General features: G+C 33.0%; 2 long non-coding RNA genes across 2 annotated transcripts; both read left to right on the plus strand.

The window, feature by feature from the left end:
- The first annotated feature begins 5,310 nt into the window (after positions 1 to 5,310).
- Positions 5,311 to 24,284, plus strand: LOC112685450. The gene is made up of 2 exons (XR_003148804.1): positions 5,311 to 5,479; positions 23,665 to 24,284. It is a non-coding gene; the product is annotated as an uncharacterized LOC112685450 (long non-coding RNA).
- Positions 24,285 to 67,642: 43,358 nt separating this feature from the next.
- LOC112685456 lies at positions 67,643 to 69,811 on the plus strand. Its single transcript, XR_003148805.1, has 3 exons — positions 67,643 to 67,794; positions 67,885 to 67,960; positions 69,623 to 69,811. It is a non-coding gene; the product is annotated as an uncharacterized LOC112685456 (long non-coding RNA).
- Positions 69,812 to 72,089: the final 2,278 nt, after the last annotated feature.

The following is a 72,089-nucleotide window of genomic DNA, read 5'->3' on the forward strand; positions in this document are numbered from 1 at the left end:
AGCATTGTACCGGTAATCAACAGTTGATATAACCGGTATCGCACGGGAGATATTATGATATTTTAAATTAGAGTAATTACTATTACGTTGTTAAAAATGAATATATTCCAAAAAGCCCACAATCTACATATATTTTAATGGTATTTATTTGTATTCATTCACAAATGATTCTATATACATTATACGATATAATTATTACAACCCAAATATAAAAGTTGATATCTACGAATTTTTATTTTTACGTTAGAAATACTTGTGCATTACTTAAATTCGGTAAGAGGTGCTGACCATTCGTACGATAAAATATTAATTGTATTATATATACAATCTTGAATGTAGTAATGTACTAACAAATAGCACAAGTCAAAAACCTCATGATATACCACAATCATAATTTCATTTTGTGGCGCTTATGCGTTTGATTCTAACTCTACACATAGATACAATTGTCCATGTGAAAAACGGTTATTTTCAGAATATACGCCACAGCAAACTAATGTTTGATCTTGCGTTTTATTTATTGTCATTGTTAAACAATATTTTATGGGAAACTGAATTGAACCGGAAAATCGTTGGGAAATTACTATAATGTATTCGGTAAAAATATTTTTTATCCCATACTAAGTACATCATGTCAAACTGTCAATGTCAACATTACAGTTTTTGTAAGAAAAGTGACACGGAACCTAGTCCCGTTTTTCGACCTAAACGAATTCAAAGTAATAATAATATAAATTAAAATCCAATCTTTATATTTCATACTTAAACATCCCAAACAGTATTTATAAATTTCAAAACTCTTTAGAAAATGTTTTCACTGTCGAAAATTGTATCGATGGCGAAGTAATCAATTTCTATCGCTTTAAATTCGCTTATTATTAGCGAATTTGTTAAATGATCTCGATTATTTAGCATTAAAGTGTTATGCTCGCATAAATATCCACTATTCTGATTTATTTAATTTTTTATGCATAGATACAGATTGGAATTTTCCCAATGTTTTATAGATATTACTATTTTTTTTTTTTTACAATATGGGGCACCCATCTTTAAAAAGTAAATTTAAAAAGTACTTCAATTACAACAAATCAGTATTTGAAAAATGTAATTAAATGTTAAGTTCTTTTTTTTCATTTCATATTACTAAAATATCTATTATATAATAGGTATAAACCGATAGTAGCATTTTTATTAACTAATGAGAATTTTAAAATTGTATATCAATAAATATGATGAATTATATTAGTTGCATCGTATTTTATCTTATAAATTTGATTTCCAACTTTTTAGTTGAAACATAATAATATAATCATGTATATATGATTTTTATATCGTATGAAATAAAACATTTATATTTTAATAAATTCGTGTATTAGATATCTAATTTTCAAATCAATAATTCAAGTTTAATAATTTTTAAATGTATTGTACCAATTTTCTAGAGTCTGGACTTTTGAACCAAAAAAGTAAAAATAACCAAAAAATAAAAATAAAAGAGGATTAACATTATCGCCTATACTATCCTTAAAAATAAACTTATATTTTTATTACTATTTTTTTAAATCATTGATATTAAGTAATTTTTTGGAAGCACAAAAATTCATTCTAAGATCAAACACAATGTAATTTTAGGTTAAAAGGACTTAACCCTATAAAATATAAGATTGATTTTATGAGCAAATAATTTTTAACTAAACGTATAAAATATAATTCAAAAAATATTAACAATCGAAATCATATTTATTATTAATGTTTAAACTCAAAGAAATCACCAAAATAGTCTCGTTCGATTAGTTAGCACCATCAATTACGATTATCGTTTGTTATTAAATTATTTTAATTAATACGCGATGCCGTTCGAAAATCAATACGATGAATGCCGAATTGTTTTAATTATCCAGTCAGGTACCATGCGTATACATATTAATATTTGATCACATGTGTTACAACGTTTTTTTTTAATTAAATATTACACGAAGACCTTTTCCCTATTTTTATTGATCCAACTGAAAGAGGTCGAAAATGACGAGCGCAGTCTGAACTTTTATACCAAACACACGTTTTTCTTTTTCATCATACGTATATTTGAATTGAATACTGAAACCAATAGAGAAATATAATCAAATACAAAAATGTAAATGCAAACCAATCACAGTGTAAACATATACATGTATAAATTAATTCAAATGCATATGGTATATGTACCTAGTTATTCAAAGGTCGAAACGATTAAAATTATGTAATTCATTCAAATTTTCAAGGCACAGAATATACTATAATCATAACTATATTATAACTGTATTATCATAACTGAAACTGAAGATTATACAAGGAAATATATTCAGTCGATTGTTATTTAAAATTTTCGGTTAATCAACAATATGTTCCGTTAATGTTACAATTGGAAGACGTGCGGTGTGATAAGTATAGGTGTACATTGGTGGCGTAGATAGGGGGAGGGGGTCGATCACCAAAAGTCTTGCTAGTAAATATAAAGATAATAATAGTAGTTATTATTACCTAAATATATCAAGCCCTATAAATAATCTTTACCAACGCCCTTGATGTACACCAATGGGTTATGAATGAAAATATCCACTTTTGTGATACCGATTCGGCGTATAATTATGCATTTGAAAATTTGTGGATTACTAATTTAACCTTACTTTACTTACATTTCAGTTTACTCAAAGAAAAAAATGTACCAAGATAAGTGTAAATAATGAATAATTTATCATAAATACCTATGTAAAGTTACACAAATATGTTATCCATTATATTTTTTCTAATGGTATTTGTTAAAAAATGTTACAATTTCATTAAAAATATTGAAAATATTATCGAACTTCACTGGAATTCCGTATGAAAAAATGAGAAACGCACTCACGACATTTTCGTCTTTTAATTCTCAACGAAAACATATCAATAAAATCGCCACGGACTCGTCCACGTTAATCAGATGGATCGTCTTTACATTTTGATGCAATCGCCACCGCAAGAAACCCTAAGTACGCACATTAAGATTGTACGATTGTGACTATATTAAGAGGGATCCCAATGAATGCATGTAGAGTTTACGCCATCAGATAGAAAGTTGGTATTTAACTGATTCGAACCGGAAAATTGAAAAGGGTTTCAGCACTTTACACATACACATACACAGTGTATTACGCGCACACATACGTATACATATATATATATATATATATATATATATATATATATATATATATAAACACGAGTATATGCATACTCTTAGGTTATCAGGTCTCACACGATATTTGGAGTAATTATCCCACGACCTTAATGGAGTGTTTCTTCGGCGAACCAACGTCTTGTTTGCGCAATCTCGGAAAAAGTTCAAAATCCATATATACGCGAACGCAGGAGTGTGTGCGGCGTGGCATTACGGGGGAAATTAATCGGTAACAACCCCTTTGAATGTTTTCCCGGAGATTTCCTACCGAAAGTGTCCATCAACCAACCCTAAATATACACGTATATACACAATAGTGGGAGTGGCAAGGTAGTTCCACCGAGTACCGACAATTTATCGTTTTGTTAATGGCAACGGTAGTAAGACCCACGGGCATAAATTATTCTCGCTTTGGGATACTTAAGAAATTATTATCAAAGACATTTTATCAAATCGGCTGTTGTATTGTATTGCTGAAATTAATGTGCGTTTACAAATTAACCATTTCCCGATTGCGAAATTGACGTAGCTGTAATATTAATAGTACCTAATTTATAATTGTATTTTAATAACAATGATATTTGCTATATTAAATATTCCTATAATGCATAAGACGTTCGGATACTTAATAGTTATATTATTCAATATCAAATAAATAGTCGCGTTTGGTAACACTAATAAAAATAACAAATATTTTATTTTCTCATTATTTTTTTTCTGTATATATATTTTAACCAACACGAGTGACAACAACAGTGATAACAGTCTTGAGTAGCGAATTTTAACGTAATCGAAGTTGGTAGAGATTATTTGTATTTCATTTAACATCGTTTGTTTTGAAAATATAATTATAAATCACAAATAAAATGTTACATTCACACACACATATATATATATATATATATGTGTGTGTGGATGTATCTATATAATTTTTAGTTAAATCTAATTAGTTTTGTTCGAGAACAATAAACCTTATAACTTGAAAAAGTCCGCATACGGCTTTTTCCGTGTGATTATTAAAATGCCGATTATGATTCGCTGATAAACACGCTGTGACACGTTTTTAACATATTCATTATTTCATCATGTAAAACTATAGGATTATTCTCTGACCTAATATCAATACATAATTAATTTGTGCGCATAGAAAACCCTTATCTTGGGGGACAGGAACTAATGAGTATTTTCTCTACTGCACGCGTTGGTCGAATAATTTCTATAAATCATCACTATTGAAAAATTGATCTAAGAAAAATACTTGACACATAATAATTTAGTACGGTATGACGTAAATGTCAAATCTAAAATGTTACATAGTGCATCGCACAGATCCGTGTAGTTATAGACGCACTGACATTATAGCAGATTTTAATTTTTCTCTTACTTACAATATTGTGAACACACACACACACACACATACATAAAAGCTGCAGTGCCCACCGACGCGGTCAATGCGAAACGATAAGCCGACATGCTCGTCAAGAACAGAAACAAATTTGAAATTTTCAACCCTGAAACCGCTCGCGACGTGATCAACACATAATCACAGCGTTACACACGGTTTTACGGGCTACGGGCACGGCAAGGCGACCGGATTTAGAAGCAGATATTTCGTGCAGGACACGTACACCACGTCCACGACCACTGCGGACGGTTCGTCGTCGTGCGTACAGCATTCGCAGCGACGAAGGGGCCGGGCGGCTCGGTCGACCCTTTTTCCGACATGGCCGGACGAAAAGGGTACGCGCGCGTGTTTGAAAAGGGATTTTTTCTCCCCGTACATATTCGTTATTTTTTTTTTTCTCCCCCGTTCCTCTCCGCTGTTCTCGGCGCGCTTTTATTTATTTTTTTCCCCATCATCGACTGCCGCGTGCGCCAATCGCCGCGCTCGATCCGGGGAAAAAATGCGCCGGCGGCTATGCGCGTGGTGTCATTCTTTTCTTTTATTTTTTTTTTCCACTCTTTTTGCCCTCCCCGTCGGTCCGAGCTCAGCCGAGAAAAACGTACGAGGAGGAAAGGACCGCGACAAGTGGCGGTGGTCGGGGGTTGGGGGAGGTGTTGGAAAAAAAGTGTTGCTCGCCGGCGCGTGTGTGCGAGGTGACAATGGGATTTTTCGCAGTCACGGATATCGGGTCTAGCAGTGCGCGTCTACGGCTCGGGTGTCCGACGACCGCGCGCGTGAAAAACGATATTCATCTGGAACGCGCGTTTGCACAGTTGCCTCATGGACGAGCCGAGGAGCGCCCAAGAGCGGAAGAACGGAAACGACTGTGAGGCCGATAGGTAGGTAACGTTCACGCGTAGAACACGGGATCACCGACCGGCAAACGTACCGTGCGTTCCGGCAAATGCACTCGCTTACAAGTTTCACGTGCACCAGGTCTAGGTTTTCTGCGTGTCTACCCCATTGTCGTGGTCAGCGGCGCATCCCCCACATCCCTTTCAGCGCGGCGACATCATGTGCTGTCGGTCGAAACGAGTGCCTTCGACCGCGGCACGTTCGAGACCGTTGTCGGATTTCGGTTCATTCGCTACGGGTACGGAGGATTTCTCCCAGTTAGTCAAAATGTAATAATAATTGTAATATTCTTACTATAACCTATAGGTACGCATCATACAATGAACATATTAATATATTATTATAACTTTTTAAAATTATTTTTATTCATGTTTATATGATAAATATAAAAAAAATATATTAAAATAAATATACCTAATTAGTCAATAATAACCCTTAATTTTACAACAAAAAAAAACCGCCCTAGGCTATAAGCCTTTTTGCCTGCCCCCTAATCCGCCACTGACTATAACTATATTTCGAACCGTCGTTGACGATAAACAATTTTACAAGCGTACAATACTTCAAAGCTATGCGTAATTGGTACCGTCTTGATTTTCGACGATAACAACCCGTTTCCTATAAAAACCATACGACTACACAGGGGTTGCGATTTGCGTACTGGGACTAGATTAGTTTTATCTATAGATAAAGTGATATTCGTAATAAATAATTTGTGGGGCCCGTTACGAGCGCGGGGCTCGGTTCTACAGCACCATTTGCCCACCTCTAGGGCCTGTTAACCGGCACTGGTGTCTCCGAATACCGTCAAACAATTTCTTTGTTATTTTCGCAACAATAATACGACCAAAACGAGCTTTTTACGCAACACGTTTCGTTATCCGTGCCCCGGGCCTCACATAAAGCCATCGCCGACCGTACAGGTCGCGTCCAGGGGTCTATAGACGAGTTGATTGTTCGACGATTTTTTAGCCAGTATAATGGGATTTTCGCATGGCACAAAAACGCTCTGTTCGTTGAACAGACTCCATTTAAAGGGGGATAATCGAGCGTTTTTTTTTCTCGATAACTTCTTTCGATAATATTTTACAGCCAAACGAAAATCTTACGAGTGTTAACATATAAATATCTTTGAATCCATTTTATTTAATGAAAAATAAAAACGACACACCATAGGTAATGTTCTCTTCTTATTTTTCGTCTTCTTAAAAAAATAAACAACACTACGAATGTACACTGAACCATTTTGTACCGGGTAAAACGTATTCGTATGCTTAAAACACCGGTTTACCAAGTCTATGATTTTTTTTTTTTGTTATTCGCTGCCGAGGTATGCGTTTACTCAAATTTTCCGTGGGTATTCGAACGAAACACCAAAGCAAACATAATTCGGTAACAGTCATTTTTCTACGCTGTAAAGTTAATCATTTTTATTTACGTATATATGTGATAACAGCGTTATAACGGTCTTATTTGTGAAAACAAACGGCCACACGCGTGAGGGTGGTTTTTAATGTTTGTTATTCTTGTTCGAACTAAAAAAACAATAGCATAAACAATCGTAAGTGAGAACAAACAATGCACTGGTCACGATTTTAGCTCGTTTAAAGGAGCAAAATGACGTTTGGATTCTTTGTACGGTCGTATTATAATACATGAATGTATGTTTACGTTAAAAACCATGTTAAGGATAATTTTATGTTGCTTTCAGCAACTAAAACACCGGTCGGTCCTTTATTCACGTTGACCACGATAATGCTCATCGATTGACTTATGAATAATTTAATCGTATTCATTATATAAAAGAGATTTTTTTTTAAAAGTAATTTATTCATTATTTAGAGACGCTTGACAACATTTAACGTAAAGTCAATAAATTTACCAGTGTTGAGGAATACAATTTTAATTTATGTTTTTGCAAAAAAAAAAAAATAACTTAAACTATAAGTTAAACGGTTACAAACAATTTTTTTCAAAAAATCTTAGTGGAAGTTTTATGAAGATCAGAAACATAATGTAATAAAATAGAATATATAATAAATTCATGTTTTACGTTTTCATTTTTAATAAATAAATACTTTTTAAATTGGTTCATTATGACAAGAAACTAAAATATGCTATACTTTAAGATAATTTAATCTAAAAACCTCCACGGGGACGTAAAACTTGTATTTAACACCATCGGATATTATAAAATAAGTTGACAAGAAAATTGATTTTGTTTTTAATTGCACAGGTAACTCATTAGTTTTATAATTAAACTCATAGTAAACCATGCAAAAATTATAATTAATTATTTGAGTGTAATAAAATATGGTTCTAATCTGTGCTGAATCACAAGATGATTCATATTGTTCGACAGTTATGTACAAAGTTAATAAAAAAAAAAAAATTATCATCGGCGTGCACAGCGTCAATACCAATCTTCATCACAATACACGGGGTCTTATTAGGTTTCGCAGTTAGGGTTTGCCGTTGACACGACGCGTCATTGCGTCTATAAATAAATTCACATTCCAATTAACATATAAATTGGAATTCACATCGGTGGTGTTATTTTGTAATCCTCTTGGTAAAAACTCTCGTCGAGAAACGATCACCTCGCTCGGTCTTCGGTGCCGATAAGTATGAAGCTGCAAACACAAGGAAAATAATATTTAACGGTATTCAAAAAAAAACATTTCCGATTCCGTACAGCGTTGACGTCCGTAAGTACAATCAGGATCGTATTTAATGGGTGGCGAGGGGGTACCATTGGCCCGGGTGGCATATTTTTTTTGAATTAAAGGGTGGCAGCATTTTTTTACAACCATAATCAATAAATATAATCTATTTTCATTCGTCAATGGAAAAATTTTAATATTTTAAGATTTTGCAAAGTGACCACATAGTGATTTTTATTTTCATGATAATATTATCAAAAGTTGAATTCACAGATTATAAACATTACCTTTCTTGAAAATTATATAAAACACGTGTAGGGGTGACAATAAAACCGTACCCTGGGCGTCGAAATTCTAAATACGTCTCTGGGTACGATAACGACCTTGGTCTGTTTAACCATCGGCTTGGCAAAGTAAAAAACTATACCGCGTTAAAACTACAACCGTGCGCACCGTTGTGTGCAATTATGAATAAGCAATAGAGTAGTGTCCTTAACCGGTATCGTTTTCGCGCGATCCGAACCCATTTTATTACATGACCTTTACGCGTAGACGCGACCCCCGTACGGGGCCGTTACGTTCGTAAAAAACCGGACCGCGATCGTATTATTATTATGATTATCATGTATCTTTTCGATATCGTTTCCCACGAAGAGACGATCGGCCGAACTGACCGGTTCGATCGGCAACACATGTAACCGGTCCATCGAACTCATGGGAACGTGTAACGTGTACGACACCCCATTTCATATGTACGACCTTTCGATACACTCCGATGGTACTCGTTTTGACGCCAAACGAGACGTCGTACCGAACGATGTGATTTTTTTTTTCGAACATATGCTCAATTCTTTTTTTGTGTTTATTGCTTGTATACCATCGAATTCTGATTCACGAACTACGTCCAAGTACTACGATAGGTACTATAAACTTGGATTTTTATCATCTTAGAGATCGATGTTATAATAATAATAACTATTGTTATAATATTAACTATTAACTGATTGTACGTATTAGTTTTGTATTTATGTATGTTTCCACACATCCGTCTCGTCACGATGTGCTGAAACGTAATTTAATTTCAATATACTTTTACTTGACCGTTTGTTGCATTCCATAACTATTAACATTGTTCCCTTGTTTTAAAGGTTGCTAAACTCAAATTTTGCATGCACCTTTTAACTTTTTTAGAATTCAGCACTTCATTTAGGTCAGTTGTTCCCAACCGAAGAAAATGTAGAGTTGGCTCAGGGGGCAATATACTGATGATGAAATTACGAAAATAGTTATGTTGTTTTACATTTACGATGTGTAAAATTAAAATCGCTATATATTTTCAGATTATTCCGCATCGATAACAATTATATTTTATAACGACAGCGGATAAAACTTTTCACCTTTTCGCGTTTAATCTAATATTGATAAATACAAAGTTTGATTCGCACGACTTATGGATAATATATATATATTACTTCGTACCTAAGTTGATTTATAATAAATTTTTAAAATTATGAAAATAATAGAATATAAAATAAAAGTAAATAGTTGTATAATATATAGTTATTTTGTATAATTTATTTATATGGTTCACAAAAAAAAAAACAATACAATTACTAAGATAATTTTGATAAAGATAAACAAAATAGGTAAACAGGTATTTCATAAATTGGATTAGATAGTTATTTTTATTATTACATATTTATTTTTATTAATTATGTATTTTATAATCTGTTATACCCATGCAAATAACATAAAATCAAGTTGCTATAACTCGGTCAATTTTTAACTTAGAAAAGGAATTCAACCACTTAAATTCATTAAAATATACAGAAAAAAATAATTTGAGGTCAAATATAAGACATGTCATTAAAAAAAAAGTTTTTATGCGCATGCGCAAAATTGTGACAAAAATAGTCTAATTATCTGAAAATGTGTGTAAGTATGTTTATTAGTAAGCCAAAAAAGCAGAATTGAAATATATGAAGCCTGCACAAAGTTATTGAGTGTTTCCACTTATCGTAATCACACTGTATATATATACATAGTTTGTACTAAAATATAATACCTATGTAATTATCACAACAAATATTTACATAATCGCTGCAAAAATGAGGTAAGTCCGGACTTGTCTGGATTTTGTACAGAAATTATGATACAACACATATCATTGTTAATTTTATTGATATTGAATTGGTTTGTCACGTTGTTGAAAATATTTGTAAAGAATTTTTCTGTTCGATTGAATACTCAATAAAGAATTTTCTAAAAAAAAAACTGACTGGACTTGCCTAATTTTTTCATTGAGCCCAACGATTTTAATCAATAATAATTATATAATATATATAATATACACATATATTATTACTATAATTATATAATTCATTGATCTATGTTGGTGTGCAAAAATGCATTAAATTTTTTGCTTTATCAATACTTAAGAGTAAAATGTATTCATAACATTATAAACTTTTATCTGAGTATTTAACACGATGCTTAAAAAATATTTAACCATAGGTTCAATAAACGAAAAGGTCAGAATAAATGATTCGAAAACATACAACAATAAAAGGTTTAACATTCGAATATTCTTTTGGATCATTCGACCGCAATAAACAACAAAATCGTTATGTGGGACGCACAAAAAATACTCGAAAAATAACAATAATACAGCGCCAATAAGCGCGTCATGACGCGGTTTCTCGACCATGCGCTCTCGCCAACAAAACTGTAACGTTCCAAAATCAATCGCACTCACTGAATTGTTACATCCGTCTCGTTAGTCGAACACGTTGAACTACAATTCTGTTTACTATGAACCTATTGAAAACTCCAAAAACGTGTACGTCGAGTGGAGGCACAAAAACTGTTCGGATAACACGCGTGGCGCGCAGAGCGTTTCAACGAACGGGAAACGTAAAATCTTTAAACGGTTAACAAACGAAAAAATTAATTATTTATAATCCCGTATTGTTTGCCTGCTCGTCTATAATAATATTCCCGCTCGTAGAAATTACACAGTTGCGTCAGACGCATCGCCGGAAACCGTCGTATTTCATACATTACCGCTAGAAACTCCGAAACTTCCAGTTCCTTATTAATTAACGACAAATACATCTCGTCTAATGATGAAGATGTTTGATCGTCACTGTTGTATGTTATGCGGTTGGCAGCAGAATCCAACGCTTAACGATTGCTGTTCCTTGTAAGTTATGCAAAGTTCCTGTTCGGATTTGTTAATTAGACATTCGTGTGTTGGATTGACGAATGCCATGAGATGATTTTCATTTAGTCTCGACATTTATAGTGCACGTGAGCTGCGTGCGCGAAACGCATGTGCCCAACAATGTTTTCATTCGGTTTTCGTTAAAACATTACGCCGTGCGGCAATGTGCATTATTTAAATTTAGAACGGTTTTACGTTGCGAGTATTACTTGTAACACGCATATTTTGTTCATTTTTAATCCCGATTTTATAACGTTTGATTATTACAATTATCTCCCTAATGGGTAACAATCGTAGCAACGCAACTTTGTGCATTTTATATAATTTAAAAACACTGTATAATTTATTTGTGTACATTTTCATTATGTTTTTTATTTATTTCATTAATATAAAATCCATAATTCTTATTTACCATTGCTTTATTGCAATTTTTTCTCCTCCTCTTATATCTACTGATTCTTTCATTTAGTGCTAGCACAAGAGTGATTTTAGTTATTAATTTATGTATTAATATTAATTGGTTCCATTGGAGGTAATATTATAAAGAAATCCATCGATTTTTTTTTTTTTAGTACGTACTACTATATGTAATTTTCATCAGTGTGTGACCCACGACGTTTGATAGAAATATCAATTAGTATAAGATATCTACTTAATGTTTTATTTATTTAGACCACATGTATTAGGATTCCACGTTGGTTTTTTTTTTTTCGTAGATTTCATTGCTCTTGTGTTAGTTTCGATTGGATTTTTGATAAATTATTATTTGAATACAATATTTTGTAAATTGTTCTGTTACATAGTGTATATTTAAGGTTCTATTATTATCGAAATATACTTCAAAGTAACATGGTACAGTTTTCATCATTATTGTGGAATTTAGATTGGTTACTAATTTTCGAAAACAACGCAATTAATACGAATTATTTGAAATCGAATCACTTCACATGACAAAACTATTGTTATACAAAGTGCATTTTTTACCAACGCTTACGCTGATATTTAATATTATATTCTACGTATCAACTAAAATATTTCATCTCCCGATAACTCATTTTTAAATTTTCGAGATATTTTCTATGACGCAACATGATACAATTTATTACGGTGACATGTGCATAGTTTTCAAAGAATACTTTACTTCAACTATGGGAGTACAAAAAAAAAAAAAAAAAAAAATATAATAAATTCAACGATTTTTTAAATTATCAAATAATGTATACTTATGTAAGCATTTCATAATATTGTGTCCAAAAAATGTAATCGAAAATATATAATACGAATGCCTTAATTTAATCTACCGCAAATCGAAAAAATAGTAGATTTGTAGTTTAAATGCTTTTAAATAAGATAAAGAACCTACATGTGCATAAGCTCAGACACAAGATCATCAGAAGATTATTCCAATTTTAGTATTTTCATAAGTATGCAACGTGTTACCGCATTTATCAATGTTTTAGAATTTTTATTTGTTCATTTCTTTTACACCCAAAAACTAATGTTCCATTGTTGTTTTTTTCGACCGGAGCGTCGCGTTTAATCCAAAACATTACATTATAACGTGTTTGAGCAGCAGATCCGAACTCGTATAATAAATACCTTTGCGGTTTCCTGCTACGCCATTATCGATGGGAGTGAATGGATAATATAAAGAAAAATGAAAAAAGTATGATTGACAATACTTTATTGTTAATATATTATAATGATAATAATAATGATTGGCTAGGGATGGGACCGTATATCCTGGTAGTAATAACGTAGGATGTGCGGCTGCTATATGGACCCGTATTATGCCAGACTGACAACGTGATCGACGATGAATGAATATGTGTATATAAAAAACAAGAAGAAACAACAATTGAATAACAATAACAATAATAATAATAAATAAAAAAATGTAAATATTACGAATATTCGGACGACGGGATGCGTGACACCGGTGCCGTCGACGTACACATACACACCGTGATAAACCGACTCAAAAACAAAACACAATGATTTGGATAATTAATCGAATATACTGATAGCACGTTGCGTATCGGTGCTACCGACCGGGTCTTATCGCGATAGCCGTGACGGCGACATCGCGACTTTGATACAAAGTTATTTTAATTAATTTGGTTGCGGCGGCAACATAACGTTTGCTGCTACAACCGATAAAATGCCAAATATAACAACTACGACGTGTAAACATAATAATAAAAATATAAAACTTTTTTCCACGTTCGATTGTTAGCAACGTAATGCTGGAAAAGGAAAACCACATTTTAGGAATAACCATACATTCTTGGGGTTGCTATGTTTTTCCAATACTCACTCCCACCCGATTTTTCCACCACCCCGTTATTCGTCCACCGGTCAGGATTAATTAAATTTATTCGCCGCATTCTTGTGCTCGTCCCACGACACGTATACAATATATACAGCGGTGACGGTGCGCACACAGCAATCGGACTCTACACCCCTACACCCCTCCATTCATACACACACACACACACACACACACACACACACACACACACACACATACACACACACACACACAGCAATCCCTACGCGATGGCTGGACCACGGGGGAAACATTAAAAACTTTTCTCCCAAGTAAAGATAAAGGGACCCGCGGCTGGTGGTGGAGGCGCTTCGTTCGCCGTTATAATAATATAATCCTTGGGGTTTATTTATGGCCGTGCAAAAGTTGTTCGTACACGGAGCGCGGAGGAGCACGCGCGCCTTGGTCTGAGATAATGCGCCGGGTAAAAGTAAAGGAGGAAAGGGGTACGGCGGTGGAGGTAGTGGTGGTTTAGCTTTTCCGCCATGTTTTTGCTACCTCATTACTTATGCCTCCCAGAAACCATTCCCCTACCCCCTCTCACGCACGTACACACGCACGAAAATTCACCCGGCTCTATTGTACATGCATATAGTAATAGTTGTTACTACGATGCTGCTACGCAAACATATATACATATATATATATATATATATACGCATGCGTATGTGTGTGTGTGTGTATGTGTGCGCGCGTACATTATAATAATATAACGTCTTACTTCGCAAGCGAATTCCTTCTACTACCCCTCTGCTTCCGAGACGGTAACCGCGGGGGAGGCGGACGTGTGTTGCACGAAGCGTTAACGGAAGGGTAGTCCCCTTGCGTCTTTTATCTCTCAGCCCACCTGCCCACCCATCCTGCCACGAAAGACTTGTTAGTATGCTCGCGTTTTGTACGTCGCACACGCCATCGTCATCGTTTTGTCGTCGTCTCCTTTTCCTCTCCGACGCTATACCGCAGGCGCACGCGCACTGAAGCCGACACCTCCCCCGAAGCGAATCGCTCTCACCCGACGGCCCACCCGTTCTTCTCGTGCACGGGCAACCGGGCGTCGTCGTTTCAAATACCGTGGTAACGGTAACACGTAGTATTTCGGAGCAGTGTGATTTATGCGACTCGACGCAGAGGTCTCAGCAAGGTGGCCTGAACCGCCTGGCGCTTTTCATTGAAACGGCCAAACCCGACAAACGGCGATTTAGCGATATTATTATTTAAGAGGATTTGTTACGTACGCGTACGCACTACACAGTAGGTGTCCGGGCTTGGGCGTAAGAAATGGGTTTCGAGGGTAGGTCCTCTATTCCGTTAATTCTTACGGGCAAAGGAATTGTCACGTGGTCATCTGAAACGTTATCGGGGCAAGCATTTCTTTCGACGCAGATGACCGACGCGTGCGTTCTGATATTTTGAAAATAAGAAAAGTCAATTTGCCGACTTAAATAGCATTTTTATTCACGTGGCCGCGTACACGGTGCCGAGTAATACTCGCCCGTGAGAGATAACCTGCAATGATATTGTAACTGAACTTGCCACCCATGGCATTCATATCGAACGTTAGTGCAGGGTTATTACAGCCATAGGCGAAACTAGGGGACGCAATAGGGTTTTTAGCATCCCTGAGTTAAAATTTAGCACTCCTGTTTTTTTTTCAGATATAATATAATCTATATAATCTATAGTAATTACAGTTAAATACCATTTAATTTTATTTTCAGCAATTTCAGCTCCCCTCCCCAATATTTAAATTCTAGTTGCGTCCATGGCTACAGTCTCTTCCTCGCGCGACGATAAACTACTTCCGATGTTGGTGACGATTCATTGTCGTCGTCGTGTACTCGATTTTGTCCGGATCAATCTTTAACACACGTTGCCACCGATACGTCAGAATCAAAACCTGCGCGTACACAGACTCCGCGTTCCACGGTTTTTGCCAGTGGCGGTGAAACCAAAAAATTCAATCGTGGGCGCACGTACAAAACGACGAGACCGCCTCACACTGCGGTCGAGTAAAGATCCTATAATCATTTGCCATGCACGAAAAATATACATAGATTAGACCGTATAGATATGCCTCGCGTACAGATGGGAAATTCAAAAGAGCACTACCCACAACACTATGTTGGGTCAAATATTCCCTGTGCAGCACCCGACCGTCATAACTTACAAGCGTCGGATCCCAAACGGCTCCCGTCTATTATTTACTTAATTCCAAACGGCTTCCATCAGAAAAGGTTTTACGAACAGGTAAATTCCCAAACGACTCCCATCGAAAGAATATATATACAAATAGGTATAATTATATAATTGTATAATCTACAAAAATTATTGGGCATATGCTCTCCTGTCTTCCAAAACAGACTACATAATAACTGCGGGATATTATTACGCTCCTCGTTATGTTGTTGTTATATAGAACATACAGTTCCTGTGTATCGTATTTTTAAATTTAAATATTTATAAAACAGGATACAGAAAATATATATAATTGTGCCTAACAAATTTACCCGGTATATGATTTTTTTTATATATATTTTTTTTTATACAACCATTTTTTACATTTTTTATATTTTTTTAACGTTAAAAATTTAAAATTTAATATTATACTATAACCTTTTTTTTATATAATTTTAATAATTTACTTAGTGTACACCAAGACATTTTTAACCACACCTCTTTTGAGACAGCCCTAAGTCTGTATAAAGTGAGGGGGGGGAATTTGTGTAGTAAAAAACTGGAGCCATTTATGAATTTACCTGTTCGTTAAACCTTTTTTTGACGGGAATCGTTTGGAAATTGACCTTTTTTGTAATACGGGAGCCGAATGGGTTACCACCCTTACTAGAACGGGATTGCCAATATTTGTTGCCCCCCCACGACGCCGATCGAGAAATCGTATACGACGGCGACGACCACAGCAAGCATCCACGCAGCAGCCTTAAAGGAAGACAAGTAATGCGATCGCACCGGGCCCTGCGTTTGTAACGGGCCCCACAAATTATTTACTATGAATATCACTTTATTTATAAATAAAAATAAAGCAGTCCCAGTACGCAAATCGCAACCCCTATGTGGTCGTGTGGTTTTCTCAGGAAACGAGTTGTTACCGACGAAAATCAAGACGGTACCAATTATGCATAGATTTGAAGTATTATAGGTGCATGAACTTGTAAAATTGATTATCGTCGACAACGGTTCGAAATATAGTTGTAGTGTATATTTAGTTATATAATAACACGAACAAACATAGACTTCTATAAACAATTAATAAATTAATATATGTATATGGGACCCCACAAAATTCTGCACTGAGCACAGGGGCGGGTTTTATCACTCACCAAGGGAGGGCTAATGAAGGTTCAAGAAGTTGTTTTTTAAATCTATATAAAATTTTAAATTACAGAATATGTTTTCCAGTCCCTCATAAGAAAGTATTTTTTTTCACATTAAGGACAAATTTTAAATACTTCATTATTGGTATTAGTTTTTATCTGAAACCATTTTAAAACTATAGGTATGCACATATAACTAACAATAAAAATGAATTATTTATTAAAAAAAAATATATTTATAATGGGTACCATATTCATTCATGATTGACGATATTTTATAATTATTAATATATCATAATACTTGGTTTTGTAAAATAGTTAATCCCAATGAGGGGAAGGGTAATTCCCCCTTAGCCACCTCCTAAACCCGCCCATCATCGGACTCCGAAAACCGTCGGGCCGGCACTGAGCACCGGACATCGTTTTGATGTGCCCGCGACAAAGTCGGTATTTCATTCGGTCTCGTTGCGCTGCGCGAATAGACAACAGAGAAATCGTCGTGCAGTTACTCTGACCAAAGCAGCGAGAAAAACAGCGGTCCGTTACAGACCGAAACTTTGGACACTGTTTCCCTTATCATCGCGATGTTCGGTCGAACTATACACAGGATATAAACGTTCGTGTACAGACGCGACCACATGGCGCACACCTCCCGCATAATGTGCGTGCATTATACTAGCTTACGTGTACACACATACGGTGCGCTCGCCTCGGCGACGTCGGCCTAACGTACAATATTTACATTGCGCGCCAGGGCTAAAGGGATGGTTGAACAACCGAAATGATGTTTGGGCGCATTGCGTACACCCACCAGCCGGGGGTGGTTTTCTAGCGAGTTCACTTGTTCGCGGTGCGCGCCAAGTAAAAGTAAACTGTTTGAATATTATCAAACCTAAACGGACGGCGACGATTCCGTGTACGCTCGCTCGAACAGCCAATTTGCTTATCTCTGGGCACCGTGTATCATAAACAAGAAATTGTTTCCAATCATAAATCCGTTACAACTTTCCTTTCCACGCATAGGTGTGACCGTCACTTAACGTTTGCTTACGCAACTATCTAATGGCGACAATCGGTTAAAACCCCGAAGGGTCGGGGGAAAAAGTTTTCTAGCCGTTTTCCACGGGTTCCTCGCGCCTGCACAATATGGTTCGTTCGACATTTCGAATCTCCCGTGATTGTTTACCAAAACAATTCCGACATTCCGTTACGTATCGTCCGCGTACGCCTACGTAACGCTCATTCGATATTCATACAAGGCCATAGCAACCAAATACTGCGCTCGGGGCGAAACTTCAGAATGCGGCCTTAAGTATTTCAATTTATAAAAAAAACTTACAAAAAACTGAATATTTTTTATTAACACAATATAAATTATAATTTTTCCTTATAATTGTGTAAGCGCTTGTTAATTTTATTTAAATCGATAACTTATTAAAATATAAATATACATAATAATTAAATTCATACGAGATATAACATAATAATATTTATACGAATAAATAAATTAAAATTAAATTAATTAATTAATTAATTAATTAAATCGTAAATTAAGAAAATATATAAATACATAATATTATAAGTTATAAGTAACAATTAAATTTAAATTTTCTCATTTTTGCACCCTCCCAGGAATTGTGCCCAGGGCGTAGGCTCCTCTAGCCCCCTCCATTGCTACGGCCCTGCATCTATAATATCGTTATAATAATTCCTATTGGTTTTTTTTATTTTTTTTTTTTTATTGAATTATCGTTTTCGAGCTGTGCACCGCTTCCGCACGAGTGCACGTTAATAGCTCCAATATGTCCTCTACCTGTCGCGAAATTACTTTTACCCTATTAATTCTACGTCACTGTGTTGAATTATATATAATACGCGCCGTGTGTTGTGTCGCAATGACAGTATCACAATAGTAATAATGTATTCGTCCTATTTAACAGTTATTAGACGAATATTTCATTTGTCCGATCGGAACTACTCGTTTACGGTTGTGCTTAATGATGAATACCGTATTATTGTTGCGCATCGCTGTACGCTAGAGTAGACTTTTCGCTGTGAATATCTACTTTAATAATTTCGTCGCACTTCCAATGAATGTATATCATCTATTCTCTCTATGCGTATCGAAACAATCGCCGGATTTGATCATACATTAATTATCGTTGGATATTATATTATTATGCGATAATGATTATTTCACCTCTAAACGCGTCCGAAACAACGACCGGTTAACGAACATAGTTAACGAACGTGCGGAAAATTTAGAATAATGGAATATTTGATACTGGCTGCCAGCTAACAGTTTACAGATCTTATTGTATCTTCCAATAACGAATTCAATAATTATAAACATATTTGGTAAGTATTCGCCATCTCAAGCACTGCTTAAAGGCATTTCCGGGTGGCGAGTGTATAGGCAATTTACTTTCAAAAAGAAAAAAGCTGGATAAATCGATTTCGACAATGAATTCTATTATATTTTGATTGATACGGCAACTGGTTGGAACGTTTGTTTGTGTGTATGTATACATTTTTATTTTTAAATATTTCTTACGCTTCTAAGTCACCAGTCTTAAAATTTCGACTATCGAATGTTTTTTTTCTTCAATCGTATTCGTTTGGTTTTTAATTAATACGGAAAAATATTTACTAAGCCCGTTGCATTATAAAACTAAAAATCATCTAATGTTTTAAAGTATTTCAACGGACGACACATAATTATATAACTGTGGTCAATTCGTTTTCAGTTCTATGTATTTTAAATTATATATTTACAAATAATTGTGCGAAATCTATTAAATTGTATCCGTTTACGAACATCCAAGTTGTTAATACATTTTTAAGATACCTCTCGTTACTCCCAGTCTCGGTTCCCCTGCTATAAATAAATTAAGATACATACTTGCATAAATGAATAAATTTAACATTTATTATTAATGTCGGTTTTGTGGAGAGGATTTCGCTACTTTATGTTACGACGTGGATTAAAATAACATAAGATTCCATAGACAATATATATATATATATATATAGTCTGTATACATATACCTATGTACCTCATCCGATGAAATCGTTGTCCGAACATTCGACAAAACCCCACCGGTATGCCATTGAGTAACTCAATTAATGTTGGCAATTAATATTCTAAATAGCCCGAGGCCAATTTTAATTGTTATTATTAATTTTAGTGTTAGCGTTGTCGAATTTCCGACTGCGTGAGCGGACGGCGGACGTTGGATAGGTAATTCATAAGTCCAAGAGGAATATCAGCCGCCTCTAAAACTTCATCTTACGCCAGAAGAGACTTAAGAACGAAAATCCCACCTTATTAGTCTATAAATATATATATATATATATATATATACACCGAGATAGGGTACGTGCAGTAAGAACGGGTGGTTTAAATTTGATTAGTGATTTACCGAAGACAAATACGTGACTTGATTAAAATGTCAAAATTAAAGAAGTCCATTACTCATGTTCGGGTAAGTTTACCTGGAGGTACTGAGATGTTGCACCGAGTTGCGAAATTTACTACCGTAGATCGGGATCGCTTGTACAACATAATCTAAACAATATGCTGTACACGAGTAATTATTATTACCGACTGCGTACTTCACTCCAATACAATAAACGAATCCAAGTGATCCGAACGTGACGCTAAACTTTATAATGAATATTATAAAGTATTCAACAATACGGATTAGTATAGTTTATACTACCCCGTTCCATTAATACTTAATCGATTAAGATAATCGATATCTGCTGGCCCGAGTTATGCGTAATGCAATGCGCCACACAGGTATTGCAAACATTTCAGAATACCGAGTGTTAGGCTACAATATTTAAAACATCATCTACGCGAAACTCGATAAAGATATACGCGCCTGCCATATCTACATAAAACCATTTGTTCTTCTTTCAGACCAAATGTGGACCAAAGTAAAATGTACACATGAGAATACATTCAACAATGTATCACAATCGTACCGTAATACGGTTATGATGACTGCTCGACACCTCCATTGATCGCGGCTTTTTTTATTAGACATCGACTAGTATGTTATACAGTAATAAAAGAAATGTGTGTTTTTGAACTTTTTATCTTATTTACAGTCGCTATACGGAATGTACAGTACTTGGGCTGCAAAAAATATTCGGCATACCGATAGAGAATTACGATTATTATAAAAATAAAATAAAAAGCTTTATCAGTTAAGGCAATTATCAAAATTTGTGATTTTAATAATAAAAATCGATTATCATTATTATAATTTTTTTTTCTTTAATCTGATAGTGATCGGCTCCTAGGTTGTGTTACCATGACTACAATGTATACTTGGACTACGAATACAATCTGGAAAATGTCTATTAAAATGTATTGATTCTGATTTTGACTTACGAACTGAGAGATTAAATCATATTCTAAGATATTTTAGCATTGTTCAATTTCAAATTGACAAGTAAGTAAACCGTTGAGTTGAGCGACTTCACACCATATTTAAGATATTTTTTGGGGACTGGGAAAGCATTCGTGAAGCCTTAGTCCCCGGGAGCTCTCTCTCCTTCTAATATCCGTTTGTGTTCAATGTTCTGATCATAATCTAAAACAGTTGACGGCAACCGATGACCCATAAGCCGAATCCAACCCACATGTTTCTATACGGCCTGCACTATATTTCAAAATTAAGAAATTTCGTTGAATATCATATCAACTTTACGTATTGTTTGGTCTGTGAACCCTTTTCAATTTTTGAATGCGACCCAGGGGTCCAAAAAAATTGCCAAATACCGATCTAGAACATTTCTTCACGGTTCTTATGTTCGTCCGTATAAGAATAACATGTAAACTATTTATTATCTCACGTACATAAAAATCGTAACATTCGTAAATGATTGCAGAAAAGTGTGATAGGAAAAATAAAACATAAAAACGATAAGTTTGCAAGCAACACGTAACGTGTCAGGAGAGGATCTAATTGAAATGTTCCCTAGAGTCGAAACTAATCTACACCGAACATCATTGGGTCCCAAACGAGTGACCACCTAAAATTCTCAACACCTTTATGCATAAACTCCGTCATCACTACCTACCGAAAACTATAACGTAATTACGTAAAATTATCGATTCATATACAATTCAATTTTCTATTATATTTCCTTGACAAATATTAAATCAACCCTGTGTCAAAAATATCGTATCGAATATAAATCTTTTGAATTATTTCGTGAAATAAATGTTGTGTACGTCAGATCATCTAGGTATTTCATTATTCGATTTAATAAAATCATTGTTTTATATGTCTAAACAATTTATACCTATTTTTATATATTTCTTCTATTTTTGTTTTTAGATGTATGCTATTAATTCAAGTAAAATTTATTTTAATATTTATGGAGGTAATCATATACAAGAATTATGAAAGAGCAACAAGACTTTCAAAATGTTCGTGTAATAATCTTTTTTTTTTAAATTCTTCATACATTTTCTTATTAATTTTGAATTTTGCTCGCAACCCGCACATGCACACACACACACACACACACACACACACACACACACACACACACACACATATTTAACTATGTTTGTTGTGTATGTTTTTAAATCCAAATACATTGCATACATAATACATATCGTTATAAAAACTTACCATTTTATTTATTTTTTATTATTCATCTCAAAACCTGATGTGGCATTTATTACATGTGATTACAAACTACATTGAATGTTTATATTATAATGGATCCCGACCGTAACGTTACTTAAAATAATAAAATAATTCATTGCTTTAAACTTGTGTAGGGCACTGGTCGTTTTAATAAATTACTTCGCGCAAACTCTAAACCATTTCGTTAAGAAACCGGCTACCTAAGGGTCCGCGAATCCTGTTGAATGGGATGTTTGTAACTTTGGATAACTTTAGAATCATCCAAACGTAACGGAAACGCTTGATCTTTGTGGGTCGGGTTAATGGTCGAATTTTCCCGGAAGGTAATTTTTCTCTCGTTCCGGCAAAACCTAGAACAACAGTAAGAGATTATCCGGCCGCGTATTTCTACAAACGTATGCCGATCTATGCGTGAGACGTGTTCGACGAATAAATATTTTCCCTTTCGCCCATAGACGGAAATCGGGAGGGGAGGCGTGAGGATACTAAGCTCCCCCAGAAATTTAAAATACAGGTCTTAACACCCTTAGCCCTAAAAAATTTTAAGTGACTAAAAATACAATAATTATTATAATTGTAAAATGCATTTTTAATAACCGAAAAAAAAATATTCTGTGATAAAAATTATATCAAATTCGTAAGATTTTACAAACTTATTGTCATGACTTGGAACTATCGTAATTAATGTAATATTAATAATATGTAATAATACCCGCATTGGTTGTTTAATTTAATTAATTAATAATATCTGTTTAGAATACCTACTCCAAAAATGTTTAAGATAAGGCACCTAATTGTTTTTTTGGTTAAATTGTCGAGTATGTCAAATTACTAAACTTTGTAAATTGCTTTGTTGAAATAAATAATTAAATACAGTTGTATCTATAGGTGTAATAAGCAAATAATGCTCAGCCCCCTCACTAATTTCACCAAATTTCCGCTTGTTACAGGTGTCCGGTGTATTTATTTATACGCCAAAAAAAAGACGACCCTCCAGGTCGAAACACAATCATTCGTCGCCCTCGGCTGTCGCGACCGAGTTGCTATGGAAATGCCGGAACGCTGGAATTACATCCCTTGTAGATTCGGTACGTCCAACGCTCCCTGGTAGCGGATCCGCAGCGACCGAGGGGTAGTGCAGCGCTGCGACGGGGTACAAAGTGAATTCTATGCGTACTAAGCACAGAAACTCTGTAAAATTGACTCGCTAGATGCCGCTGAATAGCAACGCTAACCCAAGAGTAACGTGAAGTGTCCGTCGGTTCGTATTTTTAATTTCGTCCCGCGCAAGGATTAAAAACGGTGTCCAAATGAAGCGGTTTGGATTACACGAAAACCAAAACAGTATTAATTTACATATGTTTTTAAAAGTCATTCTTACTTAATTATTTTTTCAACAACGGTGTTGCTATTCATTTAGTTTCTTAACAAAGCGCCTACAATCAAATCAAATGTGAACTAATACCTAGCCGAAGTGTTCTGTTGAAGTATTAAATTAGTGTGTAATGTTCGGTAAGGAAATATATTTTTATTTGAAAACCAAATGAGAAATATAAATAAAGTACGAGTTTGTTTGGTTTTTCATTCCAATTGAGAATATTCGAAAAACTGAAATCCTGAAAACGTTTTATACTTTGGATATATTTTTACTCTAAAACAATATTATCCATCGGCTCAAAGTATGCTTAGCATCGCGTATATATAATTCACCGATAACTTCCGCATAAATAATTCCTTAAAGTTCTATAATTTAAATCAATACTGTATTGTAGTATTTTTATAATATATAGGTTTTAAAAAAAATATAAAAATAAAAAAATATTTTTTTCTAAAAATAAAATGTAATACTGTCCTAGTAATTGTGAGCGTTCCAAATTCGCGGTTTATTATCGTATCTTAAACGATCAACTATTATTTCATAAACATTTTCAAAAGCATTTGGTAACTTGAACGGGATTAATAAACATCTTAATTTGTAAATAAAGTATTTATACTTCATAACCTATCTTTTTCTATTGTCTAGTATGAATATAAATAAAAATACTAAGTATAAACCGGTAACCATTGAATGGACGGACGTCACGGCGATACAAGTAGTTCTAGACTTATGTTTGAAATCAGATCTCAACATATATGTGAAAATTAATATAATAGAAAAAATATAATTTAAGATAAAATATCAAGTTTTCTAAATCTATTATTAAAGTAAATTAAGAGGCATTAAAATTTAAATATTGATGATTTTTTTTTTTTTTATGTAAACAGCTATTTTTAATTCCATATTTTAACAAAAAGTGGCATTCAGAAAATATTAAAACATTATATCAACTATCAAAATAATATATATTCATTTAATATTGACATTCATATCAAGTTTCTGTTGTTAAATCTTTAATAACCACTACTCGTAATTATTTTTATTAACAATTTACGAGAACGCGAAACTACAAATGAAGAAAATCCTAATAAAAGGTACAAAATATTAAGAGATAAATAGTTTAAGAATATTTTAAATTTTATTAATACAGTAATTTCTTATCGAATCTATCAAATCAAAAATTAATCGAAAAAAAAAAATTGAAGGAGCAGAAAAACTCGAAACATCGAGTTTCACAAAATAAAATTATTTTTAAATGTAATGACATCTTCGAAAGGATTTCGATTTAATTCATGTAATCGAAAAATTGAAGATTTGGGTGTTCGGCGTAACAAGCGTTCACATTGAATTGAAATTTAAAGAGCGACGTTTTTTAACAGTGCGAGAACTTTGAAAGCATATGTTGATATTGTGACGTTGAATGAAAAATAAATGCATCAATGATACCCGATTTTAATTGATAGTTTAACAATAAATATTTATGTTTTTACCGAAAACATTTAAGATAATTATTTGAAATAAATATGGAATTAACTTAATTTGTTAGTTAATCGTTTTTAAAGAAAATGTGAAAATAAACATGTATAAATAATGAGATAAAGTGACTGCGCGCGTAGTAATTAACAATTGCCGTTAAAAGGCTTTTTTTTTAATTATTCACAAACACGATTTTAGGCTAATCAATTGATCAAAATCCTGTTATCGACTGGAACGCGTTTTATTTGTAAGTTGATTCGTTTTCGATAAAACATTACAAGTATAGATATATTCAATTAAAATATATAATACTCTTCGCTCTACATGGATTATGATATTATTATTCATTATGTCGAACCAATGCACCTGTATTTCTCATTTTAGAGTGAAATGTTTACGATCCGACGATTAAAAACGAGTAAACCGTTGCCGAAACACGATGTGATAATTTGGTCTTTTACATTATTACAGCAGGTTTAAAAAAAAAAAAAAAAAAAAATCGTATTGTAACATTGCGAGCGTCGTTAACCAGAAAGTATTTTGTCCGCTAAACGTGCCGCACGCTCATTGTACCCGACTACGTTACTACGATGAAATAACAATAACGGAAACATAACAGCAGTCTGATTGTTTCAAATCGGCCGTTTCAACACGAAAGCGTTGTATTTTATTGTGCTTTTCGAAAAATGAAAGACAACGTTAAGTTTAGTTATAATAATATACACGATCCAGCGCTGTTAAATCGTCCCGAAACTCAATTTTCAAGTCGTTTGAACGTATTTCCCGACAAATATGACGTAACGCGCTTACGCGGCTATTATTTCGCGATCTTCGGTTTAACGTTTTATTGCGTGATGATCTCGTCGGAAATGAACTCCCTCAAACCCATCACGGTTGGCGGTGGCTTCGGCAAGTGGCACACCGACGTCGGAAGCTTATAATTCCTCCCGGTGGGGTGCAGGAGAACAGCGTATACTGGAGAGAAGTGGTGAGCGAGAAGAAGAAACGACGTGGCAACGGGGAAAAATCGCGAAAACGAAGGGAGTTTGATTAGTAACAGAAATAAAAACAGGGAAAAAAAAGAAAGGAAAGAACGTGAGGTGGCAATGGCAGTCGATAGATTATTTTTTTCGGTGGGTGTAGATGATCAGTACACGAACGAAGGGGGTTAAAGGGGTCGTAAAAAAGACGATCGTTTCCTTTTTTTCCCCTACAACAGGCCGTCGGTCCCTCTTATTTTATTTCGTACGGCGACGCACATAACGGTAGAAAATGAGAAAAAGGGTTGGTACAGCAGCAGCAGCAGAAGCAAGCAATACAGTGAAGGGGCCATCGCAATTAGCCGCGGGTATAAGATAAATGAATCCACTTATTCCACGTCTCGATGTCGATTCGACGGAAGGGGTAAAAACGAAAAGTATTTCTTCGGGTTGAGATCAGTGCCCGACAAAATCTAGATTAATAGGGATCAAATGATAAAATCGCCTTGCTCGTCATCGTCGTCGTCCTCGTTGTTCGCCATCATCTCTATTCCGTCATGTATATTTAAAATTTTTGTTTTCACGTTCGTCCACGTGGTCTTGAAAAATAATAATAAAAAAATTAAAAATAAAAACACAATAATTATTAATTGACAAAATATTCTAAACACTTTCAGTTGTTTTACGCTCATTTATCATCAGGTATATTCATGTGGTACATGTAATATTAATAAACCACTTATTCGCACATAATTTGATTGCACCGAATGGTAAACAAAGCAAAAACCCATTAAACGTAAAAATTATATCGCACGAAATTTCCTGAAATAATTTATATTTTTTTTCAAACATTTTAACAAATTTGTATTTCGATTGATCTAGCAGAGAGTGTTATAAAATTAGTTTCTTGTAAAAGCAAAATAATCATAAAATAAAAAAAATACATCCGTGTTCATGCAGTGACAAACTTTAACGATCCCGTTGATGTGATGTATATAAAAAGAATGTAATAAAATTTAGGTTATGTTCATCAAACCGACACTATTATACTTACAGCGTCGGTTGATAATAATAATAATAAAAAAATTAATAAATTTTATAATACGCAAAATATTCTTTTTATCGTCGGCAGTTATGTTACGCAAAAAAATTGTACAGCCGCATTCGAGCAAGATAAACAATCGGTACGTTTTAAAGTAAGCGTATACGTACGCGATTCGTGCAACGCGGTTATTTTACTTTCTTGACTGCGAACGAATAAATTGTGTTTATAAAAATAATAATGGCTTATTGGCGAACATTTTCGTAAGTATGAAAATTCCTGCCGACGTTTTATAATTGAAAATAAACGAATGAATAATTAATTTTCCCGGGGTCCGACATGTTTCAATTTGTTATCGTCGTCCTTCTCCTCTTCCTATTCCTGCTCGTTGCATCCTCACCGTGGGTCGTTTGCCCCCGCGCACTCTTTAAAGAACCTTGAGGACCCTGGGGCCATATTGTTTTTTAATTAAAGTTTTTTACAAGTCTCGACAATTTCGACAACTTAACTCTTTAAAAACAGTAGAGTAGGTAGATAACGCCAGGGTCGCGTGAATCGCCTGAAATTTGCATACGTCACTTTTCAACACTAGGATCAACTTGTCCTGATAATCTTCAAAATACGCTTTTTCCGCGGAGATTTATTGCGAATCGTGACGCACGAACGGGATTAATGGCTCTCGAACTCGGGGACATTTGTTTTGTTCCTGGCAAATGTAAATGATTTACTCGAACAAACGTACAAGAAAACGGCACTTCGTATGTTGCTTTAAAAGTCGTCTGAATGTAATACGTGTAGAATAATACCGTAATATACGTGATATACATATACGATATATTCGCGAACGAACGGACGGGATATTATCATAAAATTAATATTTTGCTGCGACATTTTACTAAAAGTTCTGTTCGACACTCAAAACCCGACATAATAATACATCGAATCACGTTTAATGTATTATACGATTTCGCTTTGTTGTGAAATCCAATAGGATTATTAATCATCTATTAATGTTTTATCGAACAATGATAATGCATACGTAACGTGTTTAGACTTTTTACATACAATCGTAACTCGATAAATTTGGACAAATATAACTTTCGTTTTTTTTAGAACAATTAAAAGTTCTCGGATGATATTATTTGACGGTGTGTACGAAAAAAAGACAATGCATTGGAACAATAGTTATCGCCGACAATGTTATGAATCGACGAATGAACGGTTTTAATTCGAGTTAATATCGTAACATTTTCGTGCGGTATCGGTCGTGTTTCGTTCGGTAATGAAAAGCGCTGATCCATAATTACAACCGATTAAAACATTTTAATATCTTATCAATAAAAGAGCGCATTGTAATTTCAACGTGTACCACCTTATATCTAGGGCGTTCAGTCTTACAAAACGTAAACGTTCGACGTGCGCATGGCGATTTCGCGTCACGCATACTACGGTAAGCAGTTGACTATATTATAATATTAACCATTGAACTCGTTAAGAGGTAAATTGATTGTAAAAACCACGGGTGTTAATGGTGAACACGTCGTAATTTGCAAAATAAAATATTTAACTCGTAATGTTGCGGAAGCTCGTGGCAGTGTATTCTCCTTGCACCCTTATCGTCCTCGGATTAAACTGTTTTGCACGGAAACTATTCCGCGGCAAAGATGATAATTTAATAGTATGAAATTCTTTTGCCAGTCGTCGCGGATATTTCTCTCGGCGATTTCCGATTTTCAGTTTTCACGCTGATCGTCCTTTTCTGCTGCGGTGCAACTGCAATCCGTCGAACGATATTGTTGTCATCCTTTCCCCCTCTTCCCCCACCACGTCGATGTTTCTACGATGCTTCGTTTCGATCGAACGAATGTAAGTTATGACACGAGATGCACCGGGTAAAAAAACAACCACGAACAAGACTACTAGGTCTACGGAAATTGGCGAAGCCGGGGATTTTATCCCGAGCGTAAAATCATGTTAATTGTTAAAGGTGTACATTTCATTTGTTATTTTTTTTTACGAGCCATACAAGCAAAAAATTAATTTAGCACAATTTGTATTCAATGAAATTTATAAACACATAAACGTTTTTGCATTAGCCATTATAACTATAAATGTAAATCAAATAGTTGATAGATATCAGGTAAGAATTGTAACTCCTTTTAAATTGTTAAACCTAATGAGGCGAAAATGACGTGACTTCACGAACGGTCGTCGTCAAATAATGAATTCGATATCTAACAACATTATCGAATTATTAATTGTAAAACGAAAGACTGTTTCTGTAAATCAATAAATTATTGAAATATAATATATATATTAATAAAATATGAACGTAAACTATGGTCCATTTTCCCTCAAATAATAGGAAAAAGTATGTTACCTACCGAAAAGAGGGCGAAAAAAACCGCCTTCGTATTGGGCACAGTCTTCTCCCCTGCCGTTATTTCAATTTTTTCCTTAATTCTTCTCCACTCTGTACTAACCCATACGAAGAATCAATATACGAGTTTAATCACTTTATATTTAACTGTCCTTCCCTTCTTCCTAATAGACAACTTCTTTTTTCATTCTTATCTTCTCTTGGCTATATAATTCCTGACTCCAACTTCTCCTCAACTCCCGCTCCATTCCTATTATTATTATATTTATCATTAATTTCATCAATTCCTCCGACTTCCTTATTTAATTGTATACATAAATATTTCTATTTATTTTTTTTATTTTTTTATTTATATTTTTACTTAAATTCTATGTATAACTAATCTAATTGCATTGTTGTATTGTTTACAACATAGGCAAATTAAATAAAAAAATAAATAAAAAATAAAAAAAATAATATCCTTTCTGCTTTATTCAAACTCAAGAATAATAGAGTTAAAGCACACTAAGTACGGTTTAAATATGTTTGTTTTCATATTTCATTAAAGATATTTGTAAGGTCTTATCCAGTTTTTAATCCAATCCAATCCATACATATATTTAATGCACAGTCCACATATTATATACTCATGTAAAATAATAATAAACAATCAAGCATATAATAATAGACTGCCACTCGTATTACCCCGAAAATATAAAATACAATATCCCAACTAATCAATATGATGCCAACAGACCAACAATCACTGTCAACCTCATCCCTTTCCTTAAAGGTGCTGGACTCGACAAATTAATTTAAAAAAAATAAAATGATACCTAGATACAGTAATTTTTCAATAATTTAACCGGTGAACACCGGTGAAATATTAGTAGTAATACACTATACATAAGTTATAAATTGACAATAAATACATATTTTACGTGGTATGTGCATTTTATTGTTGTTATACAACAAATATGATTGCTTTATTTATAAGTTATGAGTTATGAGAATTACAAAAAGAAAATATCGTTAAAGGGAGGGGTGTATTTGTACGTATACGCGGGTATACGGCGTATACTCATCAGCAGATTTTCGATATTCGGCGTATACCTAATGTAAAATATTATTTTACAAGTATACGCTTCTAAAATAACTCGAAAACAAAAAACTAATAATAATTTAATAGTTCATAAGAAAAAATCGTTATGAACCATGAAATCGATTGAAATATTTAGCTATTGAAGATTACAGTGTACGCTGTGTTTAATGTATTTTGGTTAACTGTAGTGAATAACATTGAATAAAATAGTATGGAGTGTGAACATTCATCCCATGGTTCTTAAATTTGCATCATGTAATTTATTACGCACTACAAATGTATATCTTGTGATGTTATATTTTATAGTTTTAATAGAAGTTATAAACATATAGTTACAAAGGATTAATTACATTTTTTCGAACGTATTGAGAGAAAAGAAATTGTCGAGCGAAGCAAGAAAATTTATTTTAAGATTAATATCCATATTTTTTTAGTGCGTATACCCACAATATATTTACCAATACACCACTGATTAAAGGTAATATATATATAATATAATATTTAAAATATGTAATTTTATTTTACATAGTAATGATTTCTAAATACTACATTTGAAAACGTTTCAAATTTTACACTAATTTAAATAACGCAAAACGCTAAACGGAAAATTTTTTAAACGTTTAAATTTGTATAACGTTTAAACGCTTAAATTGAATAACGTTTAAATTATTTATAGCGTTAAACGCTCAATTGCTTATAACGTTTAAATGTCTCATAACGGTAAACAATATATATTATTTTGATTTAATTCCTGGTCAATACTTAGTGAAAATCAAATAAAAGACAAGCGAAACTTTCAAAGCACAGAAAAGTATTAAAGAAGAACTACACAAAAGTCCATTCTAAGTAGATCCTGCCTTAGATAAAAAAAAAAAACACAAATATTAAGGATTCACCTGATTTAAATATTAACAAAAATTTTACTTGTAAATTTTTAGCCTGAATTAAAGAAAAATTTGAGTCGCCCCTCCCCCTAGAAGTAAGTATAAATACGCCCCTGCACCTACCTACCTACCTACCCTACTCATCCAGCGACGACGGACAAACGATGCACAAGAGTAGACGAAAGGGGTAGGTGAGTAAAGTTTTGATATGCCGCACGATGCACGGCGGGCACTTGTCAAAGTAGCGGTGGCGGCGGTGGATGCGCCAGATGCAATCGTCCGTGCACAATTATCGCGTCGCCATTGCGAAAGTTCTCCGTGCGCTGTCGTAGTGATACAGCCACTACTAAGCACGCTAAAGCAGTAATCCACCACCGCCGCCGGAGAAAAATTGTTTAACGATTTTCGTCCGAAAACCCGACGGATTTTAATTATTCACGACTTGACAATTCCTCCTCCTCCGGTAGAGGACTTATTAATAAATGAGAGACAACGGTGGAAAAATAACAATAAGCCCGAGCATGCCAAGTTTTAATGGAAAATCCAAAAGTTATGGAACCGATACCTTGGATCGCTAAACAGGAACTTCCAAGGACCGCGGTGGAGGAGGAGGCGATGAATGGAAATCTGAAACCAAATTCTGACCAAGTGGTGTACTTTGTACAGGTGTGAGCCACTTTTAGAACATAATTCACTTTTTAAACATTAATTTTTCATCATTTAAAAAACATGAACAATCGTGTTTGTATCACTCGTATACATCATTGTTTAAATCAATGTTGATCCGCTGAATCATATGGTTTATTTTTATAACTATTGAAATAAATTAAGTAGATTTTTTCATTTAAAAGGCGTTCGGGTTTGGATTATACATGTCGGGTGAAGTGATATTTTGACGACCCAAACAGTTTCGACTATACATGTCGCTAAAGCTTAATCATTCAACTTTAATACCATTTATTTGATGAAATCTAGCTAATTTAATATTTTATTCAAACAAATAATTTTGAAAAGCCTAATAGTTAATATAATGTGACTACGTAGATTCTTACGTTATTACCTGAGTATAAAGACAAAAAGGGATTGTGATAATATACTTTCGAGCGATACATTTACGTAAGCTATGAACAGTCATTAATGATGGTACAAGTCAATTTCAGTGAAGTCAGTGCAAAGGTGAAGAACACCTAGTAAATTATTACTATTAAATTGGACGTTGTCAATTTTTTTTTTTGTTCAAACTTTTATTATTCATAAAACAGCAGAAACATTTTACACAGCCGAAATGGCGCCACCAAATCGTCATCGCCAAAATATTTCATTCCCCATAAAGGTAAATTGCATATTCAAAATTATTTTTATCAAAAGTATTCGTATTCGAGCAATATTAAAAATAATGTAGGAAGAACTTATTTAAATCGTTTTTTCAAAGCACTTGATATACATTCATGATCTATACAATAAATATCTAAATCTAAATCAATACAAAATCAAAATAATTTTAGTTTATATTGATCGATCGGATTAATTTTCAAAATTAATTTCCTTTACATATAAATAATAAAAAATTGTAGGATTTGGTGAGGTCTTGAATCACTCACAGTAACAACCTTAAGACAAACAATTACACCAGACTAAGACGAATTAAGTTAATACTTTTAAAACTACTAATAAATGAAAAATAAGTTCTATTTCAAAAAGTATTATTTTTTTTTTCTTCTTTTAACTGCGTTTTAAAAATAATTAAATTATGTTAACGCTTGTTTTGTAAAATTGCATTTCCCTAACGAGTAATTTAAAACCAAAATTAAACTGGACACCTGCTGGCTACTTTAAATAAATCCGGTTGAGATTAAAATATTTATCCGTAGACTTGAAACTATGTAAAATGCTATAGCTATAATCTCTCGTCTCTAATGTTCCATTCCTTAAAATATTATCATTGACCTTCCAAGAATTCATTGTTTTCTTTAACAAAATCTTCCGTATATACTTTAATATATTTTTTTTATTATCAAATAAATAATTAATCGTATTGGTTTTTTTTTTTTTTTACTTAAAATTACGATTACAATTAAATCGCTTGTTAATTTAATTTAACTTGTAACTGAGTCGCACATGTACAACCTGTGTCGTTAAACTTTAATAGAAAATAATGACACTTCAGTAACCGGTTATCAACGATCATTTTGTACTTATTACCGGCACGTATTTAATTATTTTTCTAATTTTTCTTTAGTAATGTATAACAATTTTTAATTTTTTTTTTTTTTGTAAGTCATTAAAATGTCACCTCGGTCAATTTCGGTAGCGCAAAGGAGAACTTCAGCGTTTCGCCTAAATACGCGAGAATAGGGTTGTGGGGAAATTTAAAAAACGCGGCCAGGCATACGGTCGACGGTCCCGTTATTATTGTTATATTTTTTTATTTTTGTTTTTTCGTCTCCCGGACGTTTGCGATGGCCTTTACCGCACCGTTTCTCCACACCCCTGCTGCAGTGCGGGCATTAGAAACCCGTCATTTCCTTTTGTTCTTTTTAATGTCTGTAGATATTGCCAAGTCGTTCTATAAATGGCTGACTCGACCGGCTGGCGGACGGATGGACGAACGACGAAGGCCGTCGGCAATGGAGGGTGGCGGCCGGGGCGTAGGCGTCGGATGTGCAAGCGGTGGGGGTCGAAGGGCCGAAATATAAAATAATACCGCTGTGAACTTTTCTTTCGTCCCGCGGTACCCCGCCTCACTAGCGTTTTTGTTTCTTCTCGCCGGACTCGGTGGAAAGGAGGAGAAGGGTCGCACGACGGACGAGAGGTGGCAAAAGAAAATAGTGGTGGGACGGGGTCGTCGGCGGTGGGGTAGATGATGCCGAGTAAAGGAATTTCTTTTCTTTTGTCTTGGCCCAGCGCGCTTATACAGCGTCTGAATTAATGCGTCAGCTTTCCATTTCCATTTTGAGAAGAAGAAAATGTTAATTTTCATTTCTCATTAAGTCTTTTTTTTCGCTCGCCTTCGAAATGGACCCTCTCCCTCCGCTACCGCCACCGTCGACAACGTCACCCACTGCGCCGTGCCCGCAGACTCTCCTTCGGATATTAATAAAAGCTCACCCCCTTCGGTCCATCCACTCGCCGACCACCCGTGACTCCTCCCGAATCGGCAACGCCAGCGACGACGCTGCGACTCTTCCCATATTTATTTATATATATTTTACACACAATCATCGTCGTCGTTGTTGTGCTGTGCGCTGTGTGCTTACAGTGTCATCCATCGCTGCTGTCAATATAATACTCCAAGCGTTTTTAATTTGATTTTTTACAGTCCCGCCTTGTCAATTAACCATTAAACAGTATAAAATAATGTTAGATTTTAACTTCAACGGTAAAATATTCGTAATAAACGATCTCGGAAACGATGAATAATATCTTGCTGAGTGTGATATTTTACACGATGACAGCGCAACGCGCTAAATCAATAAAATTCAACGACTCCGCTAACAATTATTATTATTATATAATTATATGTTATTATGCATATCATACGGTTTCTCCGTGAGTCCACGCTTGCATTCCACAACGTATTCCGCTTCGAAACGGAAACGATTTTTTAATCAAAAATAAAAACGTTCTCGCGTCTAAACAATCATATGATGTAATGTTTTGAAATGTAACATTCGCGAGTGGTGGTAGAGTAGTATATATCGGGACGTTGAAAATGTTTTCATATTAAAAATACCACCCTTGGACGAAAACAATACGCAATCCGTATTGTACATCACAGTGATAGCCGTTCACTAAAGGTGTGCGCGATGGAAAATCCTTTTAAAAAAAAAAAAGCATGTGCTCGGACTGGTCAAACTGGTTTTCGCGAGACCCGGACAAAGGCCGCGAACGTACCGCGTGAAAGGGTCACTACATAATATATATGTATAAGTATTGCTACCGTGCGGGGAAAGGGTTGAGGGATTGTTGTCCACTGGGTTTAATGTTACGCTTTGTCCGGAACAGCCGGACGGTTAACGTACGCCGAGCCGTGGGAACGAACCGGATATACCGGTTTTCGGACCCTTTTCCGGCGAAGGGTCAACGCTGCGCACTCCAAGACAAGACAATAGACGTCCCGTACAATGGGAGTCGCGTACCGGCAGTGGCCCATGTGTGCGCGTTACGCAAAGGTCTTCTGGTACGCTCTTGTACGGACAGGTGATAACTGCACCACATTGTATGATGATTTTAATCACGTGCATAACTTATACATGCTTGGACGTGAGTATTTTCGGTGTTTGGTTTTCACGCGCATATTGCAGGAACACTCAATGCGTATGTTTCCATAAGGTTCGAGATAGTTTTTTATTTAATCTATCCGGGTGAACGTTGTTATACGTATTCGGTAATCGTTTTTTTTTCTTTCGGTAATCAACAGTAAATTATTGCCGTCCTTTTAACCGTCCACGGTACGCGTTGCTGATGGTTCTGGGCAGCGACTGATAGTAGTACGAAATATCGATAAGTTTAAAAAAACATCCATTTACAATAAAATAGAACTCTGAACTGAACGATTTATGTCCGAAAACTGCCAGCGAAAACAATTGTACGTGTTGACTGAACACCATAAAAATTAAAAACAAATATAAAGGATGTCGTTCGTGTTGTTAAACACGTATTGCTTGTAAAAACACTAATCCTGAAAGATCGTTTTATAATTTGAAGTTAATTATAAGTCAAAATCTCAGGTCTGGTCCTGGAACGAACGACACATCGATTCAATCAAATGTTCGTCAAATCGGAGTGGACGACGAATAATCTTCCGTGTCGCGAGACTTCTCATCCGTCGATCAGTTCACAAAACTAAATATATTTTGAATGCTTTAACTTCATATCTTTAAGTTTTAGTAGCGATCAGGCGACGTCTAGTGGGTATGTTTCTTCGCTTATTACAAAAAAAAAAATCTATATAAATAAATAAAAACAATACATTTCTCGGTAATTCCGCGTGTACTAACACCCAACTCGACGCGTTAACTCGCTTTTAAATTATTCGAGTTTGCGGTGTGTGCTTATCTGTTATATTTTGGTGATTACAAAGTTCAGCGTTTTGCTCATAAAAGCAGAAAATACAAAGGAGCTTTTTTTTTTCCTCCACTAAAGTGACACCGTTTAAGGGCCTGTCATAATACGCGCGCGAAAGAAAAGTAACAAAAGTGCGGAGAATACCCACCCCCTGAAACCAACCCCCGCGTATCGTCCACCGTTTTTTAGAAGAACGTGGGGGTCGTCGAGGTACGGGAAAAAGGGACATTATCGGGATGTTATTATTTATATACACTGTGTCTCCACCGTCGTCATTCCCTTTTCTCTTTTTATGTAACCATAAAAGACTTAAAGATAACGTTCTTTATTTTTTGTATATAAGTCCTACTCACCCCTCGCCGCCAACTCGTTGGTGATACACGCCGCTTCCGCCGACAACTACGACGACGACGACGACGGTGACGGTGCCGGCGTCGGCAAGAAGGAAGGGTCGTGTTGTCATTTATTATTCCCTGCCCTGGCCCGCCGGCGGCATTAACGTCAACCCCATTGCCCCGGCCCCGGCGCGGGTGGGGGATCAAGCCTAATCTATTACATTTCAAAATTCTCCCGTCCGCTCTGCCACATTATGTAATATACTTATCCCATCAGTGCCATTTTTTTTTTGCCGTTTCACAGAAACAACTTTATATACACGCGATGTTTGGATGGTGCGCATAAAATATTTGTTTTACTTTAAGATTATCAACGGTGATGACGATGCGTCTAACCACACGTCTGATTGCCTTCGCAATACTCGCATGATAATTTTAATTTAGACTTCGCTAAACATGTCAATGCATTTTCTTAAAATCCCTTAAATCCCCCCTCGTGTCTGAGCACATAAATATAAAAAAAATAGTACGTTTCAACTTATTTCCCGCTAAATCATCAACTCATAATAGTGTGAGTTACGAAATATGTTTTGAAATACAGGTGAGAAATTGGAACGGGTATCTATTATATATATATATATATATGTGTGTGTATATGTAATGATGAGTCATCACAATCGAAAAAATGAGAGGTACTCGGTTTACCAAATGTGAATAAGAACTACAAATTGTAAGTTTTCATAAAAAGGTCAGTTTTTTGTGACATTTAAGATTTTTTTTTTATTCGAATAAATATGATAAAATTAATACTGCACCAAGACTAAAACTCTTAAACACACAAAATAATTAATTTCATTAAAATTAATGGAAACATATTTTATCGTTTTACCATCTAATCAACTCGTTATGGAATAATTAAATCTTACAATACTAAAAAAAAAATTCTAAAACATAACTTTTACCGAGTTATGCACATTTTTAGGGCTCTAAAGCACTACACATTTTATAATAATTAATTTTTAGTAGTTTTTTAAATTTACAAATATTCATAAAACTAATTCTATATGTAATTACGTAATCCTAAAAGTAAGTTTTCATTAAAACTGTGACTATTAATTTTTCTATTATATTTTTCTATTTAAAAGTACGTTGAAAATGAAATTTTGATACAAATGAACCCTGAAAGAAATAATATGCGTAAAAATAGTGGACGTTTTAACATTATGCTTATAAAGTATACTTTGTCTTTGATTATTAATCATTTATTCTGAAATAAATAAATAAATAAATAAATGAAGTCTTTGAAATGTATTTTCAAACTATCAAATGTTTACAATATTTAATCACCACCTGGACGAGCAAGGAAAAAAGAATTTCAAAAAATGGACTCTACCCATAAAAATTTAAGAAACCTATGAACTAGATAATATCTCCAATCGAACAATATGCTTGATAAATATTGGACACGGCATTTCGACAAGTCAAAAAGGAACACCTATCAAAAGACAAAACGTCAATTTTTAAATCCAATGAATATGACGTACTTGTTCGTCCGTTCACGTTTGAACAATGTTCAATATGAATACCATGACCGTAACATTAAGTTCAGCGAAACATTATTCCCGGTGACGGACCATACACGTATACACGTATGGGCATAAACGTTTACATCGATATTCTTTTACCATAGAAGTATATTATACGTAACTTTAGAAAGTTAAGCGTATAGGGTTAACTTACTTATCGCGTAATACGAACAAGTCAAATAATTCTTGAGTGCTGTACGTGAAACATTGAACTCCTGTCAACACATCGTTTTACGTAACTCCGCGGTAAAAATTAAAAGCGAATCGAACATCAATGTGATGATTCCACGCAGCTCATAATTATTTTTTTAATTATTTGTTCGTCCTGTAATTGATTCGGTTTACGGGAACAAGATTATTTGTAAAAACGACTCGCAAAACAAATAAAAACAATTCATAACCACCAAATACAACAAAAACTTTAACACACGCCGCTGTAGGATACAACGATGTAACAGGTACCCAGATAATATTATCTATTGAACAAATAGCCTGACCCGTACACTTTTAGACATGACATAATATATTCGTTATGATACGAAGAACCAGTATACGTAAATTATTTATTATATTTTTTACAATGGTTCTATACTTTTCTTATAGCTTATAAAAAAATAAAACCAACAACCATTTATTATGTAAAATAAAATGAGAATTTTTTTTCGAGCCAAGCTTTTAACCTTTCGTGAAAATGCCACGAAACATGGTCGTTTACATTTTTGTATGCAAGCGCTTCAATTGAGACATGGCGGCAGTGGCAGAGCCCGATGACGGGAACGATATAATAATAATAATAATAATAATAATAACGCGACGAAAATATACGTAATCAATCGTTGCGTTTACAAAACGCAACTGTGGCTGGCGGCAACATCGGCGACCCTATGTACATAAAGAAAAAGTCAGCCATTTTGAATTTTCTTTTTCTCGCCCTTTTACTACACAATTCATTGACGTCTTTTGTGAAATTCTCCTTTGATTTTTATTTATTATTTTTTTATTTCTCCCCCGCACTGACGACCACGTTGTCGTCGTCGTCGTCGTCGTCGTCGTCGTCGTCGTCGTCGTCGTCGTCGTCGTCGTCGACTACGACGAAGAAAAAACTTTTAATTGGGGAGAAAAACGGGAAAATTGGAAAAATTATAATGACAAAGGGACCCCGGGAGAGGGTGTGACAGAAAGAGTGCAGGGACGGTAGTAAGTAAGGTAGGTATGTGAGGGGGGTGCGAGGTTAATGGCAAGAGCGGGGTGGACTGTGTCTTTACACAAAGTGACGACCCTCCTCCGGTCTACTGCGTGGCGCGGGTAAGCGATGCGGTGGCGGTAGGCGACTTTTATTCCTTTAGAAAAATGGTAATAACGATTTATACGCGCGTGCGAACAAAAAGCCAACTTTTAACGATACGCGCACACCGCGGCGGCGGCTGCGGCTATGGCATGTGTGAACAGCAAAAATGTTGTCGCCGCGGTGTGTGAAACTGTATACTAGATGCGTAAATAAACGCCGAAACAATGCGGAAAAATAAAGGGTAGGAAAAACGTAGCAATAATTCTCCACCGTGCCACCGCGGCTGATTCGGAATAACGCCAAAAGACGATCCCATTCTTTCGCTAATTATTTACTAGCTCTCTACCCCCAACGTTTAATTAATGTTCGCTCTTTTCGCATCCGTCCACCACTCGTTTCCGACCTATCCAGTCCGACCCCGCGCTCAGTCCCTGCGCAGCGTGACGAGTTGCTGTACCAGCTGAATCCGCTACACTATGCTTACGCGTGAAAATCGGCCATCCGCTCGAATATGGCACATACGCGCTCACGGAAATCACGTTTGATCCGATTAAACTATGGTTTTACGGCAAAGCTCGACAAAAATAAACAAATAAATAAACATTAATTAACGATTTAGCGGCGGGATGCACCAGTCGCTGTCGCGCACCCAAATCGAAAACCACTATTGAATACCGTTCGAAATCATTGCACACAACCCAATAACATAGTACAGACGTGTAACGCGAACCTACCGCAGGTATTTACGGTTTTCGCAAACCTTTGTTTTGATCAACCTAACGTTCGCGTAACGGAAACCGTACGTGCTAATGGAAGTACTGCACAGTCCGTAACGTGAAAACGCGTTTGTTGTAATTTTTGTTTTTTTCCCGATCCAATGTTTTTATAATGTACTTTTGTCCGAGCGCGTAAACGGTGTACGAAACGTGTTCACCATTGTTCAACATTGACTTTTGTGCGAAAAACTTGCATTTAAATATGAATAGTAGTCGTGGTGAAAACGCTCCGATCGATTCTTTATTGTACATGTTTTAATAATTAAAAACATAATTTTTTGATGTTAATTAAAATTTTTCCTACGAACTTTGCGATGAAATTTCTTTGCAAAATGTAATAATATTATTTTCAACTAACGTTGCCTGTCGCGCCCGAATCGATTTTTTTTTTAATTAATTTTTAAATAAATATAAATTTAACAAGTATTTTATATGCGAACTATTATTAAAACTTGTTACGCGAAACTTTTTGTTCCTTCGCAATCTGCACATGTAGGCGTTCTACTTACAGATTTTTTTTTTATTTAAAACCAGCACAATTTACGATTTGATAAATATCAACTTACCGAAATCTAAAAGTTTGATATTGTAATTTGAACCATTGATGGCTTCCGAGTACAATTCAATCAATGGGTCTGTTATTGTTGGACGTGGTTATACAATCATCAAAAATTCGGTTTTGTGTAACGGATTAATACACGTTATAATAATTATAATATATATATAATAATTATATCGATTATTAGGTTAACAGTTTCATTCAATAAATCGAGACAAGCACGAGTCAAATCACATTTGAAATACAAGTCACTCATATAGGAAAACATGGACACGTTTCTGGCCTTTTTGTTGGGTTGTTTAATAATCAAATACGATCAAACGTAATGTAACGATGACTTACGACAATGTTTCATTGTATTTAATTTGTAATACCAGTCCTGGGAAGATCTCGTACAAGAAAAAAACATAAAATCAATTAATAATCATCACAAATTATGATAAATACATTTTTACAATTAACATGTAATAGTAGATCCGTGTTGCTATTTGAATGTAGTTGTACCGAATCTTAATAATTCACGTTCTTAAAATTTTGTACTATATTGAGAACAAAAACGAATATTGTCCGCTTGTTAAACACAGTAATAAATTTGTTTGATTTATGAACAAATTTTAAACTATAATTTATTTAAAAGTTTTCGAAAATTTTTAATTGTTATTCAAATGTATTCTTTCTGTGGCACAGATATATATATATTCAGATGTTAGCCGTTAAATAATTAAGTTTAAACTGTTTTTAATGCTAATTTTTATAAAAAATCAAACCATTCGTCGTTAGCCGATAATATGCAAGAACACTGCGAGTTTCACGTGTCCTACGAAACAATACTGCATAACATAACATTTCATTTTGGTTTAGTATTAAAAACTAACATTTATTCCTAACCGTTTCCAATATCATACTACACTTGACTGTTTTTTTCAATAACCTATATTTATTCTTGAAACTGCATTATATAACCACATTATATTACGTGGTTCGCGTCGGAAAACTTATTAGCTGCGGTGCGCGATGCCCGTCGGCCGTACACATCCGGTAAACAAATGTCGACACACAACAGTGCCATAATGAAGTTAGATTGTATTTTTATGAGGGTGTACGTACATAATATAAGCAGGGGCGGTGGCATCTTCTAAGAAAGCATTTTCGATTGAAACGAGTGCATAATCCAATCACAGTCGTCGAACAACATATATAATAACAAAATGCACCCCCTCGCGTCCGTCGCGTTCAGTATAAGTATGCCTATAAGAAAACCAAATTAAAATATCCAAACGAAATTATTCAGAATTTTAATACCCAACGCGGCATTCAATTACGAGTTTGTTTCACATTAATTTCAGAAATTTTATCGCGCTAATTTGATTGTAAGTATAAGTGAAAACTTGTCTCGCAGCAGCCAATACCGTGCGCAAACACGATTTAATCTCGGTTGATCATTTAAAGTAGTAACGATTCCGAATGAATATGTCCAGCGACAACTTATTTCGTTCATTAGACGGCTGTTGCAGCTGTGCAGTACACAGTCGATGGACTTCACGCGCCGCGGTCGGTCGAAGAAGGGAAAAAAGGGTTTTGTACACCAAAAAAAATTACAAGAATTTACTAAAAGCATATTTCGTACCGCAAACACATACGTAATATGACCCTACGATATTATTACTATAGTCGTTTTCAGATTCTACTTACCGCGTGTAATATCGAGACTAGTTTATATGCTAGGTAAAGCTCTGCAAGGTCCGGTCTTTTTCGGTCTTTGCGTATTGTAATTTTATGTGGTTCGGTCCGGTTCGGTCCCTTCTCTAAAAAAAAATTTGGTCCTTCTTCAATTCAAATTTGGTCTCGTTCGGTCCGGTCCCGTGATCTTAACTTTATATAATTTTATATACTTATATGACGTAATAAAATAAAAAATAATTTCATATATTATATTATTTTAATTTAGATTACAATGTTTTGAGATACAAAAATAGCTCATCACATTTTTATAATAATTATTATAGTCTTGTTTTTGACATAATATTCACCCATTATACAGATCTACAAATATAACGCAGGAACACGAGATAATGAATTTACCTGCATTGTGTTTTCAGTATTATTTCCAAATGTATACAAATAAGAAAAAAAAACCAAGCAATTATCACAATAATGATTAATAATATATAGACATTTATATATACTAATTCCGTGGAAATGATAACGACGAAATAATATGAGATAACTATGTCTATATTTCTAAAAATTTTAAATTATACTTAATTATTAAGTACGTGTTATAAAAGTAGTAATGAATAATAGTCAGTGGCGCAACCGGTGAGGGTGGGACCCCGGAGTTTCAATTTTATTTTATCAAGCTGGTCCGGTCCGGTCCTGGTTTTTGTTAAAATGTATCAATCCGGTCCGGTCCAGTCCTGGTCTTGGTTAAAATGTATCGGTCCAGTCCGGTCTAAAAAAAACGGACCGTGCAAAGCTCTAATGCTAGGTGCCGAACGTGCATTGTTACGACCATTCGAATGGTCATCGATTTTACGTATAAAGCGCTAGTCAGTCGAGTATTGTATTCCGTCGGAGATGCAGCTTATGGGTGTAAGTCAATGAAATACTATGTAACGTGTACTGACGCCGTAGGCTCAACTAAAGCTCAATGTTAGGGGTACTGGAATCGATGAAAACAAAATTGATGATATTTCACTGTACCTAATTATGGCTACATTCTAAATTGTAATATTAAAAAAGGCAATTAAAAGAAGCTCGACAAAATATGGGAGATGTGCGAATAGTAATATTAGTAAGGTCACTAAGTAATCAATTATTTATCAAGAACAATTTTTACATAGCGCGGCACAATTGATTTCCACAAGACCTGAGTATATAAAGAGGTTGGGAATAAACCAATATTCAGACATGTTTTAGTCGGGCTCTAACAAGCACCTTCACGCATGAAGTGCGTGAAACGCTCGTTTAAAATTACTGCACAGTTGCTATTAATTGTACACACATGATAAGGGACTTCAGTTTAAATTGTCAATTAAATAAATTGTACTTAGAAATATTTCAATAAACAGTTTAACTTAGCTTGAGTACTTTTATTGGAATTATCCTATCACATCCACTTTTCAACGGTTGAACTGACGGCACGCAACAGTAAAATGCTCAATACTGTGAACGTTACTGAATGGTTTAAAAATAGATCTATGTACAAACGGTATCTGTACAAATCACGGTTAAAGTTAGTACTGTCTATAGCCATGGTACGAGTAAACCACGGACTTTTAAGATATTTTTGCTGTCGGTGAATTAAATAAATCACATTTTTACTCGTTGGATATCAAAATGTAATAAATATTATTTAATGGGTAACGTTAATACTTCTTGTTCACGGTTCTTGTACCCACGTACCACGATTTTCGTTGACGGCACACGCCGTGTACCCCCGTGTGCCCTCCACTACACCACTATATGTACCGTATGATACATGTATAAATCGATTTTGTCCGGTTTTCGAACGCTTGGTGACCAACAACTACGATTGGAACGACACGAAACGGTGGCCAATGTTTGCGTACACCACGAACGAAAAACAAATGTGTGTATTTTTTTTTTACATTTGTTTACGCCGCGGCACGGACGAGAAAGGGACCGACCCGTAGAAGCCGAAGAGCGTCGTAGATGTTCGCCGTCGAACCCGTCCGCTGACGTTTTCACACGTGAGCCGCAGGCGATTCGGGGTCCGCGCGACGGCGATAAACCGTTGCCTCCCGGACAAAGTGTGACCGTGCAACCGACCGACCGATGGAATGTTTGTTGCGCACAATAAGAACTCCCTCCAGAGAATGTTGTCGGCAAACACGGAGTCCGTACGGCTGACCTCTGAGGTGGTACCGTCCAGGTGCAACGCTGCAGGGGTCGTTACGCTGTCGCGAGGAGCCCATTGTTTCCGTCCTGGTCGCGCATTTAATTAGACGCGCAAAAACAATGGTCCCAAAACCGGATTCTCGGACCGCGCCGCGTCGTCGTGTTTGTACCCGGCACACGGGGGTTATACACTTATCTTGTCCGTCAGTCGTCACCAGCACTCAGCCCTTGGTGGCCACAGGGACGTCGCCGTTTCGAGTGAGTATAATTATAATCATGCTAACACACACGTTTCGCGTCATAGGCAACGGTAACAGTACACTCTATTAACGATAATCGTTCGCACGCAGTTCTCCTCGAGACCGTGAAATCGTCGCGGAGCCAACGAATTCTACCTGATGGACGGAGCAAACGAAATTCGCTCGTAAAGACGTGTCTATTACAAATGCTTTTCAAAAATGATATTCGTATCGAACTTAGTACTTAGTTATATAGCGGTTGAGTAGTCTCTCTCTCTCTCTCTCTCTCTCTCTCTCCTCCTGTAAACATTTTTACACGAACTATTACACATATTGTTATATCGTCTACGTAGCAATGCGCTTCAAAACGCTGTTCTTGTTCCGTTTTAGTTGTTTTTTAATCGGTCGCCGTTAATGCGCCCGACCCTAGCAGCCGACCATTAATCACTATGGCAACCGAATTCGGTTGGCAATAATTCTCTTCATTTTTTCCACTCCCGTAGGTTAGTTTTTAATTATTTTAATTTGTAACGAGAACGAAAAATCATCTTGCCGCTTTTCGCGTGCACCACCGCCGACCCTCCACGCGATTTCCCGCTCCACCAACCACCCGTCTGTCCGACCGACGTCTTCGAACGCTCTTCCTCCGCAACCGACCCTGCACACGCACGCACCACCGATCGCAGTTTTTCCCGATAAATTTATCCGTCGAGTGGTGGGCGAGAGGCAGGGATGAATAATAATTGATCGTATTCCGTTTATGCACCGCATGACCTGCAAATGACCCGGTCCTCCGGTGCACCACATTAAACTTTCCGCGTTTAATAATAATAATAGTTATGTATATACTACGATGATATAGACAACATTCTTCAAGTTGAAAAGTAATCTTGCCCACTATATCGATAATAAATATACACTCGCGGGCTCCCCGGACGTATGTTTGTCGATACGCGTTGAGGACCGAGGAACTCGCTGGAAACGCAATCACCGTGCTAAAATTCAGCCCGAAAACCGCGACATTGGTGATACCCGCCACACTTGTAGTTCTATCGAATCTCAGTTTTTTTATACGTTTTTTATCGCAGCACATCCGGGTGATGTTTTATGCGAAAGTCACCGTCATGTTTTTCTCAACTTTATTATTCCGTAAAAATGAGTTATGTACCGAGACGAATTCACTATTTATTATTTCATTTTTTTTATTTATTTATCATTGCCACGGTACAACGATATTATTATTGATCAAAATGTTTTTTTTTCGTTCGACCATGATACATTATTATATACATTACGTTGCTCCTTTCATCACGTACGCCACCGTAATATATGTTATATATTTATTACCGTTGCCGATCGTTTCCGAAGCATTTTCGATCGTTTCGGGGTAACGACATTCACGCCGCCGATCGCATTAATTAATTGCATTTATTAATCAACGCAAAAAGTATTATTTCAACTATAAAATAAATATTTAAATGTCAAATTAAAATATTAAAATCCCCGTCCGAAACCGTTCGGAAACAAACAACTACGCAAAATTCGTGTGTTTATTTTTAATTAGTTTTGTAATGACGTATTTTAATTAATTCGTTAATAATTTATTAATAGTAATTCTCAAAATTATAAATTAGTCCGTTATCGAATTATTTTTATCATTATAGACAAATTAGCAATTTTATTAGCCAACGTCAGATAGTCAGGAAGCGAATATCAAAAGAGTTCAAATTACTTTTTCGAGCATTTACGAGAAAATAAAAAAAGTTTTAATTAACAAACCTTCCAGTGGATCCACTCGCTGATATACGCAAAATTATGTACCTATTTTGAATAGCTCACAACAAAAGCTTGAAAGGAAACATTCTTTTTATCGCTCAATCGAATTATCAAAAATCAATACGCATTCTACGATTTTAATTTAATTAACTTCAAAGTGTACGTAGAAAAAGGATACTACTAATATTCTAAATTAAAAATTAAAAACTATAAAAAACCCACGATGATTAAATAACACATCTATGTAAAATAATAATTTGTTCAAAATACTAGGTTTACATGAAAATGAAAACTCTAAGAAAATATATTACTGAAGAAATAATGGCATCAAACTTTATTGATTCGAGTCAATGTTCAAAATAAATTACTCGTCGTATTTAACACACTAAGACAATTTAAAGATCCCGTTTAAGCATTTATTATAACAGCGTACTATTCGATTTATGCCCGTTAATTTATTTATTTCTACTCGAGCATTAAACTATTGGGTCAAACTTTACACAGTAAAATAATCGAATACGTATACATACTTTACCGAAACCACGTTTATGATATGCAAAAGAACTTATTATTTTTTGATAAATATTTAAATTACATAATTCCAAGATTTCTCGTGCATTTTTAACATGAGTAAATACAATCGCACTGTTGTAAGAAGAATTTAAGCTACCAGAAAACTAACAAATAATGAATTATTCATCTAACTATTTATTTAAAAATATATATTACCGTAACGTCCAAATTATGTTTAAAATATATATAACGGTAGAATTGTTTACTATACATACAAAGTTCGCCTAATATTTGTACCGGTCTAAATTTATCTCCAATATTGTATTATCTGATTAAATACTCTTACAGTCGTAATAAGCGATTTTCCCTCGTAGTATATTCAAGTATTTATATCAAACACTGAGTGAAATAAGAAGCCTTAATTTTCGATTGAATAACAAGCCGTTTGTAATTTTAACCAATAGTCTGCGTATTAAATATACCTATCTTTTAAATTGGTTTCCAATAATAGTTATTGACGTAGTTAGCAATGCGGTCTTAAACACAACACTTCACCTACACTTTGTGTTCGTAAGTCGATATCTTGCAATATTTTCTCTTCGCAACGTACTTAAATCATAGACGAATAACCGGACTAAGAACGTGTTATAATAACGACTAAATACTAATTAATAATAATGTCGTTATTCGTAAAATATTAATGAAACCACCTCTTAGGATCGTCCTGCCTCACACCTCTATAGTAGTAATGTTAAATCGGTATCATGGATAAAATAATATTCAAGTATACATAGCGATATAAATTCATATTATACATTTTATTAGTAGTAATTATTTTTTTGAAATTATTTGTCAGCTACACGATTACTGTTTCGAGCGTATCCGAATTGGGTTTCAGAAAATATTTATGATAAAGATAAACTACTAGTTCGGTTCGACCAAAAAAATCTATAACTCTCAAGTATTGATATATTTGAAAATATTATAAACAATACAATTAACATAAAAATATATACAAATATATTGACAATGTTCACGCATATATATATGTCAACTAATATCACTTCACATTTCAATTCGGTTGTTCTGTTCGAAATGGAAACATTTAATGACCAATAAAAAAGAAAAACGCATGTACGGTCTTAAATTTTCATTTCAGGATTCTCTATCGAACGATGTTAAACGATGACGCTACGAATATCTTGTATTTTTCTAAATGTAAAAATGATACTTTTGTTGATCAGTCATTATTACACAATAACGCATGTAATGAGGAAAGTGTATTATATAGACAAGCGATAAGTAACAGTGTCCAAAAAAAATTAAAAGATATATCCAATCGTACCTGTAAAATCATTTTATACTATATATGTACACCAAAACAATTAAAAATTACACGTTTTAATCATATCGATAAAATTATGGGACCTAACTAAACTAGACTAAAAAAAAGGTTTTGGGGACCCAATTAGTAAAGGCCGATTTTTCAAATATTAGCTTGGTACCATTGCTAATGAGCAAATCCCACGTTATTTTTCGAGAGGATAAGAATTACCGACTACACTCTTTTTTTCAAAGTAATAACATCCCCTACTAATATTTTTTCCATTTCACTGTTCGTGATAACGCAGGTAAGCCATGTTTTAATAAATATATTTTGCTGTACTCAACACAGTTTCAAATTAATTGTTTATTAATTAATTGTTGTTCAAGACTGGCAGAGCGGTGTCATTGATTATCAACAATATCGTGGTATAATGCTATACCGCTTCGGACCGCATCACCGTGCGAACGAATTAAAAACGGACACGTTCTGCCAGTAACGCAGCTAAGGGTGAGGTTTGGGGGTTATAACCCCTCTCAAAATTTTTCTGAAGTTTTTACAAATTCTACGTAGGAAAAAAAAATGGTTTATCTTAAACACGCAAAACGGCTTAATGATATGAAATATGAATATTATTCGTATTATACTTAATAAAAATAATAACATGTCAATATGGAAGGTTTTATAATGTTCCGTTCAACTTTAAAACATCAATAATCTTGCTACTACGATTTCTCGATAATCGATTGTATAATACTTTTTTTGTAGTATCATAATATGAAATATAAGTTAAACAGTTTAATTTGTAATTTAAATATTTTACTCATAAACCTAAATAAGTCTTACTTCCTTATCCCCCCCCCAAACACCTGCAGAAAATACTTATTTTTTCCAAATTCACAACCCTCCTCCTAGAAAACCAATCCTAGTTTAGCAACGATAATTACGTACACCGAAGTTATTTGTATTTGGTCGATCAAGGAAACGCGTAGGGAACGTGATTCATCAAATCATGTGGCAAAATCGGTACGACGTAGCGACAAAGCGCAGTGGCGTCTATAAGATCGCGTCCAAAACGACGACTACAATTTACGAGGAAAAGATGTAATTATTGTTTCGGAATTAGTTTCGTTTAGTTCGGTGTACATATTTGTGTACGTATATATATATATATACGCGTGTAGCTAGTCGCGGGGCAGCGGTGACGGTGAGGGTAATGATAAAAAAACGGTCGCCATTATTCTTACTTAACGGAGATTTTGTAACGGGGGCGGACTGAAGGCGGACGAAAATAAAAAAAAAAATAAAAAAAAACTCAAAGACAGGGAGGAAAAAAGGGGTTGCATGTATACGTATACATTGAATACGAAAACGGTTAGCAGAGGGTGCGGGGGCGGGGACGCAACGACGCGGGAAAAGAGTAGGGAAAAAAGAAAATAATACACTCGGAGACGCTGGCCGGCGGTGGCATCGCCCGCGCAGTCGGTTCGGGGGTGGAGGCGAATCGGCCGGAGAGAAGATTAAATTTTTACCGACCCACCTTCTTTTCGTTTACGGGGTGTGCGGAGGGTGCGCGTGTGGGGAGAAGAGGGTTCCATTAAAACAGAAACCACCCCCACCCGTTGGTCCGGCACCGGTATCCTCTCCGCCCACCGTATAGTTGTTGGTCTTGACGAGTGGCGGCGGCGGCGGCGGCGACTATACACAACACGACGACGATTCCGCCGCCGTTTTTCATATCGCACCGTCGTTTTTCTTTTTAACCCTCTTTGCCCCCACACCGCTACCGTCGTGTTTCCATGAAATCTTTCAATTTTATCGATTCGGCGGAAGGAAGTGTTGTCTTTTTCCTTTTTGACATCGTCGTCGCCGTAGTTGCCGTCGTCATTTCCAGGGAGTTACATTTTTCTTGAAGTTTTTATTTTTCCCATTTTTTTTTGTTTAAGATTTTCATTATTATAATTTACACATATATGTACAAACACCACTACAGGTAGCAGTCCGGGGAGTGACACACTACGTTTTTGTCCCGTTCGCCGCGAACTATTACCGTATCAACACATTAAAAACAGCTAGTGGTCGTATGCGATGCCTTGTTTGATTTAGCAATTCGGTTTAGCGCCATGGGTAGCATTACAATTTCACACTTCAGTAAATAACGCCGATCTCGCGATATTTTACCACTTTCGAACCAATAAAGTACAATATTTGCGTGTATTTTAATACGTTTCATTCAGATTTTGAGACTATACCATTCCCGTTCACTTTATTCATGGTTTTTGTTGTTATTAACCACTCAGCGAGTTACAATTCTTTCATTTTTATATTTTTGGAAATGCGAAATAAAAAACAACTAGGTGACGTTTTAAAAAATTCTCCCTAACAATAGATATATTTACGGAAAAAAGTAATTACTCGCGGTCCTTACAAAAAAACAAAATATGATAAAATTAGATAGAAATCGTTTTACACATTTTAACATTGCAGTCTCTACGTTTGTACGATAAAGAAACGGCTACAACTCTTTTGCGCACATTTACCTATTTTACAACTCGTTTACACAAAAATGCACAGTTTGATTGCGCACATATATTTTGGCTGCCTGTGACGAAAATTCCTAGTGTCAAAAATTGTTTGCTCATTATCGTTGATTATTATACTCCTTGTGATTATGATAGTTGGTTACTTTTATTATTTTGTTTGATTTACTCGTATTTACAATAACACTCACAGGACATTTTTTATTAGTTCATCTAAAATTTGAACATCCACTCATTAAAATATGGTATTCACTAAATTAATAATTATTAATATTAAAACATCGTTTTTCTCAGCGAGATTCAAAAATATTAGAAATTTCTACGTCCATATTAAAGTTTACGTCGTCAACACACTAGTCACCACTGTACCGTCCATATTTGATAATTTGTACTGCAGTCTATGATGATATATGTATATGTTACCGGAAATGTTGACATATTAGGAAAGGATGACAATTCCTAGAAAATGATGACAATTCGTAGTAGCGAAAGGAAATGATATCATTGCCTAGGAATTGTCATAATTTCCGTAGTTTATTAGGCAATGTTATCACGCATTACTTTCTTACTCGAAAGCATTGGAACTCGTGATGCTGCAAGTCATGTGGGACCGGCTTTACAATATAACTATTAGAACGATAACTAACTCGTAACGGTGATATACTAAAACCCGTAATCGTCACCCGTCGATAAAATACACACATACACGTGTTATGTGTGTGAATGTGTCGTTGTGCGAAAACGAGTTATCTATTTTCAGGTAAACGACTGATTTCGTCGTGCGCAAACGAGTCGTTGATTTTCAGGTAAAAAATTTTGAACGTACGCAAACGAGTTGCAGCGAAAGAAACTACTAATCAATAGCAATTGCTTAGCCTGTCGAAAAGCATTGGTTTAGAAAAGTATTAATCGTGATATAATACGTTGAAACAACTTGCCCTTGTGGCGGACGTCCTGAAAATATTATATCGGTAACTGAAAAATAAAAAAATAAAAACACAACCCTTAAGCGTCGCGATAATGTCTACGTTATGGTATAAAGTACAAACAACAAGAAACGTCTTCTGGTAGCGTCCCGTATCCGGAAAAAAATGTTCCCGCTGGTGGTAGCAAACTTATTTATTTATTTTCGGTGCCGCACTACGTTCAAAGTTGCGACTTCTGTTCGCTAGTTGAAAACGAACGCGGAAAACTTTCCATTCCTATTGGAACGATGGTTTTTATTTCCCGTCGAACTATTAACGTCCGACGTGCGCCAATACGACGATAACTGCGAACGCTGAACACGTCGCCGGTGATAAACTTAACGGTTTGCACAACGAACAAGTCGTGGGGTGCGAGGGTGCAGCCGGTCTGTTCGCGATCGTCACGTTTAATAAACTTTTGCGAACAAACATGTAATCGTATTATTAAGTCGTCGGCTTGACCACACCATGCGTACAAACAGCACAAATGCGCCTGTGTATGGATACTTGCTCCACTCCACTGTTTTTATACTCCTCTTATTCGGCTACCAAACTGTTTATGAACTTAAAATTGTTTACATTTTTTTTCCAGTTACTTTACAAAACACGGGTCAAATAACTTTTAATCATGACCAGCGCCCGGCTTTAAATTCTCCAAAAACCGATGAAAACCTTCCTATAAAGCGGCCAAAAGTATCTTTAAAAAATGCATTTTACCATAATAATTCGTTTCAAATATTACCTATAGGTATCATTTTTTCTATCAATTCTATTGCTTCATTAGATACCGAATTTATAGTTTTAATTTTATAATATAAAAGAAATTATAAATATTAATACTAATTCGATTAGAAGAATACAATTAAACAAAACGTAAAAAAAAAATTGAATGATTATCAATATAAATTAAATTTTAACGTAATTAAAAATTAGTTGCATTTAAACTATTACGCTGTATAATTCACAAATATGCGTTAAAACTGACAAAATAATCGACATGTGCTAAAAAAAAAATTTGCTCCAAAAATAAAAAACCTAGAAAAATGAAAATAAAAGCGTTACCTTTGAAGTATATGTTGCTTGAAATTAATTGTATGTACTCGGAAAGCATTACCTAAGATATACCGGAAAAATATGCACTTCTCATTAAAATCCGGACCCTAATCGTGACCACATCCCTCGCTATAAACATTTGCGGCAAACAAAAACAATCAGAACAAATTATTACACAAAATATGGTCACATTGCAGATAAACGTCTACAACCGTGATCACCTATCGCGGTTTACAGTATTAATATATTACGTTTTGTGTTTCACTAGCCGTTTCAACTTTATCCAACAAATTCTTAAGCGTGAAATTCACTGGCTGTATATCTTCGAAACGCACGATAGTTATTGAAACGTACCTTCTAAACGAAATAATAACGTAATTATAAATGTAAAATCGTAAGATTACGACACGTTATAATAGGCGTCGTGTTAAAAACAAAACTCGACTAATTTAACCGACAACATTGTTTAAATTGAGTATCTTAATTCGTCGTAAGGACGTGGTATTTCGTGTAATTAAAAGATTAACGTTGTATTATGCTGTTGGATGACAGAAACGTGCTGTGTAACTACTCGGTAAAAAATTACGATTTCACCAGTGAACTTGAATTTAATAAATATGATGTAACTGTAATATTATTACACAATTACGTATAAATGTACGAGGAAATAATTATTCTACAACGTTGTTCCAATAGCGTTCGAAAATACACTTTAGACCACTTATACATATTAATATTGTAATTATTATTTTACATAAAAAAAAAAAAAGAAAAAAAGAAAACTTATTGAAAGATATTCTTTACAAATATAACTTAGGTGTTCGTGAAAAATACTTCCAGTTGAAATAATAAAATTTAATAGACTAAAGCATGAAAGCGATGCGACTCAGTTGACAGGGTTACATTTAAAACGCCTGTGAGCTACCATTTTATGTACTTACTCAAAGAGGCTACGTGGGAATTGAGGATTCTTTTGATGTCTTAAACTTGTGTACTCAATAACATAATGCTGAAACCACACATTTTCACAAATATTATAATAGTTTATATTAGTTATATAGTTTATAGTTAGTCGCGTTTGTAGATGTTTATATTATTATTTTAATTATCTCACGTATCATTGAAAATGTACAGGCAAATATAATTAATTACATGTTTCCCGTTAGAATTGTACTTCTTCAAAATTAAAGTTTCAAGATTACGAATACAACTTATAATAATATGACATTATATTGCATGTAAATTGATTAACAGACAGAGGTACGATAAATTAGATTATAAAATGTTGTGTAAACCTTAAAAAGTGTACTGTTTGCTTCCAAAATTCAAAATTATATTTTTACTTAGGCACCACACAAAGTTTAATCATATTAAAACTCGATTAAAATGTAAAATTACAATAGAAATACGTTTAAAATGCAAATATTCATAATGGCCAAAAAGGTTCAATTATAATTTTTTATTAGTAAATACATATTTTATCTAACTAAATGAGTACAAAAAATCCAAAAAAAAATAAATAGTTACCCAAACCGAGAGTGGTCATTAATTAAGAGGGAAAAAAATAAAACCATTTTTAGAATCTGTATAACAAGCGTAATATAAAACCATAACACATTTGGGTTAAATTATTTTTAAAAATGCAATTCAATGAACTCCTCAAAAAACATTCTATGCATAAAATGTGTTTTATACAATATTCTAACATAAACGAATAGTTTTAAAACAAGTATCTAATTTTCTACGAGATGAATAAAATATTTTAATGTTTGTTACAAAAGCTTGAAAATACTAAATAGATAATGAAACATATATGTAAACGTTACATCATTAATACTATAAACATTTGATTTTTATCATTTCTATTTCTGAACTCTGGGCACACATAAAAAAAAATTATGATGGATATGAGCGGTTTTTTTATTTTCGATTCAGAATCAATTTATTTATTTTATTCTTATGAGTTATAATTAGCGTTTTATAAATTTCGTTGGTGGTTAAAAATCGGGTTAGATTTAAAATTCAATAATAATAATAATAATAGTAAAATTAAATGTTAGAGATTTAAACCAATTCCGATTGTCTACAAAACATGAATTTGAGTGTGATAATAATGTAATTTCATCAAAACATGGTGGTTCTTAAATCAAAAACTGTATACATAAATACGATTAATACGTTGTATAGACTTCAGTGTTAAAACATTGAATAGGAATGATTTGTACGAGAATTTAATTCGCGGAAATAATGATATATAGTCGAAATGCGTCTTATCAGTGCATATATAGTAAGTATGAATATTTCGTTTGCACATGAAAAAATGCGAAAAAAATCAAAGCAGCTATATTAAAAGGTACGCAGTGAATGCACGGGGAATCGTAATACCCTTGGTAACAGAGAAGACGATTGGACTTTTCCACGACGGTCGAGGAAAAAAAAGGGATGAAAAGTGTAAATTAAGAACTATTGGGGTGGAGGTTTTTCGCTCAAGAGAGGACGTTATAAATTAATACCACGAGTGGGACCGAAATAAAAAGGGGAGAAATTTAAGAGCTCATGCCGAGATTATGCATCATAATGTATCGAAATATAAAATGCTGCGTCGATTCATCATTATACGTTACTTCTCCACGATCGCAACCGCGCTTACCGTGATTGTGGTAGCAGCGGTTTTGACGATGGTGGCGGCGATATATGTTGGCGGTGATGGTGCAACGGATGGTATCTATTGTGCACTGCACATTCACGCAAGTATTATTTCCTCGGCGACATAATATACTTATGAGAAAATAATAATAAAACTGAAGCGAATCAAATGCGACGACGCTGTGCACTAAACAGACCGTAAACATTATTGTTGTTATTAAAGCCCATCTGTCCTATTGTTGTTTGTTACACCGACGACGTATATTCGCGTATCACGTCTCACCCTTTTCGCATGCACTCCTTTGTAAGTGTACCTACCTACGACCACGGCCGATAAATCGGACTTGAGTTATTAACAATCAGTAGTATATATTTGTAGGTTCCGAGTCCATTTTTTCAACGTCCTATTTTTAGATTTTGGGCCCATTTTTTTTCTCTCAAATTTCTTTCAATAAAAAATTAAATTGTTAATTATGAAAGTTTATTAAAAAAAAATCGAAAAGACAATTTTATTTTTTGTACACAAATATTTTGTTTTCATAAAATAAACACAATTTTTAGAATACATTTTTACAATATTATGTTTAGCATTTATACAAGTTTTTTTACTTTTCTGATAAAAGGTAAATATTCTATAATACGATCGTGAATTAAAATACAATATGCACTTACCCCTTCCAGATTCTCTAAAGCTTCAATATCTATACTAACGTTAACAGTCGAAGCTGTACCTGTATCATTCTGTTTAGAAGAATCTATCACAACGATTGGTGCTTGAGTTTCGAAATTAACTAGACTTAAAATCAGTTTCCCTTCTTCTTTTCCATAATATAATTCTTGAAACGATATATACATATTATTTACCACTGCATAATTTTTTTTTAGTAAAATGTATATTTAAATTATCATATGGATAAATAACACATTTCAAAATAACCTTTATGTTAGTTAATTTACAATGATCAAAAATACTTGGATCTTTTATAAAATTGTTATTATGGAATTATAAAATATCTTTGGAATTATATAATATCTTTAGAATTATACACTATCTATGGGGATTATACACCATCTATGGGATTATATACAATCTATGGGGATTATACACAATCTATGACATTATACACCATCTATGGCATTATACACAATCTATGGGATTATATCAAGGATGGAAAACGTTTTTAAAAAACGTTATTATATGAAAAAAAATAAAAAACGAAAAGAATATAACAACGAAATCAATTAATAAAACGAAAACAAAAAAAATATAATAACGAAATAAATTAATAAAACGAAAACAAAAAAATATTATAACGAAATCAAAATACCAAAAACGTTATTTGGAAACAATTTAGAAAAATAACGTTTTTAAAAACGTTAATCAAAAACGTTTGAAAATGTTAAACAAAAACGATATTTTTGAAATCAATAACCAAAAATGAAAACGAAAAAATCAAAAAATATTTTCCATCCCTGTATTATATACAATCTATGGAATTATATAATATTCTATAATATAATTCATAATTACTGTTATACATAATTATATAATATATTTATATATTATTATAAAAAAGTGATACAAAATAGTTTGCCACAGGGCTTAGTCAGTTGCTGATTAGTCGACAACTGTTAAACTGTTATAAGTATTATTATCATTTCTCGTAAGTCTACAAATGTTTACTAACTATTCAACTGTGTAGTGCATCGTTTTTAAGAAAGTTTAAGGTGAAAATATGTTGTTTTTTCCGTCTCCGTTAGTTTTTCAAATTTCCGAGAATCGAAATTGAATACAAGATATTTTCTTTTTCTCTACAACTCTCGCAATCGATTTTTAATATTCGTTTATATCAAACTATTACAGTTATTCAGAAACAATATTTTCTCGGTGATCATTTAATTTTTGAATTGGACCAATGCCATCGCGCGAAGAAGGAAAAAGAGAACGACAAGGGGAATAGAGCTGAGAATAACTTTTCGAAATAAAACATTGTTTCAATGATTTTCACCGTGTATACTATATGCAAATTTAATAACGATATTCAACGTAACCGTAATATTATGTCTTGCGTATTTTTTGAAAAACGTTATTTGCCGTATTTCTTATCGGCGGTCACCCTCAACGTTGTCGCCGCGCTATTTATGTATAATGCGTTATTTCTTTGTTGTTTGGAATTGCCATTCGATTTCCAGACGCGATTCGGCCCGCGTAGATTTTATTGTTTATCACTAATTATCGTCTAAAAATTGATTTTTATTCATGAGTGCTTTTTAGCTTTGCTCGCAATTTTATTGAACATCTCCAGGAACACCGGCACCTTTCCGCCGACTACCGTCCCCCATTTGGTTCGAAAAAACAAATGAATAAATAAATAACGTAAAATGGGTTTATTTATTAAGCGCGGTGTTTTTGTGTTACCGTAGTTACTGGAACGAATTTAGATCGTACAGATTGTCTATTATGCAGTACGTACTATCTAAATGTCGACCAAAAACAATAGGCTCTTCGCGCAATCACGCGACACGCAGCTAGCGATGACGGCTACGAATCCCGACGGTCAAAATGTACAAACCTTTTACAATTATTATTATATTAATTATATATTTATTACGGCGTAAACAAGAGAAAGTATTTAGTACAGTTAATATAAAACAATAATAGTAAAAACAATAATAATAATAATATCAAATACTAGTAAAAATATTATTATTATTATTATTATTAGGGATTATTATATTCACCCCTCAATATAAGCTATTACCATTATTATCAAATACTATTATTATTATTGTCTTTAAAAAAATTAATTTAAAAATATATCAAATTTTTTTTCATTAAAAAAAAAATGCAATTCATTTATGTAACAATGGACACATATTATTTATTGAAGATGTCATGGTAATATTATTTTTTATAATAGCATTATGCACATACATAGTAATTGTTGTATTCGCATCTCAATTTACGTACTTGAAATACATTTTATATAAAAATATCTGATAACAAAAAAACAATATTTAATTTAACATTTATGTACTATATGTACTATGTGCACATATGTACTTAGTAGTCAATATTTTTCTTACAGAAGGGGGAAGGTCTTGAAATTATTTTAAAAGAAATAAGCTCTTTTTTTGCATCACTTATTATTGGTCAATTTACTAACGTACAATTTATACATGAAAAGTTCAATTAATTTACCATTGCTTCGAAAGCCGATATGTAAAATCGAAAATTTCATAATTATAAAGATTTTCAGAATTAGTTCACTTTTTCATGAGTAACTGTGATTACGGAAAAAAAATAATGCAATCGAAACAATTTATTCCGATATATTTGATTTGGTTAAATGGAAGAACGTTTTAATTAAAACACAGTTCAACGAGTAAAAGTTTATTTCTCATGGTAATTCACTATGTTTATGTATATGTATAAAACAAGTATACGATGTATTTTTGTTTGGAAATGTATTTTACTTTTTCGTTCAATCCTCGTTCTCTGGTTTTCTCTCATTTTGTTGTTATTATTATTATTACTATTATTATTATTATTATTATTATACTCGTTGTGTTTTGGAATTTGGACCAACGAGGGAAGTTTTTCTTGTAATTCTTTTACTCCGTTCTTTATATACCCTATCCCACTCGCTCGCCGTCTCATTTTTTTTTTTTTGCTTTATTATTCTATAGAAAAAAAAAGAGAAAAAGATTCGGAAAACCGTAGACCGACTACGACGGTGGAGTGTCCCGTTGTCGTAGTCGGCAGCGACGGTAGTAGCGATGGTGGTGGCGGTGGTAGTACGGGGGTTGCCGTGGCCTAACGCGCGGGGGAACAAACGAACGAACGAAATAAAGACTGCTGCTGCGTGATTAAAAACTGGCGAGAGTAGCCCTAAGCGAGGGGTCGATTTTCTTTTTAAGAGTTTTAATTGCTTCGGCCATCATTTCCCTGCAGGCTCCTCCGCGCGCGCTTTCTTATTTATTATTCGCTCTTTTTTGTTTTGCCTTACTCGATTTTTAGCCCCAGAACACGGCGACTCTTGCTATATTTTACGTTACACGTCCCTACAGGACTTCAAACGAAAAAACGGGAGGAAAAAAATGAAGAATATGTACGCGTTAACGATTCGTATTTGAAGATATCCTATTACAAATTACAAAACAATATTCAACACGGTCGACCAATCACTACATTATAACATAGCGCCATTGAATACAATTGAATCTCTCACGATTGTACCCGGTATGGGTACAATCGTGAGACATTCTAACACCCCGCACATGTTTACATGTGATGATGTTTTAACGTTTACAAAGTTTGTTGTCGAATTAATTATGACACTCGATTACACCGTGTTTCGCTCGACGACTTAACCACGACCCCCGAACCGGCACGATTCGGTGTGGTAGCTCCTATGTACAAGTTTTCGAGACAGCGATTTTATTATCCGAATATTATCAAAATGCCGTTTGCAAAAACAATAATGCTCAACTTTTTCTTTTTTTTTCTCCTTATTTATTTTTATCCATTCTAGAAACTTTTGAATTGTAAAGATGAGTAGATATCAATACCTCGAGTGCCTTGTACTTTCAACTCTTATTTAGCAGCCTTTTGCGAATTGTTGAAGGTATCTGCTCGAGCTGATTGCGACAACGTTTTTGTTTCTTTGTACGCGCACGCCTTTCGTATTTATCAGTTTTAATTATTAATGAAATATTAGTTCGTTCCAAAGGTATATTTCACTCATCCATTTAAATAATTGTTTTCGAAATGTTATTTTATTATTCGTAAGCAATTTCTGAGAACGAATTTTTATCTCGCATATGACTGTCACTTATTATTGCTGTGCCTCTTTTGGATCTGAAAATAAATCGACTATGACGTGAATATTTCAAACGATCGCAATAGTTCCTTACATTACGAACAGCATCTTTTAAATAGTGTACACGTTAAATGGTCACAAACAATGCAGTGGCTTCGTCCTTACCGCTATCCTCCTTTCACGCTATAGTAAAACCTCTTCATAATAGACAGTTGTCATTGGGAATTAAAAAATGTCTACTGTAGGAAGTTGTCCACTGTTGAGAAAACCTCTACATAGTGGACATTTGTGAGGAATTACAATATTTCCTCTGTAGGGAAGTGCTGTCGGAAAAAAATTATCAAGTACACAAAAAATGTATTACCTATTATTATTATACTGAGTAGTATTTATTATTTAGTATTTATTATTTGTTATAATATTACAATATATATATATATATATTAATTTTTATTCAAATTGTTCTACTCTTCATAATGAATTTGCAAATTGACTACCATTTACAGTCCAATGGTATTTTCTTTAATTTTAAAATATGTTTACAGAACTATTTTCTTCGAAGTTAAATTGTTATTCGTTTTTTTGTTGTTCATTCTAGATAAATCAACGTAGATACGTGTTCACATATCGGACAGTACATAACTAATGTATCCAAACAATTTTTTATTTATCGAATAGGAAAATCAAAAAAAAAAATGATAATAAAATATGAACGATAAACACAGTATTTTTACTAACTAAACATTTTCGATATCTAGTACCTATATACATATATTATATCCATTTATAAGAGGTAATTTTCAATTTTGGTACCAGTTTTTAGTTTCTATGTTCACTATAAGGAGTATCCACTATTAAGAGGTTATAATCACTATTATTGTACACATATTTTAGAATATAAAAGTGTCCACTGTTGGAAATGTTTCCGCTATTGAGATGAGTCCCTTATTTAAATGTGTCCATTAATAGAGGTTTTACCGTATTTATTTTATAATAACACCTCGAAGGATACATTTTAAACTCGAGGGTGCAATAGCCCTCACTCCCCTAGTTGCGCCAATGACTGGATACTTAACGATAACACTGGTGTGGTTATAGTCTACATCGGTTTGTCTAAACGGACACTACTTGATTTACTCCATAAACAAGGTCAGTCTATTAGTACGTATAAGGTTTATGATATGAATAGTTGGAACTAAACAACAGTAAAATCATAAGAGTAGTGACCGAATTCCACGAATACGTTACTCTACGTATGCATTTATTATGTTAGTGAAATCGCATTTTGTAACAGACCGATGACGATAACTACGTTTAATTATGGACGGAATACGAAACGATAATTTAATTGACTGCATACACTTTGCGCTACGGAAGTGTCGCCGTGCACATCAAAAGGATTTAATTATAATATTACAACGTTGTGTAAATACAGGACGATTGATAAGCCGAAAAATAAAATAAACCAAAAATACTCGTTGTTTGTAGATACTACTACTTATATTACTGCTTACAATGCACGTACGAGTACATCAGTTCGTATTTTTATAAATTTTTACCATAACATTTTGTTTTATTTTAATTTTTTTTTTTAACGAAATAAAATTAATAAATGCAAAAAAATATGAAACCAAACATATTCTTTTATTATACTCTAATTCTAAGCTATATGTGTTAAAAAAATTAAACTAAAATTAAAACAATAAAAACGTTTGACATTCACGTGTAGACACGACAAAAATGTCAAACATTTTTCTTCATAATTCGACACATTCATGACGGTTTTACCGTTAAGGCACGTGACGACAAACAATAGTTTTGGATAATAAAATATAAAACTATAGTAAAGTATTGACTTTTCAATTGATAATATCGAGTTGTATAAACACAATTTTTCAATACAACATAAAGACATAAAGCAAAAGAAATCTATAACTAAAATTTAAAATTTAATACATTGAAGAGTTTCCGAAATCCATTTTATTATTATCACATTTAAATTGTGAATTGACGCTTTCAAAATCGTCAGTTGCGTATCGGATCTACTGAGTGAGCTATATATAAATTTACTTTAAATAAATCCTACTAGAATTTAACGGCACCATTTTTACCGACATTCTATAGTTTGTTTTCGTATGAAATGAAATAAAAAACGATGTCAGTTTTCCAAAATAAACTATTTTGATCAATAACCAACACAAAGCCCTTAAGTGAATCAAAATGTTTCAATCAATTATTGGAGAATGGTATTCAAATCGAAAACGTCCATCGACTGGTTAGTAAAAACTACGTGAAGAATAGATACAACGGCATTAAACATTTGAACGTAACACTTATATGCACAATCTTGTGTATCCTTTAATTACGCTATCATTTCGTTTTGATTCAGATTTTAGAAATGGAAAGGATTTAACAGTGGGCTAACGTGTCGTTAAGTGATCGTTATACCTAATACTATAACGAGTATGAACAACCATGGAAAATCAAAGTTTAACAACTATTTATAAAGCTGAATCCAAACCAATACAACCAATTTGAATAAAAAAATTAGTATGGCTTTAAACGTCCGGCGTAGAAGGACTTTAAAAAAAAAAAAAAATTGGAAAAGAATAACTGCAGACGAAAAACAATTAATTAATTCGGTTACAAAGATTGATTGTTGACATAAGGTGAACTTAAAAACTTAAAAAAAACTAATTTCGGGTGGGATACGGGTAAGTCAAGTACATGATTGCTGTCGAGCATTACCGGCTCCAGATTATTAGTCTTAGAACTGCAGAAAATGTACGATTTTATGTGTATTTTAACAATTATTTTATCACTACAACATAATGAGCAAGTAAACAACATTGGTAGAGAAAAACTAAAAATTAAAAATTGAATTTTATACTTACCAAAACCAAATCGATGAAATGTACACTATTGTTGTTAGATGATTAAACCACGATGAAAGTATAAATCTAATAATTATACTATTATTATGATCCATGTCATCAGTCAAGTATATTTTTTATTTTACTCGGGTTAAAAAATTAATTATAGTTTTTTTTTTTGTGTTGAAATCCAAAAACAGGTATAATAAACCACACAAAAAATTGAAAACAGTACTTCATTGCACCAATTCCCGTGTATGCTTTTATCCGAAGCTTTCGTTTTCAAAAATTAAATGATGGATTAAAAATTAAAACTATCAAGCCTTAAGCTAATTTATCAACTATTAAAATGATTTCCTTTAAATACGGATTCTTCTAATTTGTGTCATTTGAATCCAAAGTGCATCGTTTACTTCCGAATGTTAAAACGTACTATATATATAGTAAAGTAGGTACTAAATGTTGGGTTAATTTGGCTGGATTTTTTTTTTAACGTTTCAAAATTCGAAGTATACCGTGTAGATAAATTAATTATTTTCAAGAATGTTGATCAACAACTTTTTTTCTTTTTAATCTTTAAATGTGGCTTTTTTAGATTTTATTAAAGATTGGAAATACGTACAGAAGGACTCTATCTCTATAGTTCTTCTTTTTAATTTTTATGTTTTTTTTCTATTAGTTTTTTTTCCTTCGAAATTGCACATTCCTCTAGAAAATTTTAAATTTTATTGTAGTTTTCATTAAAACAATACTATACAGTTATACTATTATAAAAAATTTTATTTTAAACTAATTATATGAACCAATTTTTTTTTTTTTTTTTTATAAACCTAAATACTATTTGGAGGAAACAACATTAAAAATAAATAAAAAAAATTACATTTTTAACATACCCCACTTATTTAAATTCATATCAAATTCAAATTTATACTTAAATATCTTTTAATGTAAATTGTTTTCTATTACTGTAATACTTTCATTATCATTAGTGGTGTACATGTTGTATAATATTAACAATGATCAGGAGAAAAAAATAATCTCACGTATTGTTGTAATATTATTATACTTATTTTCTCATTTTCTCAACTATGAAGGAAATAAACGATATGATAATCATCATAAAATAAAACAAAAAAATGTTTTTGATTGTTTGCATAAAATATATTAATTAATGAAAACCATATCTATAGGTTCATAGTTCTTGGCCTCCTTAACTTATTATAAAGAGTGACAAGAAATATTATAATGCAAGTCAACTCGTTTTTTTTTTTTGTCATGTATTCGTAGACTCAATCTATAAATATGATGTACAACAGAGTATAAATAACGTAGTATACTCGTATCCAACACACTACTTAAAAACCGTTTCGCAATAAATTATTCAACTATCATTTATTTTATTTTGAATAAATTGTTTAATATAGGCACACGTTATTCACTTAAAATAATTTATTGTTGATAAATATATGTTGTAAATAAAGTCTCTAATATTACATCATTACTTATTAGTTATTACCAACTATTAATAAATAATTATTATTGTTTAATCTTTAATGAATTAAAAATGTAATTAATTCAATGAACGAGTTAAGCATTTACAACCTAGGAACAACAAGGAAATTCCTCGGTCACGATCCTTTCATACATTTTTAGCTTTAAGCTTATTCTCGTACAAAATGCATTGAAGTACACCTATCATTATATGAAGTGATATTCACATCGATTGTATTGAGAATATAGGAACTATGCCGACGAGTATCTGAATATAGACATTTTTAATTTTTACAAAAATAGAAATTAAAGTTATTTAAATAAATTTATACTATCAATAATTACTTTTTGGTAATACATTAACTATCTAAGGACAATCTGAATGTTTAGTATAAAATAAGTTCAATATTAAAACTTGTAAAAATGATTACATTTAATAATTCTTCGCAATGTGCTTAAGATTTGAGAGTATTGAAAATAGTATACACCCGTGAATTTTCAAAATTATGTTGAAAGTACACGGCGGTATACGTGGTTGTATCCTATGAGAATAAAACCACTGATTACAAGTAGGTATCACTCCTGATCATATGTATTTTAACTTATACGCAAAAATATTTTTAACGGAAAATATTTATTGTTACAAACCGCAGCACAGAAACATCATTGAAAATATGTTGTTGAATTTTACATTCTGACCAAATTTATGTGCAAAACTGCAAAGTGTGTACATTTTTTTTTTTTTTTGTATAACTACATGGATGTGGACATAGGTATAAAGAATATACACTGAGTTTTCATTTACAAGTGTCTTCGCAGAGACATCATTGCGTGGGGGAAAGCACTTGCTTCCCTGAAATTTTTGTAAAGAAGCAAAGGTATCATTTTGCTTCCCATATAATCTAATAGCAAAATGATACCCTAGATAATATAACAGAATAAATCTTTGAATCTTCATTTAGAAAAAAATACAACATATATTCATATTTAACATTTTATAATATTATATTATTTTCCTCGAATTATTTCCTAAAGGTATACGTTTATTTTAAGTATGTTATTTCAATAATAAAATTATTTGGGTTACAAAAATAATTCGAAATTACTATTTCATAAACATGATTGAATATTATTGTATCGAAATCTTGATCATGACTTGACATCACTACAAATTTGACTATCAGTGCTAATTGATTTTGATAATAGAAAACTAAATGTATTTAATAATATAATCTTTTAAAATTTCTTTTTTATATAATCACTAAAATAATCATCGATTATTTTTTGTTGTTTACTAATTATAAAAAAAAAGTATAAATAATTTTTATATAATAATATAATATTTTTAAATTTATTTTTATATAGTCACTAAAATAATCGTCGGTTGTTCTTTGTTGTTTACCAATTATAAAAAAAAAGTATAAATAATATTTATATTAGTTAACTTTTTAAACTACTTATAAATGTAGTAATATAATAATTAATTACTATCATTTATATAAATAAATACTATTTATTTTAAGTTTTAATAATATGTGTAACCATCAGCTACCTGCAATTTGTTTCTAAACCATAAAATAAGTTTTAAGACTTGTGTACAAACCAATATTTATGTATACAGTATACAATATATACAATGAAATTATATTTAAACTTGTGAGGGGAGGATCAGGGTTTTAATTATGGAGAATAAATAATGTTACCTCCCCTAGATTTTTACCCAGTTACCTGTATCCGCGTGACGATTAAATACAGTAAACACAATACGTCAACACTAACAACAGTCGATGACAGGAATCATACGATTATTATTAAATCTTATAGCTCCACTACAAATCCAAAAGTTCAGTTTAGTTTTGACGTCGATTCTTCCTCCGTATTTCGAAAACATATGATCGTGGAAGAACATTAATTAATTATTTCCAATCAAATCTGATAACAAGATTGATGTGATAACAACGATGAGGTTTTCGATGAACGCCATCGTGAATTCCTTGATGTGTGCATTATATGCTTATGCTTATCGATGACTTTTATGTTTAATTCCAACATAATATTCTACTTTTGTTGTGAATTTTGAATAATTACATTTTTTAAGAGGTACAGTTTCTTTTAACCGCAGTTTTTTCATCAAAATGATTTAGGTAAATTTTTCACATATGTTGAATTGCATATTATTCTTGATCGATTTATTGTAATTATAGTTTTTAATAGTTGTTTTAATGCAATTTCAGTTCTATGGTTGGAAGACAATGGTCAAGAAGAGCTTTTTAATGGTTGAAGCAAGGATTCCTGATTAACAATAATTAAGTAATACTTCTCAATAATCACAACCAGTACTCAACTTGGCAAAATTAAAGAAGGGGACTCAATTTACTTTAAAAAAAAGAACGTCCCCAAAACTGGCTGAGTGTTATGATTATAGTGTAATAATAGTAGGGGGACGCTAAAATTTTTGAAAATTAGTTGGGGTACTCCGTCCCCCTGCGTCCCTCCCAAGTCGAGCACTGATCACAACATTCCAAAGCAAATACCGTATTTCTTGGAAACAAAGAACAACTTAAATCCAAATAGTTGAAAATTGAAACAGAAATAACTAGAAAAATTACTAACACTTATTTGTTTTTCAAATCTACAAATATAAAATCTGTTTGAAAATTTATTAAATTTTTTACATATATAATGGTAATAATAACTTACCAATGAAACATGTAACATTTCTAACCACACCAGTAGTACAATTGTGTTACCGCTGTCAGTCCTAAGTCTGAAAAAGTGGGAAGGGAATTGTTTACTGTTTATTAATTAAATTAGATAAAAATGTAATATGATTGTTTAATATGAACAACAACTTTTCAATTAATAAAATGCAAATTGAATGTATTGACACTACATATTCTCAATGAAAACTTCAAATATGATATTTTAAAATCAAACTTTTGTGTAAATAGTAATAGTATGTTAATTGGCTTTATACTACTTCTAGATATCCATTGTTGAATTATTAAATTTTAAATTGGATTGAATCAACTGGAAAAATATTATATGTAATTTAGTATTATTATAAATTTGATTTACTTTTAATGTCATTATAATCTTTTACTCATAACTATTTTCTGTTAGCAAACATAAAATTACCAGTATTTCAAAGTGTTAATACTCACTAGTGTACATAATAAGTAATGTAAATAACAATGTAACAAGATTTAATTTGATTAAATTTAATTAAAAATGAAGTTTTTTTTGACAATTCTCTATTATTATTAATATGACATTAAACTATAAAACTGAACGATTTGTATTTTGTGCCAGCACCAAAGAATTGTATATTTTCACTTGAAACCTCAATGAATAATTCTTAAATGTCCGTACTAAAATCGAAATATTACAAATAAAATATCGACACGATTTGAAAATATATATAACTACCAGAAGTTATAATTAGTAGTAACAAACTTGAATAAAAATAAAGTTGTGAAACAAAAAATGAATACACACCCACCCCAAAATTTTCATTAGTCATGTTATGTATTTGAATATTTGTCTTTCTAGACTTTTACATTATTTTAAATAATATTTTAGCTGAATTATTTAAAGTGTTAAGTTTAAGATAAAACTAATTTTTAATTTTAAATTATTTTAACTAAACTTCCAAACTTAAACATAATAAAATCAAAAATATTCAATCTTAAATAAATACTTTTTATAAAATATTTTATTTTTATACAAAATACTTTGTTGAATCAGCTTAATACTTATCATGGTATTTATAAAAAATATAACCTCATATTAAAGTATTAAATTACCTTCAAACATTACTTTTGGCTATTATAAAACGTTCTTCTCGAGAAATCATTGTTATGCCATTTGTTAATAATGGACGAATAATTCTGAAAATACTTATTTCTTCTGTTTGCATTGCCTGTGTGGTATGAATAATTTAACAAAGTAATTTTTGTATTATGTCTACAGCATGTTGAAACCATAGCCAATTTATATTATTGGGAAATCTGTAAAAACAACTTAAGTAAATTACAATGTTTCCATATCTGTTGCTATGCTTACAGCTTCATCAGACTTCATCAGACCACTGACTTAAGGACTGCAATAACTATAATTATATGTACTTAATATATAATAATTTAATTTCTAAGAAAATAGTTATTTAGAGTATTAAATTAAACCAAAATATATTAATAGTATAAAATTTCACTCTTTCTACACAATATTATTTCTATTAATTTTATTGTATTGATTATTTTTTTACTTTTTCAAGACTCAGTTACTTGAGGGTTAAATTTTAGAGACTTATATACATTATTAACTGCGTTCCATTACTCAATTTTTGGATGATGTATTACAGTTATTATCTATATTATAGAATATTCATTATGTACTTTTCTGATTTTTAAAAATCAAAATTTTAATGTATTAATTCTAAACCACATAAAAATAATTGTACGATACAGTTTATTTTTTTTTTATAATCTCATATAAACAGAAATTTAATTTTATCGATTGAATATATCACAAATTTTTTCGACTATTTTGTAAAAATAAAGTATACATGGATAAATAATCATCATAAAATTTTATAATCGTTTGTATTTTTGATATTGTTATTCGTTTAAAATGTATATTAATATATGTTTGAAATGTTCACATAGTTCACAATATTCTATGTTAATATTACAACATTATATGAGTTTCTTTATTTGTATTTATTTTCATTAATTACAATATTATAGTTACATTCTTTACTATACAAAAAAAATCATAAGAAACAACATTATTTTTATTATATTTTCTACTATTATATTCTGAAGATTTCAAATATTTTGAATTACAATAGATACCTAGTGAATTTTCAAAAACGTTTTCTGATTTTTATATAAATCTTTTAAAAATTTTAAATCTTACCTGCAACGAGTTACAATGATAGAACATAACTCATTTAAATACTAATTCTAACTTTACCCAATAGTTGTTATTATTTTACTCATAACAAACTTGGGATAAAATATACTTTTTTGTAATCTTAACAAACATTTGATAATTATTGAAGACAAAATAATAAATATGAATAAGCTATTATTTTAGAACTGTATTATATTATAAAATATATTATTTGGCTAATATCATCATGCATTGGTGTTGCTAGCATAATTACTTAAGGTAAAGTAGCTACTTATCTATATTGACAGTTTTTTCCATGAATTGGGATTTATAATTATGAAAAATATAAAAATTAAATAAGTAACTAAAATTATTTTAACAGTTGCCTTTCCAAATATTATCACAATAAGCCATTCAAATGTAATGAATAGATTATAAGAAAATTAGACTTGATCTTGGTTTTAATTTTAAATTTTTAAATAGTAACATCAATTGCTCAGAATTACTAATTAAATTTAATTATCAATTATCAAAAACTGTTATTCCTTATTTGCAACAAATTTTATCTTTTTGTTATTTTTTTTTTTTATTGTTTTTAAAAGTTAATATTCTATATATTTTATTATGAATTAATGTTCTATTGATTTAAATTCAACTTATTCAAATGTATATTTTTCAATGATTTTTATTTTATTTAAAAAAATTAATTTATATTTTTGATTCTAAAATTGCTAATCAACATAGACGCAAATTGGGGGGCTAAGCCCCCAAAAATCTACAAATTTAAAATGTCATAATATTATAAATGTATAGTTTTTTTTTTTTTTTGTATTTAAAGAATATTATATATTATGAGATGGCCATGTTAATTATAAAATAAAAAATACACTGGTATTGTAGAATCAAACGTATTATATTAGTTTGATGAGCGATTTTCCAGTTTGGCAATAATAAACATTGAAAGAGAAGTATCAAAGCTTAAAGCTGAAGATATACTAATTGAGTATGCTAAGACCAATAAAAGGTTACAATTATAATTTGTTGTTTATTTTGATTGATATATTGGTTATTAATAAAATAAATTAATAAATGTATTACTATGTTGTTAAAATTATGTTATTATAAGTTACACCCCCTACTTGAAATTTGTGGTAGTTCGACCTTAATAATAAAGATAAAAAAAATTTAATCAGATTATGAAGTAATATTATAAAGTAAGATATGAATGGTGATTGGTGGGAGGTGTAGAGGACAAAGCTCCCCACGGGTCTGCTTGCCCTTAATATATTCAGCCCCCTCAAGTCAAAAGTTGAAACTGCGTCTATGCTAATCAAGCTGTTTTCTACTATTGTTTATACAATCATTAATATAAATTTATGTAACATCTCAAATGATCAATCGACCATAGACAGTTTGCCTTGAAATTTAAATCCGAAAGTACCAGAAATCAAGCACGGATTAAGACATTTTGGAGAACGGGAGCTAATGTTTTAAACGAGGCCCCTAAATGAAAAAAAAATAAGTATAATATATTTATTATAAT

Source organism: Sipha flava, unplaced genomic scaffold (genome assembly GCF_003268045.1).
Source record: "Sipha flava isolate LNK unplaced genomic scaffold, YSA_version1 277_pilon_pilon, whole genome shotgun sequence".
Taxonomy (NCBI): domain Eukaryota; kingdom Metazoa; phylum Arthropoda; class Insecta; order Hemiptera; family Aphididae; genus Sipha; species Sipha flava.